The following is a 67,392-nucleotide window of genomic DNA, read 5'->3' as shown; positions in this document are numbered from 1 at the left end:
CACAATTACCAAGGTAGATGCATCAGCCCATCTGGACGAATGTGAAACGTCAAAAGAATTTTTTGCAAATTGAATTCGTCTCAAAAAACATACGTCAAATTACAAATGTATTGTTTAATACTGAAAATGTTAGCACATTATGCTACTAATGCTAACTAAAGAGCAAATAAAGAATTATTTTATCGCAGTTTGCCCATCTAAAATAAATAAACGAATTATTTTATCGTTTAGACATCGTAAATATTAGTCTTGGTTGATTAAAATCAACTTTGTACATCAAAACAAATTTAATTTTTCCGCCTTGTTTACAAATTTTTACATTTTAAATTATTTTTAGTGTAGCAATTCACCGATGCATCTACCTTCTTTCTTGTGCCAGCTTGCAACTTTTTGTATTTTCTAGCAACATGTTGCAAAAAACAGAGTTGTGTACGAGGATTTATGCCAGATTTAAAACAAATCCACTCAATAGGAGGATTTATTTTTGTATGGGAAATCTGGTAGATTTTGGCTGGATTTAGCAAATAAAACCTGATAATGCGCTAAATCCGGCTAATGGTGTCATATCTAAATGGCATATTAATGTAATAAAGTTAATATTCTTGTTTTACACGAATAAGAAATGTATTTTATTTATTTTGGGATATTTGCAATGGCTTGCATTTTATAGCATCTTTAGACTGCATTTAAATTCAATCCAAAACACTACATCAAAGGCTGTGATTTGGTTCGAAAATGGAGTGCATCCTAGCTGTGTGCCGTGGAAACAAAATGGAGTGCATCCTAGCTGCGCACTCTCTTGTAAAATTCATAGGTGAATTCATAGGAAAAGATGTACTTCAGCGGCAATTGTTCAAGTGATTTAACTGCATCCGCGGATGCAAACTTTTTGCTGGGTATATTACATTACGTGTATTTCATGTGTATGTTTTGCATTTTTTTACATCTACATGTTGTACACATAGTGTGATCCATATAAAAAAATTCATCTATCAAAATGATGTGTGAACCCATGTGTAACTTTTCTTTTTAGAGCCCTTCCTATTTTTGTATGTACAATAAATAGAAAACAGCTGATTTGTTTGTTTTGATGAAAGCAGAAATTTGCAAAATTTGCTGAAAGAAATAATTTCTTAAAGAAACTTAAATAAATCGATTTGATAAAGGATTTGTTTACATTTATAGGTTATGTCACACAAAAAACATATACTGGTGTAATAGCAAAAATTATAAATCATATGTAAAATGTCATTTTTCGCACACACAAAGAATTACACGAGGACAAAAAAAATTCAAAACATACACATGAAATACACGTAATGTAATATAGCTATAACTAAAGAGCAAATAAAGAATTATTTTATGTCCCAATTTACATTAGGCGAGTTTACTTGCGGCAATTGTCAGTTTGTAGGTGAGAGAGGGGGCTGAGAGGCAAAGGGTTACCATATGCCTCACCTCTCTCTCCCTCAAACTGACAATTGCCGCAAGTAAACTCGCCTAATGTAAATTGGGACTATCGCAGTTTGCCCATCTAAAACAAATAAACGAATTATTTTATCGTTTAGACATTGTATATATATTTTGCTAATGCTAAGTTTACATTTACGAAATCCACTCGATTTCAACTGTCAATTCCATAGCTCAAACGTCAAATGAAATCTCATCTGGATTTCATTTGACGTTTAATCTATGGATTTGACAGTGGAAATCGAGTGTAAACCAAGCTTGAATGGGCTAATAAACGCCTGTTAGACTATAAACTTATACTATGATTTAAACTGTCAATCCCATACAATATACTTCAAACAAAATCCAGTGGATTTAGAATTACGATTTATTTGACGTATATACTATGGAATTGATTAGAAATCGAGTGGATTTATGAGTCTAAACGTACTATTATATCTCATTTGTATCAAACTATATTTATTACAACCTTTATTTAAATAATGCGTTTCATTGAATATATCTGAAATAATGTCCAATTTACATTAGCGACTTTTTCGTCATTTAGAGCTGTTTCGTCATTTATTTGCTAAAACAGGCAACATTTTGCGTCATTTACCATACAAAAATAAATGACGATAGCTACGTCATTTATTCTAAACAACGCACGAAAACACCATACTTTTATACGCAACCCTGCTTTTCGTCATACACTACCAAAAAATGCAACTGTTTTATGATGTCTTTGTTTGTTTGTGTGTGTTGTAGAAAAACAAAAATACTCAAACGATGACAAAAGTGAAAATAAATGGTTAAAAAACTTGCAAAAATTATGTTTTTTTTGTTTTTGGAATTAATTTAAGTTATTTGATACATATTTGTGTTGTGAAATTTCTATTTTTCTGAATAAATATATTGTGTGCGTGTGTTTGTGTTACTGTATAAGTGTGTATGTGCGATTGTGTGCGTAAGCAAATAACGCAAAAAAACAGATGTAAATAAACTTCATTTGATTCTAGGATTTCGTAAAACGAAATCATTTAATATGCATATGTAAATTGGACTTAAATCTCATAATAACCCATTTATTTCTATGCGAAACTAATGGCCCCGACACATACGGTCCGTTTTGTGACGCGTTGCGCGTTGAAAACAACAACCACATAAAAAATGTGTAAGTGATGCCAAGTTTGTTCTTGAAGTTTTGATGTGGTTGTTGTAACACAACGTTCAACGCGCCGTATGTGCCGGGGCCATAATAGCCTGTTTATATTATAGTCTTGTGCCAGACTATGAAAATTTTCATGAAAATGTTTTGAGCTTATGGGTAAGAAGGGAGAAAGGGAGCTCCTCCACCTCCGCTCTCTCCTAAAAGCTAAAACATTTTCATGTGTTATTTTCAGTGTCTTGCACTGGAGATTTTTTCCTGGGTTAACTTTCTTTATGAGGATTTATGTATTTTACGTATGCACAATGGAATTGACATGTGAAATCCAGTGTGTTTATTTAATATGGTCTCGTTTGCACTTAAACGGATTATAGGATAGAGCCAACGTCAAATAAATCCTCATAAGGAAGGTCAACCCGGCAAAATCAAACAAATCCGACAAAAAGCTCTAATGAAAACACCGTTTTATATAAAATCGTACTATAATAACACAATAAAGGGTAATAACACAGTAAACAGTAGAACAAAATTAATAAAAACCCAGCAAAAAGTTTGCATCCGCGGATGCAGTTAAATCACTAGAACAATTGCCGCTGGAGTACATCTTTTCCTATGAATTTTACAAGAGAGCGCGCAGCTAGGATGCCCTCCATTTTGCTTCCATGGCACACAGCTAAGATGCACTCCATTTTCGATCCAAATCACAGCCTTTGATGTAGTGTTTTGGATTGAATTTAAATGTAGTCTATAGATGCTATAAAATGCAAGCCATTGCAAATATCCCAAAATAAATAAAATACATTGCTTATTCGTGTAAACAAGAATATTAACTTTATTACTCTAATACAAATTATAAAAACTCTCCATTAAATTTGATCATAACCAAGTTTACTTTCTCTGCTTTTTGTGACACCGCAACTGATATTGCTTCATCATCCACATGGTTTTCCATTTTTCCTCCGACTCCAGTTCAGATTTCCACATAGACTAACTCCACTTCAAAAATAATTTGCGTCTCGTGAATTATAGCAATGTTCGTATCTTTGGTTTGTATTGAATTTTTTTTTAAACAAATTCTTATAATTTTAGACACTCTTTCTTGTGTTCAGAAAAAAAGACTGCGACTGTAGGGATAAAAAAATTGGCTTGCTTGGCTAGGGATCTATAAGCAAGTGCTTCTAAAATGTATCGAGTGGAGTGCATTTTTCATAACTCCGTGTGGACTGCATCGAAAGATGTATTGAAATCATAACTCTGCATTGCACTACTTCCAAACTTTTTTGCTGGGAAGTGTCAGTCAATGATACAAAATTATTTATTAAAGCTCGGGGTTTAAATTGTCAATCTCATTGAAATATGTAAAATAAATGTTATAAAAACTCAAGTTTTAGGAGCTTGTGTAAATTAGGTTTTATCAGGCATATGTTTATAGATACGTTGAAATGTCTTTGCCACCAAAAACTATCGTCTCACTAACCCATTTCTTCTTCTATGCAACACTGATAACACAATTGACGATGCTATTGATAAGACTTTTAATGAAAAAAGAAATTGATGTTTTGGGATAGGTAAATAACATTTTAAAGGTTACAAAATCACACAGCATAGAAAGTTAATAGAAAAGAACATGACATCTAATAATATAAATATCAGGCACAGGGCAAAGATATTCATGCAGTAGTTTTAAAACAATCAAATACATAGTTCCAATTCCAAGCGTTAATTCTTAATTGTTCGTAAATATGGAAACATTTGTTTTGTTTTTGTGTGGATTTGCCCTACTTTCCTCCACAATGGCCGTTAACTTTGAAGAATGTTCCACGGTTCCTGAAAATACATTTATTGCTGTGGAAAATAATTGTCGTTCTTACATCTACTGTGCTGCCAATGCTGAAGAATCGTTTCAAGAAGAATGTCCTTTGGATACATATTTTGATGAATTCATAGCAGAATGTGTGGTAGATGAACAAGGTATATGTGCAAGTAATAAGGAAACAGCTGAAATAAACACCGAAGACAAGGAGGGAGAGGAGGAAGAACAAGAAGATACCACTAATAAAGAATTACCAGAAAATGCAACGGAAAATAAGGAAGTAACTTCCACAATCACCGGACAAACAATACATTCCTCTAACCGACCCACATGTAATCGCCTGGAAGATAGTTTTCATCCTCACCCAGTTCGCTGTGAATATTATTACAGATGTATGCGTGGCTATCTAACAATTTTCCGTTGTAATTTACTCCATGCCTGGGATTATGAAAAGAAAATGTGCCTACCCAGCAAAGAGGTGCAGTGTTATGGCGATTCTAAAATAAGAAGGTTTTAGTAAAAGATTGGCGAATAAATTTAGAATGTTAAGAAGTAATTTAAGTTTAAAATTAAGTAAAAATACATAAAAAAATTTCCATTGAAAACCAAATAAAATATTTGTTGTATTCAAGAAAATCACTGGTTGTTATTTGAACTTGATGCAAGAAGAAATATGTGATTCAAAAATTAATCATAAATTCCACACGAATGAAATGTTTTACAAGCATTTTTTATATGCCTTACAACAACCAACGACCAAGAGTGTGTCATGTAGTTGCCTTGTTTTAAATATTTTTCCTCAAATGCACCCTACTTTGGGCAAAAATATTCTTGAACTCAAATGTAACGCCATGTTTACATTGGAGATTTGTGTCGGGTTAACCTTCTTATGAGGATTTATTTGATGTAGACGCAATTAAACCGACATTTGAAAGTCAGTAGGTTTATTAAATTCAGTTTTGTGTAAACGTACTATAATGGTCCTTGTAAAACTCAAAGTTTACGGTTTACACTAGCACTTCATACATGTGTTTTGGGAATTAAAGTGATTTATTTGACAGATGTTTTATGGAATTTACAACTTAAAGTTTGTGCTTTACTAAAATATTTGATGTAAATGCACGGTCCTCGTGTCATTTCCCCCTCCTTCTTATTTCATAGAGCTTGTACAAGAGTTTTCGTTAATATTTCAGAAATTCTTTAAGCAATTTTTCAATGGTACGTTTACATTTACGAAATAAACTCGTTTTCAACTGTCAATTTCATTGTTTAAACCTTAAGTGAAAACTATTAAATTTCAGATGAGTTTTCATTTGACATATACGCAAAGGAAATGACAGTTAAAATCTACTCGATTTCGTAAATGCAAACGTACTATAAGTGAGTTATAGTAAGTTTACATATAACGGCATTTGCATTAGAGCTTTTTGCCGGATTAACCTTCTTTATGCCAAGTTTACACTTGCGCTCTAAAATCCACTGTTCACGAAATCCTGAAATACATCCCGGTGTTTACACTTATTTTTTTGTTGATTTCAAACATATCACAATGATCAAGGTAGATGCATATGCGCAGCTGATCGAACATGAATTTTCAAAACAAGTTGTTGTAAATTGAATTAGTCATCAAAAATATACGACAATATAGAACTTTACAACTTTATTTCGAAAATTATCTATATATCGTATTAATTGTGTATTGTAATAACAAATAAAAAAATAAAAAATGATTTTATCGTTGAGACATCATAATAATAAATTTTGATAGATAAAAGTTGTGTTTAGAACTTGCAGCAGTTTTCCCGTTTAGTGCTAAAAATGCGTTCCCGTACTCCGAAGTTTAGCAAGCCTTGCACTTCTCTTTAAACAAAAACAGCGCCGAATAACACACTATTCTCCTGTTTTTTGGCATAGTAGAAGCTAGCAACATGTTCATTATCATCTGAATATGATAACTGATACGTTGATTTGCTGCAGTTTTTGCAATTTCCGTAATTTTTTCGTTCCATTATTTTTTAAGAAATTTGTATGGGGAATCAATTTTTGACAATTCGCTCATTTTTCTAACATTACCATTAAAAAAGTACAATAACACACTGAAAAATAGCCTTGTGACAAAGTAATTTGATATTTTTTTCACATTGTTTACAAATTGTGATACTAAAATTTTTTGTTGTATCAATTGACCATCTACCTTGTTTATTGTAATACGTGAAAAGTGTTGCAACTTTTGGTACTTTTTCAGGCAATAACAGGGTTGTATTTCATGTGTACTGCGATTTCGATGTTGATTTCGCTGAAATCACGAAATGAGATGATTTCATTTTTGTATGCGAAATCATGATAATTTTTGCTTGATTCCGCGCGAAATCACGATACGCCTTCGAATTCACGAAAAGACGCCGAATGTAAACCAAACATTATGAGGATTTATTTGACGTTTGTGCTATGGAATTGACATTTTAAACCCAGTAGGTTTATTAAATCCTATTAAGTGCAAACATGGTATTATAATATAGCCGGATTTAATAAGCCCACTTGATTTCAAATGTCAACTTCATTGCAAATAAAACGGCGTTTACATTAGAGCTTTATGTCGGGTTACGAGCTATGGAATTGACATTTGAAACCCAGTGGGTTTATTAAATCAGGTTAAGTACAAACGTAGTATAAATCCTCATAAGGAAGTTTAACCAAGCAAAAAGTTCTAATTTAAGGCCATGTTTATATTATAGCCTTTTGCAGGGTTAACCTTCTTAATGAAGATTTATTTGATTTATACGCAAAGGAATTGACATTTGAAACCCAGTGGTTTTCTTAAATCCGGTTATATAAACGTGCTATAAACATAGCGTTTGCATATAACTGGATTTAGTAAAATTTAGTAAATCCCTTGCCGTTTAAATTGTCAAATACATTGCGTATACGTCAAATACATTTTCATAAAAAGTTTGAACAAAAACAGGTAAAAAGCTCTATTGTAAACATAGTGTTATAGTGCGTATAAGTATTGACAGCATTAATACGCTCCATGTCCACGCTTTGGTCCCTTACTAAAGTCTACTTTTTGTGGACCGGTTTGTTCCACAAAACTGTTTCCACCTACCTACCAACCTACCCAGTCGACCATACTCTCCCCTTTTTTAATTCACTTGTTGTTTTTAATTATGAATTAGATTACATTAATATAAATTTATTTTAATTTAAATAAACATGTTTTGTTTTTCTTGTTGTTGTTGCTGTTGTTGCATTCAGCATTTTGGTAATGGATTTGTGTAAAATACTCGCAGTACATGGAGGGAGGTGAAAGGAAAATAAATACTGGCCCGCTTTTCTAGCATAGGTTTCTGGTGCCATGGGTAATGAATGCATTCTTCTTCTTCTCCTTGGTAGTGGTTTGTCATTTCATTTGATTTTCGTCAAGGGGTTTTAGAGGTTTTGTTGTTGCCGTTGCTTCTTTTATATTAAATGCGTTTATTTGGGGTACTTATGTTCGGACCTCCTTCTTCTTCTGCTACTGCTGGTATTCAAACAACAAGACATTCGAAATTTCGAAATCATTTTGTAAATGTATTTAATTAAAATCCATTTTATTGTCGTTGTTGTATGAGTTTTTTTGTTTTGTTTTTGGCATTTTGTTGGATGGAGGCAATACCTACCGGCTGTTTCTCTACATAGTTCTAGTCCGCCACTGCAGCTATCTGTTGGGTTTTTGTGGAAAGTCTAGAATTTATAGTTGTCATTTGTTTCTTTGGCCTTTAGTATGGCGCAAATCTTTTTTTGTCAGTTGAATATATTTCTCCACCACCTTCTCCGATTTGGTGTGACGATGACCAGATTTTTTAAAATAAAACGCATTAAAAACTGAAACTATTGATGCTTCATGCGAGAGGGCTACTGGGTCGTTTCGAAGACTAAAGTGATTAAGTTCGTTTTAGTGAAGAAGAGATAACCACATTTTTTCGAGGGCCACAGGAGGATATAACGAGGAAAGGCTAAAACACCTTTTAGACTACAAATTTATACGATAAGGTGCAATATCTCGGTTTATTTGACCATGAAGCGTATGACTGTAGTCTACACTCATACACACCAGGATTTTCTTGAGGTCTTCTATAGCCAAGAAAAGGCCAGCTGAGATATTAAAAGGCAACAGATTAAAAATTGGCTACATACAACATATGATCTCTTTTTGGCCGTCTTGAGACCTTATATGGACAATCGACCTCTTGGGACCTTCTATAACCAACAGAAGACTTGTTGCAGCCTTCTACTGACGACAGAATACTTCTTGAGATCTTCTATAGACAACGGAAGTTTTCTCGAGGTCTTTTACAGAGAGACTTCTTGACGTCTTGGATATACATCAGAAGACCTCTTGAGGTCTTCTACAGACATTAGAAGACTTATTGAGGTCTTCTATTGTCAGTAGAAGACCTCTTGAGGTTTTCTATAGGCATAAGAAGACCTCTTGAGGTCTTCTATAGATATCAGAAGACCTCTTGTGGTCTTCTACTGACATCATAATACCTCTTAAGGTCTTCTATAGTCAACAGAAGACCTGTTGAGCTCTTCTACACACCATAAAAAAAACATATTTGGGCCTTCTAAAATCAACAGAAGTCCTCTTGAGGTCTTATGTAGAAAACTGAAGATCTCTTGAGGTCTTCTATAGATAACAGAAGACCTCTTGAGGTCTTCTATAGATAACAGAAGACCTCTTGAGGTCTTCTATAGATAACAGAAGACCTCTTGAGGTCTTCTATAGATAACAGAAGAACTCCTGAGGTATTCTATAAGATGTCTTCTTTGGGCTGCTTTATATTGTCTTTTGTAAACATCATATAAGATTAACCTGGAGCGTATAAGTGATGCCAACACTCATGCGCATCATTATGTCTTCCACTAATTTTAATGAATTTTAACATGTAAATTTTATACAATTTGCCACATTGTCATTCCTGATTTAATCCCATTCGCCTTTCCCACCACCCTTTTTATATAAATATTGAAAATGAAAATATCGTGGACATTTTTTTCATTGGTCGACCACACAGAAAAAAAAACAAACAACACATCAAATTGTGTACTTACATTTTGAATAGAATGGACACAAATGTTTTTTGGTAGCGACATACACCATACACTATGCAGTATGTAAAAACGAACCTACAAACATAGACATTTTTCTCCTTCTGCTGAAGGTATTTCTGAACATTAGTCATTGCATGCACAGCACATGGGGGTCTGCCCATGTTAGCCACTGATTTTCCACACACTCAGACAATTATAAATATGTCTGTCCATAGTTGTCTCAAGCATATATCCATCGAATTGTTGTGGCGGTTGTTGTTGTTCTTCAGCAGGCTGGGCTAATTTGGAAAAGTACAAATATTTATGATTATGTCTATTTAAAAGAAATAAAAACAGCAACAACAAAATTATATGCGATTTAAATGGGTGAGATTTTGAGAGGGAATACGCTCGAGGAAAAAGTGATGTTAAAGCGAACAAAAGTGCATTTCTCTAACATGTTAACATCATAGCTTTTTGTAGGGTAAAAAATATTTTTTGAGGAATTATTTGACAAATGTGCAATGGATTTGACATTTAATATCCACTAAATCCAGACTATGTAAACGTACTGTAAGGCGTTGGGATAGTATATTCTATATGTAAACGTTTAAGATTAAGCCATTGGATATATGTGTATTATTGTACGTTTATATATAACCGGATTTAACAAACCCACTGGGTTTCAAATGTCAATTCCATTGCTTATATTTCAAATAAATCCTCATAAAGAAGGTTAACCCTGCAAAAAGCTATAATATAAACATAGCCTATATGAGGATTTATTTGAAGGATGCACAATGGAATTGGCATTTGAAACCCAGTGAGTTTATTAAATCCGGTAATATGCAAACGTACTGCAATAGACTGTTTAGTTGGGTTAACCTTCTCAATGAGGATTTGTTTGACGTATGTATATGCAATGGAATGCTAAGTTTACATTTACGAAATCCACTCGATTTCAACTGTCAATTCCATAGCTCAAACGTCAAATGAAATCTCATCTGGATTTCATTTGACGTTTAACCTATGGATTTGACAGTTGAAAACGAGTGGATTTCATAAATGTAAACCAAGCATAATTGTGTGTTTTTTTTAATCCGGTTATATATAAACGTACTATAAAGTCCCCTGCACATACGGTCTGTTGAGAGCCCCGTTACAACAAGCACATGAAAAATTCAAGAACAAACTTGACATCACTAACACATTTTTCATTTAGTTGTTGTTTTAACGCGTGACGCGACTTGCAACGGACCGTATGTGCCAGGGCCATGAGTCCACATTGTCGGGTTAACCTTCTTACCTTGGGTTTACAAATAACAGGGCCATTGAATTCATGTATTGTGACTTAGGGGTTCCGACAACTTCAAAAACAGTTGTAAAATTATGAATGGAAATCATCGATTTCTTTTTGTTTTCCATTCACATATTTTGTTATTGTTCGTGTTCTTTTGTCTTCAACACATATCAATTATTATCTCACTTATTTTTACAAAAATGTCAAAAAATTTGCTACCTCTACTGTACCTAACAGTGCGGTTACATTAGAGTTTTTTTGCCGGGTTAACCCACTTCATGAGGATTTAATTGATGTTTGCGCTATGGAATTGACATTTGGGTTAATCCGGGTAAGTGTAACCGGGGTATAATTTACACTTGAACCCGTGGTATAAGTAGAGAGGTAGTTCTAGATGAAAAAAAATTATAGAATCCTGGTTTTTTCTGAATTCATATAACTTCAAAATCAGTAAACACAAAAGAATTTCTTCCATACAAATGTTCTAAAAACAATTTTAAAAATCATTGAATTCGATTATTTTTAAAATTGTTTTGCATATTATTCAAACAGCGCACACACATACACAGATTTGGTCTGTTCCAGTACTGCAAGAATCTACTAATTTTTACTATTTTTTCCGTACCATAAAGGGAAAATTGTTATCGTAGTAAAAAATAGTAGATTCTTGCAGGTTCTGGAACCGAGCAATTGTGTTTATAATTTTGAAGTTTTGGGAACACTTGAAAGAAAAAATATAATTTAAACTGACAGAAAGCTTTATACCCCGGTTACGCTTAACCGGATTAACCCAGTGGGTTTGGATTTCAAATGTAAATTCCATAGCGCAAACGTCAAATATGTAAACGTACTATTATTCCGAATTCACACGTACAAATTAAAAGTAAAGTAAATTGAGTTTTTGGGAGAGTGAGGGAGGAAAGTAGAGCTTAGATATTTTCGATATTTCATTTCAAAAAATCGATATTATCGTTAATAAGTCTGTCTGGTTACTTTCCCAGAAAGAATTGTCCAGCAAGAACTTTCTCAGAGAGTATCTAGGCGTTTACACAAGACAGTCTGTCTGCAAATACAACTCTGATTTACTAACACATACATACATTTGTCGGCTGTCTCCCAGCTGTCCATAATTTTTTCACAGACAGCCGGGTTAAACATTTTTTGACATTCTTTGTAAAAATAAGTGAGATAATAATTAAAATGTGTTGAAAGCAAATTTCATTCATAATTCTACAACTGTTTTTGCAGTTGTCAGGACGCCTACGTCACATAGGGAAGTTTTGGTTTTTTGACAATCAATACATGTACTCAACTGTCCTGTCATGTGTCATGTGAAAGCAAATTTCATTCATAATTCTACAACTGTTTTTGCAGTTGTCAGGACGCCTACGTCACATAGGGAAGTATTGGTTTTTTGACAATCAATACATGTACTCAACTGTCCTGTCATGTGTAAGGGGTTTTTATTCTCTTTTGCTAGAAAATTATAAAAAGTAAACAGACACCTTCCCAGCAAAAACCAGCAAGCAATCAGCTGGCTTGCCAAAACAGAACCATTTGTTCGCCAATAAAGGAAGCAAACACGTTGTATTTTATTAAAAATAAAGAGGAAAATGAAACGAAAAAGTATTTTTCCACTTTACAAATTTGTTCTCCATAAAACAATAGAAAAAGGCCCGTTCTTACATCTTGTCTTTAAAGTCCATTTTAGTTATACCTTACTTTAAGAAAATTAAAGAATAAAGTTCGCATTACCAGGGATTTGTTATTACATCTTCCATTTAATATAAATGTTAAATTTTGTAAAAATATGGCAATATCAAGCAAAATAGTCTGTATACATAAAATTTACTCAAATCTGATTGGTTGATTTGAATTTGCTGACAATTTCTTGCTTTTGGTGCAGCATAGTCTCGGGCGCAGTTTATATTTTAAAAGGAACACAAAGTTCCTTTTAATTTATCTGACACTTATTATTAAAGGAAACATGTAAGAACAAAAAACGGGTTATCTGTCCGATACCGGCCAAAATTTAACTACAGAAAGGATGTAATAATGGGCCTTGGACTATGTTATTTCCACAATAAAACTGTTTTTTATTTTCACAAACATAAATCAACAAAAAACTAAAAACAGATGATTGACTGTTTTCAGGAAGAAGAAGAATTGCTAATGCTTGCTAGAAGAAATTTGTCCAGTAAGAATTTGCAAACTCTCAGTGAAAGAACTGTCAAAATGTCTCTCTCGAATCGCTCGCTTTTGCTGGTTTTTTGTGTTAACAGACGACTTCCAGCAACAATTGGTACAAGTTGTTACAAATTTTACGGTAAACAGACAGACCTAATTTGTCATCACCATTAATTTGGAAATGAAAATGGCGGAAATAAATGTCTATGCTTTTGTTGACGTTTTCACAAGTAGTTCACAGAAATATAAAGGAGAAAAAACAATAGCTTTTATTTAATGAAAATACACAAAAATACAGTTTACTTTCTCGAATAATTTGTACGTGTGAAGACGGACTTACTTTCTCACGTCCACAAAACAGAAAAATCACGAATTTTCTATTTATTTCAATGAATTTTAAAAGAAAACAAATGTTTTTCTTAAACCAACTATCGCAACGTAAAACTCTTTTTTGGCTATACACTTACACGATGATTAACTGCATTATCTCGATTTATTTGAAATATATTGTATGAAAATGAACATTTAAATAACCCTGCGTATACAAATGACAGGACAGTTGACTTCATGTATTGATTGTCAAAATCCCACAACTTGCCTGTGTGACGTAGGCGTCCAGACAACTGCGAAAACAGTTGTAAAATTATGAATGAAAATCACCGATTTCTTTTTGTTTTCCATTCACATATTTTGTTTTGTACATATTCTTTTGTTTTCAGCACATTTGAATTATCATCTCACTTCTTGTTCACAAAAACGTCGAAAATTTGTCAACCCGGCTGTCTGTGAAAAACTGATGGACAGCTGAGAGACAAACGACAAATGTATGCATGTGTTAGTAAATCAGAGTTGTATTTGAAGACAAACTGTCTGGTGTAAACGCCTAGTAAAATACATAAATAAATTTTAAATTAGCATATCCAGCATAGTCAAAATGTACTTTAAGAAAACTATTGTAAATTTTTATACGAAAACGTAAAAATATTAAATTAATTTCTGCCACTTTTGGTTTTTCATTGAATTTCCATTTTTCCATGATGAAATTATAAGGTGGAGTAAAACGGCCAGCTGATTGGTTTCAATCTGTCAAATATTTTGTTATTGTGAATAAATTGTATGAAAACGTAAACAATCATTTTGACATATTGAAGAATTTTCGGCCAAAATAGAGTTGTTGTTGTGTTACTTACGTGACCTGTTAAATAGATCTTGTATTTTTCTTCGAGTGTATGAAATAAAAATAATTCAAATAAATATCGCCGTTTTGTTGTTGTTGTTCTTGTAATACTTGTTGTTGTTTTAATTCATCTTCTATGAGCATTTAGACAAATTGTCTGATATTTGTTCTTGGAAGGGGTGGAAAGGCGGGGTTGGATAGACTTGTCTGTCTATGAAAATGAATCTATGTCTCTGCTAATTAAACTTTTTTTACGTAAATTAATGCAGCATCAACTGAAATGTGAATTTTGCAATGAAACAAGAAATATTTTCGTGAAAAGCAAAATTAGGTGGATAACGAAATGTATTGGCCGGAATAAGCTACCCGTTATTTGTGATGGGAGGTGAAATCCAGGGTGCCCAATCTAATGACAGGATGTAAAAACAAGAATTTTGTGATGTTTGTCATATTAACCCAGAAGATGGGGAAACTTTTTCAACTGCATTTGAATTGGTTGGTCGTTAAATATTATCTGTAAAATGTTGGAATCACTTGTTTAAAATCTTTATATACCACAATGAAATTAATTTTTTCTTTGCACAAATACCCAATTAAAAATCCGTTTTAAAATCCGAGAAAATGAAAATACATTTTTTTCGATTTATTTGTTATTTTTATGAATACGCTCTCAAAAAATACAGTAATATTTCATTTTCTAAACGAACATAACCATCTCCTTCATCGGTATTTGAACTTTTCTTTTTCACCGCATATTTATGGGCATAACATTGTCCCAAAGGTTCGGGAACACAGCGCTGCATTAACCAATCCCAAATATAACCAATACGACATTTGCGTATAATTAGGAAACCTTTTAGACATTTGTAATAATACGAACACCTATAGGGATGTGGGAATTCCAAATCCTGCCACATGGAACACAAGGGACGACCATCGGAATATAAGGGTATTAGAGGTGTTGTAGGAGCCCTTGTTGTTGTGCTTGGGATTGGTGTGGTGGTTGTTGGTTTTTCAGTTGTAGTCTGGAGATTGGATTGATCTGTGCTAGTTTCCTCTTTCGCTCGACAATGTGTTCTCATTTTATCACAGGATAACATTTCCGGATTATAATACAACCCCTCGGGACATTCACCCAGTGTTGATCTCAAGCCATTACACACAATATATTGAGAACAATTGTCTGGATGTGCTATGATGCGACCACTCGTTACATTATTACAATTCTTGTGAGATACATATTTGGATACACCAGCAGGCTCAACTGGAAGGATATACAATAAAACGAAAAAAGCAATTACCGCTATCAAGAAATTTGCAAATTTGAAGAACATTCCGTTTGAAATGAATGAGCTATATTAAGAGAACAACTTAACAACAATTTGAATTTTTAGCCTTTTTATAGCTTCTCTCCCTCGTGGTTGTCGTATCAAATTTCATTTTCCCAAAGATATCGAAATTTAGCTGGGACAAACATTCTTAACTGTTGTTTAGGCTTTAATTTGCAAATTTTGTTGTTATCTAAAAAATTGTAAATTTCAAATGAAGATCATTTTGTGTGTGTACGAATTTGTTTTTGTTTCTGGAATAACTAATCAATGCTCAAAGCACTATGGGATGGGTAATGACGAAGATAATAGTTGATGTTATATATTATTCCGTAGATAATCATAAATGTCCTATTCTGTCATGTTATACACCTACCAAATAACAGACGTCACCCATTGCATCCGACACCATTTCGGGAGGGGGCCCAACGGACAAAATTTGAACTTTTGCAAGCAAAGTCTAAACAATTAGATGACACCTAGAAGTCAGTAGAAGATCAAAGATGACATCTACAGTTCTGTAGATGATCACAGTACCACCCTCAGTATACGACCACCGATACATGACATCACAGATGACATCTACTGTTATGTAGAGGACCAAAGATTTCATCTATTATTTTGTAGATGGCCAAAGATGACATCTACTTTTCAGTAGAGGAGCTCAGATGGCATCTACTACTCTGTAGAGGACCACAGGTGACATCTACTATTCTGTAGATGACCTCAAAGTGTATCTACTGTTCAGTAGATGATCACAGATGGCATCTACTTTTCAGTATATGACCAAAGAGGGCGTCTACTACACTGTACAGGACCACAGGTGACATCTACTATTCTGCAAATGGCCACAGATGTGTGCACGACTAAAGGTTATTCCAGGTTACTGATCTTCCACCTCAAGGAAGATCCCCTAACACCGGGGTGTTAAGCGACCTCGTGCCTATCGGTGTTCCAAGGTTTGCAGTTGGGGTACCAACTGAATTGGAACGGAGCCTCGCTGATACCTGGGCACCTCAGCGAGTAGTAGTAGTTAGCCCTAGTCATGGTAGTTGAGGGCTATGCCATGACTGTCCTCAGCTCCCCCATAAACCCCCTCCATGGGAGGAAGGAGAGCCCCCCTCCATGGGACTAGGAGAGTTGTGAGGATGATGAGATGGATATCACAATTATCCCATCTCAATCGTCCAACACAGCTCTCTCTTGTGCCTTGGAGAGCTCCAACCTTACGGTCGGGGATCCTGCTCCCTCAGGGGCTGAAGTGTCGGTCGGTTACGACAAGCCTTCCCTATGCAGGCAGGATGCTTTAGTGGAGGAGGTAGTGGAGGAGGAATCGACGACGGCCTCACCCAAGTCTCCCTCAACTACATCTATTGTTTTGGGGGACCACAGGGGTTACATCTGCTCTTCTGAGGAGGATCATATATGACATCTACTGTTCTGTAGATTGCCACAGTTGACATCTACTACTCTGTAGAAGACCATAGATGACATCTACTGTTCTGTAGGGGACCACAGATGACTTCTACTGTTCTGCAGAGGATCACAGCTGACATCTACTGTTCTGTAGATGGCGACAGATGACATATACTTTTCTGTGGAGGACCACAGATGACATCTACTGTTCTGTAGATTGCCACAGTTGACAACTACTGCTCTGTAGAGGAACAAAGATGACATCTATTGTTCTGTGAAGGACCACAGTTGACATCCACTGTTCTGAAGAGGACTACAGATGACATTTACTGTTCTGTAGAGGACAACAGATGACTCCTACTGTTCTGGAGAAGACCACAGATAACTTCTACTGTTCTGCAGAAGATCACAGATGACATCTACTGTTCTATAGAGGACCACAGATGACATCTACTGTGCTGTAGATGGCCACAGAGGGCATCTACTCTTCTGTAGAGGGCCAAAGATGACATCTATTGTTTTGTGGAGGACCACAGGTGACATCTACTGTTCTGTGGAGGACCACATATGACATCTACTGCTTTGTAGGGGTCCACAGATGGCATCCACTGTTCTGTGGAGGATCACAGATGACAATAGATGAAATCTACTGTTCTATAGAGAAACACAAATGACGTCTACTGTTCTGTAGACGGCCACAGATGGCATCTACTGCTCTGTGGAGGACCACAGGCAAAGGACTTCAACAGGTCATCTAGGGACAATGGGGTTTACAGGCCTGTTATTACCAGAAAATCTTTAAAAGGTATTCTAGGGACAGAAGACGCTTTAATGGTCTTTTATTACCTTCTAAAGTTTTCCTGGGTCAGAAGGCTTTCTAAAGGTAGGCATGACTTTTAAAATGTATTCTACGAACAGCAGACTTTCTAAAGGTCTCCTGGGGTGAGAGTACCTTTTAAAGGTCTTCTATGGTTTAGAAGGCATTTTAAAAGTATTTTATAGACAGAAGACTTTCTAAAGGCCAGAACAGAATCAATCGTCGTTTGCTTTGCTTGCTTCCCCAAATGTCAAATTATAAAGGAATGCCAGAGCCTCTTTGCAAATCCGCCTGCGTTTCCCTTTAAGAGGCTCTGGCATTCCTTTATAATTTGACATTTGGGGAAGCAAGCACAGCAAACGACGATTGATTCTGTTCTGGACTTTAAGGTCTTCTAGAGTCAGAAGACTTTCTAAAGGTCTTCTAGAGTCAGAAGACTTTCTAAAGGTCTTCGAGAGCCAGAAGATTTTCTAAATGTCTTCTAGGGACAGAATTTCTTCTTAAGGTCTTCTAGGGTCAGAGGACCTTCTAAAGGGTTTCCAGAGGCAGAAGTCCTTCTTGGGTGCCATCATGGTGCAATGGTATGCACACCCGCCTTGCACGCTTAAGGTCGTGGATTCGATTCCCCGGACAGTCAACATCAAATTTTCAGCGGTGGAAAAATACCCCTCAATAATATTTGCGACATTTCCTTGGTATTTCAGCCATGTAAAACTTCTCTACAAGTGGTGTCTTAAGGCACGCCGTTCGGACTCGGCGATAAACAGTACGTCCCATATCATTGAACTAATATAAATAGGGGTGCACTCAATAATATGAGAGAAGTCTCCCTTATCCCGTATGGGATGTTTGCGGAACAATTATTAAGTCCTTCTTAAGGTCTTCTATGGAGAGGAGACTTTTTTAGTCCCGGTCCACACTAGAGTGATTTCATTAAAAAAATTGCATGAAATTATGCGTCTCTAGATCGACCTTCATGGTAGAGTAAAATCATAAAATTGCTGTAGTGGGGAATTCGATTTAAGAACACCTAATTTCATGAAATTTTTTAATGAAATTCACGCTAGTGTGGACCGGGACTTAAGGTCTTCAGACAATGACATAAATACAACAAGATAAGACATTTGGCCTGTTCCCGTACTTTATGAAGTGGTAAAAGTCGTAAAAGTTGTAAAAGTCGTAAACGATTTTCATATAAATTTTGTGTACGGGAACGCAAAATGTGTAAAAGTGGTAAAAATTGTAAAAACTTTTTAGTTCTGGAACAGAGCTATTCTTTTGCTATGTCGAAGGTCGCACTAGAGTGGTTTCATTGAAACTTTTAGGTATTTATAGATCGAGTTCCCCACTACAGAAACTTTGTCCCGGACCACACTAGAGTAATTTCACTGAAATTTTAACATGAAATTATGCGTCTCTAGATCGAGTTCCATAGTAGAGTAAAATCATGAAATTGCTGTAATGAGGAATTCGGCCTAAGAACACCTGATTTCTCTAGTGTGGACCGGGACTTTATGATATCACCCTACTGTGAAACTCGACCTAGGTCCCGGGCCACACTAGAGTAATTTCATTGAAATTTTGACATGAAATTATGCGTCTATAGATCGAGTTCCATAGAAGAGTAAAATCATGAAATTGCTGTAGTGGGGAATTCAACCTAAAAACACCTAATTTCATGAAATTTTTTAATGAAATTCAGTCTAGTGTGGACCTTGTTTTCATGAAATTGTTTCAATGAAACACTCTAGTGTGGCTTTTGAGTTTAACATAATTGGTCTGTTCCAGTACTACAAGAATCTAATATTTTTTACTATTTTTTCGACAACATAAAGGAAAAAATGTTATCGTAGCAAAAAGTAGTAGCTTCTTGCAGGTTCTGGAACAGAGCAAATGTAATTTACGATATGAGGTCTGTCTGGTTACTTTCCCAGCAAGAATTGTCCAGCAAGAACTTTCTCAGAGAGTAAGGAGCTTTTATTCTCTTTTGCTAGAAAATTGTAAAAAGTAAACAGACACCTTCCCAGCAAAAACCAGCAAGCAATCAGCTGACTTGCCAAAACAGAACAATTTGTCCGCCAATAAAGGAAACAAAGGAAGCAAAAATGTTGTATTTTATTAAAAATAAAAAAGAAAATGACAAAAAAATATTTTTTTTCACTTGATTTCATCTGTCAATTCCATAGCTCAAACGTCAAATGAAATCTCATCTGAAATCCATTGGATTTCATTTGACGTTTAACCTATGGATTTGACAGATGAAATCGAGTGGATTTCGTAAATGTAAACTTAGCATAATGGTATTGTTTTTTTGGAGAACAAAGTGAAAAAAAATATTTTTTTGTCATTTTCGGATGATTCTACCATAATTAAAACTAAGAATTGGTTAATGATAGCGATTTCATTCCTTTTTACATACATATATTTTTACATTAGTGTCTTAACTTAAATATAATAAAATAAAATTAACGAAATTCAGGTAAATTTAGATAAAAAAAATAAAAATTATTAAACAACAATGATTTCTACCTCACAGTGTAAAGTATGCACTCTAAAAGTTTCATGAAACAAAAAGGATTTTTTTAGGGTTTCAGCCCTGGGTATGACATCCCTTGTTATCCTTTACAGCTTTTAGCCTTTTTGGCAAAGATTTAACTAAGTTTTCGGGGCAAGATATCGGAATTTTTCACCATTCTTCTTGCAAGGCATATTTCAGGGTTCCTATACTTTAGATGTTACAATTTTTTATATTTGTCTCCAAAATACTCCATAAATTATCTATAGGATTCAAATCCGGGGATCGGGGAGGTGTTTGAATCACTTTTGCACAGTTACATAGCATCCATTTTGGAAAAATATGTGATTTGTGCTCGGGCTCATATATTGATAAAATTGGAATGTTGTCCCAAATCCCCTTTTTTTAAGCGCCTAAATTTAAAATTATCCTTTCAGAATGTTTAAATAATACATCTTATAATTAATTCCTTCGATAAAGATACGATTTCCTACACCGGAAGCACTCATACAACGCCATACCACAACAGAGTCTCCTCTGTGCTTTACTGTTGAAATTGTGTGTTTAGGGTCCAAGGCGGTATTTGCCCTATGACATACCTTAATTGGTCCATATAACAAGGCGGAAAAATTTAATTTGTTTTGATGTACAAAGTTGATTTTAATCAAGCAAGACTACTATTTTCGATGTCTAAACGATAAAACAATTCGTTTATTTATTTTAAATGGGCAAACTGCGATAAAATTATTCTTTATTTGCTCTTTAGTTAGCATTAGTAGCATAATGTGCTAACATTTTCAGTATTATTAAACAATAAATTTGTAATTTGACGTATGTTTTTTGAGACGAATTCAATTTACAAAAAATTCTTTTGACGTTTCAAATTCGATCAGATGGGCTGATGCATCTACCTTGGTAATTGTGCTATGAACAAAAATCAGCTGACTGCCATTTAAATCTTCCAAAATGTATATCTAAATGCAATGAGATTTGTACTGGATTTATTAAATCCAGTCGAGGATTTATTAAATGAGCTATAACCTCAGGTGTAAGTAAAGGAACACAACTAAGATAAGACAATCTTTTACTATCATTCTTCAGTGAATGGCTTTTGAGTTTAACATAATAGCTCTGTTCCTTTACGTGCAAGAATCTTCAAGTTTTACAACTTTTTACTCGAAAAGCGTTCCTTTACTTCAGACACCATACAATTCATATGGAAGCAGATCACAACTTTTGCTACTTTTGCCGGTTTTACCACTTTCAAAAGTAAAGGAACAGACCAAATGTACTTTTACGGTATGGTAAAATAAAATTTTTTCTTTTATACGTTTTGTATAGATAGATCCTTGAATTCATAAATTTCGTTTCTGATACTATTTTACATGAAATGTTCCTCCTAGATTGCGATTTTAAATTACCTGTAACCTGCATTGTTTCTGTTAAGGGTAATGTTTCTATACATTGATTCATAAACATTTTTGTTGCATGCATTTTGTCTAATCCTATTTCTTCTATGGACCATTATTATATGTGTTCTTTTACTATCTGATGAATTTGAAAACGCAAAATAAACAAATTTGGAGTCATTAAAAATATAATTTTTACATTGAAAGTTAATACCAAGAAGCTCCCCCTTGGAATTCAATCATCACTTTTAAGTTAATGTTAACCGGAACGCTATAAATCTGTTCGGTAAATCCAAACTATAACAAAAGAAGACTTGTAATAATGGGGGTATGTCTTTGTTCTGGAGTCTGAGGACCTTAAAAGGTCTTCTGTGGACAGAATACCAATTAAAGATCTTTTAGGGTCACAAGACCTACTAACGGTCTTCTATGAACAGAAGGTTTTTAAAGGGTTTTTAATGGCCAGAAGAGCATTTTAAGTTATTATAGAATCACTTAATGAAGTAAGGCAGATGAAGAGAAAACTTACCAAAAGTTTTCTATGGTCACAAGACCTTTTAAAGGTCTTAATTTTGTAAGAAAAAGATCTTAATGTTTTCTAATGTCAGAAGACATTCTTCAGAAGACCTTCCTATGATCAGAATACCTTTTACAGGTCTTCTATAGACAGAAGACATTCTAAAAGTCATTTATGGACAGAAGACATTCTAAAGATCATTTATGAACAGAAGTCCTTCTAAATGTCATTTATGGAGCGAAGATATATTATAAAGACTTTTCTATACATATACATATGTAGATGACTTCAGTTTGTCTGTAAATATGTATTCCAGTCATCAGCTTCGTATACGTTTTGGGGCAATTCTATAAACGATTTTCTTCCGGTCATTTATGAAGACTCTCTACAGCTTGTCTATATATTCTCCCATCAACTCCTTTATAAATACCTCTTGAGTTTAAAAACAATAAAGATTACCTTCAGAGCGGGATCGACCAAGAAGAGGCCAGAACAACATGTTAATATATTCAAAACATTATCAAGGGTTTGTACATAGGCAAGCTCTCTCTTTGCAATCGGGTTGTATGTGCGTACTTACTTACTTAGCTGGCCCATTACAGAACATTTGTTCTAAAGGCCGAACTAAGACAAGATCTCCAATTCTCTCTATTTGTTGCTTCGCTTTCTGGAATACCGTGCTTTTTCATCTCATCATCCACTTGTTTGCGCCATCTATTACTTGGCCTGCCAATTCTGCGTGCACCGCCAAGCGGTTCGTATTTACACGCCTTTTTAGCGGGTTCATCATCGCTCATTCTTATTATATGGCCTAGCCAACGCAATCGCTGCATATCGATACGTTTAACAATATTGATGTCATTGTATAGCAGATACAGCTCGTGGTTCATGCGACGTCGATATTCACCGTCAACGCAGATTGGTCCGTAGATCTTTCGAAGAATTTTTCTCTCAAACACACCAAGCACTGCCATGTCTGCTTGCGCAAGTACCCAGGCTTCGGAGCCATACATCAGCACGGGTAGTATCAGTGTTTTGTAGAGCGTTATTTTTGTTTGACGAGATGTGGCTTTGTTTTTGAACTGCTTACTTAAACCAAAGTAGCATCTGTTGGCCAATATAATTCTTCTTTTTATTTCACAACTGATGTCATTTGTTGTGTTTACAGAGGTGCCGAGGTAGACGAAGTCTTTTACTACCTCAATATTATAGGAACCAACTTCCACAGTCGGTCCGAGCTCAATGGACGCATTGCGCGTCGACACCATCAACTTGGTCTTCTCACCGTTTACCGCCAGACCCACTTTAGCAGATTCTCCTTCGACCTTCATAAAGGTATCACTTACTTCTTTTACTGATCGGCCTATGATGTCTATATCATCAGCATAAGCAAGTAACATGTGACTATTGGTGTAGATTGTGCCACTTCTTTTGACGTTTGCCTCTCGTATAACCTTTTCCAGCAGGATGTTAAAGAGATCACACGAAAGGCTGTCTCCTTGTCTGAAACCTCTTTTGGTACCAAACTCTTCGGAGAGGTTCTTTACTATTTTAACTGAGGACCTTGTGTCAGTTAAAGTCATTTTGAAAAGACGGATGAGCTTTGCGGGGATACCAAATTCAGACATGACTTGGAATACATTTGAACGCAGCGGGCTGTCGAAGGCAGCTTTATAATCGACAAAAAGGTGGTAGGTGTCGATCTTCATCTCTTGGGTCTTCTCCAGGATTTGCCGCAGGGTAAATATCTGGTCAATGGTGGACTTGCCAGGTCTAAAGCCGCATTGGTATGGTCCAATTATCTCGTTGACCATAGGCTTTAGTCGTTCGAACAATATCCCTGACACGATCTTGTAGGCAATAGGGAGTAGACTTATGCCCCTATAGTTAGAGCATACAGTCTTATCTCCCTTCTTGTGGACGGGGCACAGGATACTCAGGTTCCAATCGTCGGGTACTCGTTCTTCCTGCCAGATGGTGCTAACTAGCTGATGAATACACCTTATCAGCGTGTCGCCTCCGGTTTTGAACAGCTCGGCTGGTAAGCCATCGGCTCCTGCTGCCTTATTATTCTTCAGCCGATTTATTGCTGTCTTTACCTCATCTTGGCTGGGCGGTATACATTCAATACCATCTTCTGGGATTGGGACTGTGGTATCTTCGTCGTCTTCGCTGCTATTGGATACCAACAGTTTTGAAAAATGTTCTTTCCATATCCTGAGTACACTATCTGTATCAGTTACCAAATTACCTTGCTGGTCTCTACAGGAGGACGTGCCTGTACCAAAGCCATCAGTTTGATGCTTGACTCTTTGGTAGAATTTTTGTAGTTCATTCTGGCTCCTATACATCTCGATTTTTTCACACTCCCGCTTTTCCATCTCTCTCTTTTTCCTGCGGAAAAGACGTTTCTCCTCTCTCCTTTTCTCCCTGCATCTCTCTCGTGTGCTACGCGTTGCTACGGATTGTAAAGTAGCCCTATATGCCGCATTTTTCTCTTCGGTGGCAGCACGACACTCCTGATCATACCATGGATTCCTTGGTGGAGGTCTCTGGTATCCAAGTATGGATTTTGCGGCTGTTTGCATGGAGTGGGCAATATTTTGCCATTGTCCTGATATGTTATCGGGACGAGGAGTGCTTTGATTAAGCAGTTGGGCCAGTTGAGTGGAATATGCTGTGGCTATCTGTTGTGATTGCAGCTTACCGATGTCCAACTTCCATGTTGTGTCTGTTCGCACTTTGTTTGCTACGTTTAATCTGGTATGTACCTTTGCTGCAAAAAGGTAGTAGTCCGAGTCTATGTTTGCACTTAGGAACTATCGTACATCCAACACGCTCGATGAATGTCTTCCATCTATCACAACATGATCAATTTGATTTCTTGTTTTCTGATCTGGAGACAGCCAGGTGCCCTTATGAATATCGAGATGATTAAATCTGGTACTGGTAACTACCATGTTTTTTGCAGTCTATCAGCCTCATACCATTGTCAGATGTTTCACTGTGGAGGCTGAATTTCCCGACTGTTGGGCCAAAGATATTCTCCTTTCCAATTTTGGCATTAAAATCGCCTAGAATGATTTAAATGTCATGGGCAGGGCAACGGTCATATGTTTCTTATAAGCGCTCGTAAAATATATCTTTGGTCTGTTCGTCCTTTTCTTCAGTGGGAGCATGAGCGCAAATAAAGCTGATGCTGAAGAATTTAGCTTTTATTCGAATTGCAGCAAGTCTTTCATTCACTGGAGTGAAGCTGGATACCAGATGTTTTAGTCTCCGACTAACTACAAATCCGCAACCAAACTCATGCTTTACGTCATGGCAGCTATAATACATTGCGTCAACTTTAGGTGTTGTTGTGACGCCTTTCTCAATCCATCGTATTACCTGTATGGCAGTGATATCGGCCTTGTACTTTTCAAGTAAGTCTGCCAATGCGAAGACTGCACCTTCTCTATAAAGAGTGCAGATTCGCAGATCATGGTCCTTAAAACGTTTGCGGGGTTCGTCAACTTTAGAGGGGGTTGTTTTTCTTTTCTTTCGTTTTTTCATAGTATGCTGTTTTTTCTAGGGGAGGGTTACTAACCCGACGCCCAAACCCAAGTTTTTAACGTTCTTATGGGAGAACGCGCGGCACATGTTAGCTCACTACCTTTAACGAGTGTTAAAGGCAGTTCCCCAGGTGACACCACGGGGAGGTCAGTGTCCACTTGAGATGAAAGAGGGACCAAGATAAATCCTGGGCTTTGCCATGTTAAAACCGGTCAGGACCGTTGCTTGGTATCTTCCATCCCCTACGTCACCCCATACGTTGTATGTGCATACCCTCAACAAAACTACAGATCAAGCAGAGCTTCCATATTGTTAAGAAAAATTGTACCATGTGCGTATACGTATTGACAATATATATACGCAACAATGTTCTTCCGCTCGACATCTTTTATTTCCTGTGTTAATACTCTCTTCAGCTCGCCTATAAAGACTCCGTTCCGCTCGTCTACAAAAAACTCATTTGTGTTCGTGTATAAGGACTACCTAACATACATATCAATGTTTATAGCTGTAAGGCCATGTTTATATTATAGCCTTTCCTAATGAGGATTTATTTGCCATATTCGCAAAGGAGTTGACATTTGAAACCCAGTGGGTTTGTTAAATCCGGTTATATATAAACGTACTCTAATATTTACCTTAGAAACTGTAATATTATCGGAAAATATTCACAGATATTTTTTAAACGATGATATTGGTATGGTCAGCGCTGATATACTCAATTAACTGTGTTTTCTTATTTTGAGAAAATCTAACAATTAATTGTTTATAATGAGAAGGAGAGTCCAACTAATCGCAAGAGAGGGAGAAATTTGCATAACAACAAATATCTATGGTTTTGGCGACAACTATCGAAGGAAAACAGTGTCACTTGTTGGAATCATGGCGGTTTTTTTGACACTCGGACTTTCTCTCTCTCTCGCTTACTTTCGCATCTCTCAACAAACCGTCCACATTAATGTTATAATTCATGCTCACCTCATTAAAACAGATTAACAAGAGATAATACAAAATGCAAAAATAATAATAATGAGACACATCCAAAAACACACACACACAGAGGCACACATCTTATTTTTTTGGGGAATCTCAAAGGAAAGTGTGACCAAAACGAAATGTCTCTTGTTTGTTTTTCTTGTTAAAAAGAAAGTACAACAACAATGTGTGTTTTTTGTGCTCATCATCATGATGATCATCGCCATAGAACTCAATAAGACAACACATTAGATGATCGGATTTTTCACCAAAAACAACAACAACAAAAACAGGGGGCATTGGACATTTTTAAAAGAAAATCTCCAAGCGAAAAAGCCAATCTCCTTAGACAAAATACGATTGAAGATGATTTTTGGCAAATTAGAAGTGAGCAAACCCGATACAAAGGTGGACGACACACGTAGCGAAAAAAATTCGAAAATAAAAATACCAAAACGTAACGGTTACTAAATGGGTGATTTTAGATGAATGGAACGAAAATAAATAAAATAGATTTTCTAGTGGAAATAAATGGAATAAAAAGGATTAATGGAAATCAATTAAGAAAATAATAATAAATAATATAATAAATAAAAATTATAAGCAATAAAAAAGGTGAAAAATTTATTTTTAGAAGAAATTTTATTAAAAACGAAACAAATAAAATTAAAAAAAAAAATTATAAAAATAATAATTCATAGTTAATAAACCGTAAAATATTTATTATTTATGTTGTGTTTATGATTTTGCTTATATATATTTTGTGTAGTGTGTGTGTGCGTGCCTGTGTGTCTGTCTTGGACGACAAGTTTATCACAAATTTTTATGATTTTTGTCATCATTAACGCAAAAATAAATCTTAAAAAATAGATTCATTGTCGATATACACTCATCACAATAATAGCCTTGTATAGCCTTAAAAGAAGAAGCACAAAAATAACAGAAAATACAATTGGAACCATTGTTTTATTGTTGTTGTTTTCTATTTCTAACAAACGTACCAAAAAAATAAAAAAATAAGTATTTAACTACAGTCCCGTGTATACTGTGTATCCGTAGAATCTGGAGAATATGATTCACTCACCATAAAGATTCCATTATTCGTACCAACTACAACAACAAGAATAAAAAAGTGTCACATGAGAAAATCCCACTTAATGTCGAAAAATATTGTCAAAAAGTATATTTTTCATTTTCACATAAAACAAAGTTTTTTTTTTTGCTAGAAAGACCAGCCTCTTTAGCTGGAACCTTTAAAGATTTTTTTGGCATAATGCCGGTGATGATTATAACAGTGATGTTAAAAAGATTGTGAACACATAAAAAAATAACCCAAAGAAAAGATATCGATAATATAAACTTATCGATTTGGATGTAAGTGAAATTAAATATTGTAAAAAGACTGCAGATGTATAGAAAAATATATGGAATGTGGTTCTAGGTCTACTGTTTTTCTCTCATCAAGTATACCAAAGGTAGGGTTAAAGGATAACTACCTATACGATATACAACACGACAGCAATACTAAAAGCCTGTTTATACTGTAGCTTTTGGCCGCGTTAAACTTCTCTATAAGCATTTATTTGACATATACGCAATGGAATTGGCATTTGAAATCCAGTAGATTTATTAAGTCCGGTTATATGTAAATGAACTAGGTTAGGTTGAGAAGAGGGGTGATTCAAGATCACCACATGTCCTTAAAAAGAAAGGGCATACACTTAAGCCAGAAGAGGCCTGTTGTGCGCTCTAATTTTATGTGTCCTGGAAGTTGTTTTTGTTAGTTTAGGAGTTCCGTCCCATTGACGTAGTCCCTCAAGTTTTTGAACCCGATGTCCTTGATATGGTCGAGTCCTGTAATTATGTCGTTTCCCATTAGTTGAGTTCTCAAGTTTTGTGAAAGCCTGGCAGTGGCAGAGATAGTGTTCCAACGTTTCGTTGTCCTCGCCACATGCCCTGCATTCACTATTCTCTGCACAGCCTATCCTGTGCAGATGCGCTTGTAGTCCTAGATGCCCTGTGAGGACACCGATCAATCTACTGATATCCTTTTTACTCATCAGTAGGAGGTCACTTGTTTTGTCCCGGTCTGGGTTTTCCCATAGGATTTTTGTAGTTTTTCCCTTTTCCTGGTTATTCCATAGGGATACATGAGCATTCTTTGCCCAAGCTTTTAGTTCTATACGAGCCGCCTTTAAAGGTTTGGCATTGTCTAGACTTACTGTAGGTAGCTCCCTGGCTTGTTTTGCTAAGGAGTTTGCTACTTCGTTTCCCGTAATCCCTATGTGTCCTGGTACCCATATAATGTTTACCGAGCCATAATGGGAATAGTCGTTAATTGAATTTTTACACTCTAAGACAGTTTTCGATATTGTTGCCTTGCTTGTTATAGCTCTAATTGCTGCTTTACAATCCGTAAGGATGTTAACTGTGAGTGGCCTTGTATTTGTTTTAAACCAGTTCAGACATTCTGTGATCGCTCGGATTTTGGCCTGGAGGATCGTGTTATGATCCAGCAGATGAAGGGAGATCCTCGTTTCCGTATCTACGATATAAAGACCCAGTCCCGTTCTCCCCGCTAACACAGCCCCGTCCGTAAACCCTCAGCTTCCAGCGGGAATCTGTGCAAGGGTTCCAACGATCTACATATCTCTGTCAGGTATTAGAACACAGAGCTACTTCACTTGATTCTGGTATCCGGTCCGATACTATTTGATTTATAGATTCACCCGTTGTGAACCGTAATATTCATTGGTGGTATGTTTGGTGGTCTCTTTCGATCCACTCGCTCATCGCTTTCAGTCTTATAGCCGCGATGGCTGCTTACCTGTACTTCTATCGGGTGGACAAAGAATTGTCTCTAAAGCCCTAGTTGGTGTAGTCCTCATCGCCCCGCTAATGCCTAGGAAGCACATTCTTTGGACTCTGCAATGTTTCCACATTGTACTTTTTGTCCATAGGTGTCCACCATACAACAGATGCGTAAGTAAGAATCGGTCTTATTACGCTTCTGTATAGCCAGTGTATCATTCTAGGATTAAAACCCCATTTTGAGCATATAGCCCTTCTACAAGTTGACCAACAACTGTGTGCTTTGGCAGCCCTTTCCTGAATATGGTCTTTCCATTTGAGTTTCCTATCTAGAATTACTCCCAGATATTTAACTGTTGGAGATATAGTTAATATCTTATTCAGGAAAACTGGTTCCTCGACGGAGCCCAATTTCGTTTTTGTAGTGAAAAGACATAACTCTGTTTTTCCGGGTTAACATTAAGACCTCTTGGTCTAGCACAGTTGTAAGCTATATTTAGAGCCTCTTCGGATCTCCTGCAAAGTAGATTTGGATTCTTTCCCCTTATAAGTATTATAATGTCGTCTGCATAACAGACTGGTTCAAATCCTTCCTTGGTTAAGGACCTTAGTAGACTGTTTATTGTAGTGACCCACAGAAGCGGCGATAAAATCCCCCCCTGTGGGGTTCCCTGCCCTACTTTGTCTCTTCTTGTTACGTCATGTAGCGCGCAGCTTATCCATCTGTTCCTTAGCATGTCGTCTATACAGTTCCTCAGCGTTCTGTCTACACGAAATTCGTCTAAGGAGTGGATCAGCGTTTCCGTGCTGACGTTGTTGAAAGCACCTTCAATATCGATGCAAACTGCGAGTGTGTACATCTTCATTTCGAAGGTCCTCTCTATGTGGTGTACTACCTCATGTAATGCGGTTTCCACTGATCTACCTTTCACGTATGCATGTTGTTTATATTTCAACATGTCGTTGGGGATTTTGCTCTTGATCATGGTATCGACTGTCCGTTCCATTGTCTTGAGTAAAAAAGATGTTAAACGTATCGGGCGATAAGATTTTGGTACTGCGTAACTTGCCTTACCTGGTTTGGGTATAAAAACCACCGGTGCCTCCTGCCAGGCTATGGGAGTATACGCAAATTTTAAGCACGCGTTGAAAATTCTAACCAGCTTGGACGAAATGTATTCCACTTCCCTTTGAAGTAAGGCCGGGAAGATCTGGTCAGGTCCTACTGCTTTGTTTGGTGAGAAGCTCATTATGGCTTGCTTAACCATAGAGCTGTCTATTTTTGGTACTTCTTCTGATGTGTGGAAGGGAAGTGTGTTCTCATCAGAAGGCCTAAGGTTTAGTCGCTTGTTTCCATCTTCCTTCCTATTTCATCAACCATTAGCTCGGCTTGTGTATGGGTTTTGGATAGAAACTTTTTAATTTTTGATACGTCGTTTACGCTATCTACCTGTTCGCAGAAAAGTTTCCAGGAGTTGCGTTTGGCGTTCCTTGTCAGTTTGTTGTACTCTTTTAGTTTTGATTTGTAGTTGTCCCAGAATACAGCTAATTTTTTTTCGTTTTGCCCTATTGTAAAGTCTACGGACCTCTTTGCCTTTGTTACGAATTTCCCCTGTCATCCAGTGTTTTTCGTAGGCAGACTTCCTTTCTCGTAGGGGACAACTATCCTCGAAAGACTTTACCAGGGCTTCGGCTAATTTGTTGACTTTACTGTCAATGTCCTCTTTACTTAGGCATTCCTCATCTTCTCCTTGCCCTAGTCTGTACCTTAATTCCGAACTTGTTTTGGATTTGTTACGGAATGTTATCGGGTTTGGCGGTGGCCTTGATATTTTGAACCTAGTATACCTGTGGTCAGAGAAGGAGTGGTCATCTGAGACCCTCCAGTCATGTACCTCGTTTATTAGGTTTTCTGAACATATTTTTATATCTAGTACTTCCTCCCTAATTCTGTTAACAAAAGTATGTTTATTTCCTACGTTAAGAGTTATTAGGTCGTTAGTATTCAAATAATCTAGAAGGGCTTGACCCCTTTTGTTAGTGTTAGTACTACCCCACGAAATGTGGTGTGAGTTAGCATCGCTACCTACTAGTACTTCGTTACCTGTTTGCTTGATTTTCTTCACCAGCTGCTGCAATTCCGACGTAGGTGGTAATGTCGGGGAGTCGAACGGTAGGTATATAGACGCTAGTTATATATTACCATTCCCATGCTTGAATACCGTGGCGTCCGACGATGACAACTCTGCCATCTTCTTTGTCCTCCCTGTGGAAGACTTCCCACCTCTTCACTTCCAAAGTCTCATTTTGTTTTTCAAAGACTTCGAGCATGCGTTCTGTCTCCAACTTGCAGCCATAACCTTTTACGAAGACTGACGCTTTAGTCAGGTGAGGTACGTTCTCCTTCCTCACCAGCTTCAATTTACCTCCTTCCCAAGGGGTGGCTACTCCACTTATAACCTCCTCGAGAGCGGTCGGTTTTGCTTTTGGGCCCAAGTAGAACCACAGGAAGTCCCCCTTGAGCTCGCTGCTAATTATGTTTATTGGGCCACTTCTCAGGACGTGATCCAATATTTTGTCGCCGATCGTTTTTTCGATGGCCTCCTGGTGTTCTTTTGGCAATCTCCCGGACCCTCTACTGGCGTCGATCACTGCATAGCACTGTTCGTCCCTGTAGTACTCCCTGGCTACCTTGGAGTAAGAAGTTGGCGGCTCCGCTCCGTTTTCTGCGACCATCTTCGTCTTCTGGAAGGTCTTGGACTTCTTAATTGAGTCACCGGGTCTTCCAGAAGATTCTGCAGTCGCACTCACACCCTTCATGTCTGAGCTCACTTCTTCGCCCTCCTTGGAAGGGTTCTTTGAGCAGTCTCCTTCGTGTGGGTTTTGAATTGGTTTGCTCGGGGCATTCGAGTGTAGGAAGCTCTTTTTCTTCTTACTCGGCTTAGCGGTGTTCTGTTCCTCGGGAGACCTTATCCTCTTCGCCGCTTCCGAGGAAGTGGAGGGAGTATCATTGGTCTCTTTTGGAGCATCCCGTTGTTTTTTGTTAAGCCGCGCCTGGTTCTTCTTATACCTTCGTCTTTGAGCCCCAGTCCCCCGCACTTTATTTGTTGTAAGTTTTGCGATGCTATCGCTTATTTCTTCTACCATCTTTTGGGCCTCCTCTTAATTTGGGTTTTCCACGACGGTAGTATTGTTTTTGCTGTTGCTGTCGGATTCGGAGTCAGGGTCGCTCCCATACTCTGATGGTTGGGTCAAGTTTAATCTATCCCTAGGCTTCCCTGTCTCCTCATCCATTTTACCTTTAGGTTGTGTGCTTGTAGCCGTACCTTCGACCACAGATGCCATGGCACCCACATCTGTGGGAGATGTTTGCTCACGATCGCTTGATGACGACGAGGTGTGACTCGCAGGCAGATCACTGGTCCCCGCCGGTACTGGGTTATATAGATGCGTTGGGCTCAAAGGCCATCTATCTTTGGATAGATGGGCTCAAAGGTCATCTATCGTTGGATAGATGGGATCAAAGGCCATCTATCTATGGATAGATGGCCTCAAAGGCCATCTATCGTTGGATAGAAGGGCTCAAAGGCCATCTATCTTTGGATAGATGGGCTCAAAGGCCATCTATCGTTGGATAGATGGGCTCAAAGGCCATCTATCGTTGGATAGATGGGCTCAAAGGCCATCTATCGTTGGATAGATGGGCTCAAAGGCCATCTATCGTTGGATAGATGGGCTCAAAGGCCATCTATCGTTGGATAGATGGGCTCAAAGGCCATCTATCGTTGGATAGATGGGCTCATCCTTGGATAGATCGGCTCAACGGCCATCTTTCCTTGGATAGATGGGCTCAAAGGCCATCTATCGTTGGATAGATCGGCTCAAAGGCCATCTATCGTTGGATAGATCGGCTCAAAGGCCATCTATCGTTGGATAGATCGGCTCAAAGGCCATCTATCGTTGGATAGATGGGCTCAAATGCCATCTATCGTTGGATAGATGGGCTCAAAGGCCATCTATCGTTGGATAGATGGGCTCAAAGGTCATCTATCGTTGGATAGATGGGCTCAAAGGCCATCTATCGTTGGATAGATGGGCTCAAAGGCCATCTATCGTTGGATAGATGGGCTCAAAGGCCATCTATCGTTGGATAGATGGGCTCAAAGGTCATCTATCGTTGGATAGATGGGCTCAAAGGCCATCTATCTTTAGATAAATGGTCTCAAAGGCCTTCTATCTTTGGATGGATGGCCTCAAAGGCCATCTATCGTTGGATAGATGGGCTCAAAGGCCATCTATCGTTGGATAGATGGGCTCAAAGGCCATCTATCTTTAGATAAATGGTCTCAAAGGCCTTCTATCTTTGGATGGATGGGCTCAAATGTCATCTATCGTTGGATAGATGGGCTCAAAGGCCATCTATCTTTAGATAAATGGTCTCAAAGGCCTTCTATCTTTGGATGGATGGCCTCAAAGGCCATCTATCGTTGGATAGATGGGCTCAAAGGCCATCTATCGTTGGATAGATGGGCTCAAGGGCCATATATCGTTGGATAGATCGGCTCACAGGCCATCTATCGTTGGATAGATGGGCTCAAATGCCATCTATCTTTGGATAGATAGGCTCAAGGGCCATATATTGTTGGATAGATTGGCTCAAAGGTCAGCTATCGTTGGATAGATGGGCTCAAAGGCCACCTTTTTTCGATAGATGGGCTCAAAGGCCATCTATCGTTGGATAGATGGGCTCAAAGGCCATCTATCGTTGGATAGATGGGCTCAAAGGCCATCTATCGTTGGATAGGTGGGCTCAAAGGCCATCTATCGTTGGATAGGTGGGCTCGAAGGCCATCTATCGTTGGATAGATGGGCTCAAAGGCCATCTATCGTTGGATAGATGGGCTCAAAGGCCATCTATCGTTGGATAGATGGGCTCAAAGGTCATCTATCGTTGGATAGATGGGCTCAAAGGCCATCTATCTTTAGATAAATGGTCTCAAAGGCCTTCTATCTTTGGATGGATGGCATCAAAGGCCATCTATCGTTGGATAGATGGGCTCAAAGGCCATCTATCGTTGGATAGGTGGGCTCAAAGGCCATCTATCGTTGGATAGATGGGCTCAAAGGCCATCTATCGTTGGATAGATGGGCTCAAATGCCATCTATCGTTGGATAGATGGGCTCAAAGGCCATCTATCGTTGGATAGATGGGCTCAAAGGCCATCTATCGTTGGATAGATGGGCTCAAAGGCCATCTATCGTTGGATAGATGGGCTCAAAGGCCATCTATCGTTGGATAGATGGGCTCAAAGGCCATCTATCGTTGGATAGATGGGCTCAAAGGCCATCTATCGTTGGATATATGGGCTAAAGGCCATCTATCTTTGGATAGATGGGCTCAAAGGCCATCTATCGTTGGATAGATGGGCTCAAATGCCATCTATCGTTGGATAGATGGGCTCAAATGCCATCTATCGTTGGATAGATGGGCTCAAAGGCCATCTATCGTTGGATAGATGGGCTCAAAGGCCATCTATCGTTGGATAGATGGGCTCAACGGCCATCTATCGTTGGATAGATGGGCTCAAAGGCCATCTATCTTTGGATAGATGGGCTCAAAGACCATCTATCTTTGGATAGATGGGCTCAAAGGCCATCTATCTTTGGATAGATGGGCTCAAAGGCCATCTATCTTTGGATAGATGGGCTCAAAGGCCATCTATCGTTGGATAGATGGGTTCAAAGGCCATCTATCGTTGGATAGATGGGCTCAAAGGCCATCTATCTTTGGATAGATGGGCTCAAAGGTCATCTATCTTTGGATAGATGGGCTCAAAGGCCATCTATCTTTGGATAGATGGGCTCAAAGGCCACCCTTTTTGGATAGATGGGCTCAAAGGCCATCTATCTTTGGATAGATAGGCTCAAGGGCCATATATTGTTGGATAGATTGGCTCAAAGGTCAGCTATCGTTGGATAGATGGGCTCAAAGGCCACCTTTTTTCGATAGATGGGCTCAAAGGCCATCTATCGTTGGATAGATGGGCTCAAAGGCCATCTATCGTTGGATAGATGGGCTCAAAGGCCATCTATCGTTGGATAGATGGGCTCAACGGCCATCTATCGTTGGATAGATGGGCTCAACGGCCATCTATCGTTGGATAGATGGGCTCAACGGCCATCTATCGTTGGATAGATGGGCTCAACGGCCATCTATCGTTGGATAGATGGGCTCAACGGCCATCTATCGTTGGATAGATGGGCTCAACGGCCATCTATCGTTGGATAGATGGGCTCAAAGGCCATCTATCTTTGGATAGATGGGCTCAAAGGCCATCTATCTTTGGATAGATGGGCTCAAAGGCCATCTATCTTTGGGTAGATGGGCTCAAAGGCCATCTATCTTTGGATAGATGGGCTCAAAGGCCATCTATCGTTGGATAGATGGGTTTAAAGGCCATCTATCGTTGGATAGATGGGCTCAAAGGCCATCTATCGTTGGATAGATGGGCTCAAAGGCCATCTATCGTTGGATAGATGAGCTCAAAGGCCATCTATCGTTGGATAGATGGGCTCAAAGGCCATCTATCGTTGGATAGATGGGCTCAAAGGTCATCTATCTTTGGATAGATGGGCTCAAAGGCCATATATTGTTGGATAGATTGGCTCAAAGGCCAGCTATCGTTGGATAGATGGGCTCAAAGGCCACCTTTTTTCGATAGATGGGCTCAAAGGCCAAGATCTGATTGTCTATGAAAACATATTCTTTAAAAATCCATGCCTAAAAATTATGCAACCTGGACTGTCTGCGTGCATGTCGAATCAGGGGACGGATGAATGGGTTTAGCTGAGCAGTTAAACAGTCGTGCAGTCCCAATCCACATGCAGTATTTGGGTATCGTGCTATCAATTCGGCCCAATACCAATTTAGGCGGCGGCATCGCCTGGATCTTTATTGGGCTAAAACTACTCATGTTTGGCTTGGCTACATGATGACATGATTTGCTTCTTCTACGTCACCTGGTTTATTGTGCCATGAGTACTACCTTGTGTATGATCTACATCAATTTATAGTACCACCTTGTGTATGATTAATTTTAATAAAAGCGTACTTGAAGATTCCAAGATGTAGATGTTATGACCAATAAAGTTTTTTTTTTAATAATAGCAAACCTTAAAAACTCAATAAAATAAATTGTGATTATTAATTAATTGTATGATTATTATGATTAATGTTTCCCCATATTTACACCCAAAATACATATGTACATACATACAAAATGACGTACATAAGTGTGTAAAAAATTTTGCGAAATAGAACACAGATTTTTAAAAATAAATAAAATTTTACAAACAATGCAGAAAAAAGTGCAGTAGCAGCACCACCATCAGTGACAGCAAAAAATCGGCCCAACTAACCAGCAAAAGATTAGCAAAAATCTAGCGGCAGTAGCGTTTGCAGAAACAAAACAATAAAACAAAACATCCATCTAATGTCACCTATTCAACTAACCAGCAAATCCGTCAGCAATAACAACAAAAACATTACAACATTAGTAGTTGTACCCCTTGTATTTTTTTGGTTGATGGTGATACCTTTTTGGCCAATTGTATTAGCCGCATCTTAATTTTACTGGTAGTAGTTGTAGAAATAATAGAAGACAACGAAGAAGAAGAAGAGAAGCAAGAAAAAACAACTCAGCCACGAAACAAATATATTGGAATGAAGAAAATTCCTTTATTCTGATTTTTTTCAGATAGATTTTCACATTGCACATAATGAGAAGATTTGGCTGCTGGCTGTTGTTTGGATGGTGGATGTGTAATGTTGTAAATTTCGAACATACATACAGATTTATATTAACCACGCCGCTGCTGCTGTAAAGACAGGGACGGATGTGTAGTTGGAAGGTTAGAATGCGGGGTTTCTTACTCCCTTATAGTTTGTGACCATGATATTTTCTAATATCCATCCTGCTAACTTAAGAAGGGCTACCTATAAACAAATGATGTGGAAAAATTGATCAAAACAGAACCGAACTATTGTTATTTGTGTTTAACATAAATCAACTTTTTAATCTTTCATAGTCCATATTTACATTAGGCAATTTTCCTTGCGGTAATTGTCAGTTTGTCATTGAGAGAGGGTGCTGAGAGGCAAAGGGTTACCATATGCTTCGGGTTATGCTACTTCGAACTGACAATTGCCGCAAGGAAAATTGCCTAATCTAAATATGGACATACGAGTACATACTTAATTCTCGTTAAACAAACATCCTACGTATGCTTAATATTTTTAGATATTATAAAACAAATCAATGCTCATACGCTCCAGTATAGTTGGTTTATTATGTATTCTTGTTTATTGTCTTTGTAAGCTACTCTTCAATTCAATTCCTTGTTTTGTCATTCCCATTGAGAAAATCAAAAGACGCCTAAAAATATGCTTTAAGTTAGGTTTACAACATATGAGGGGGAGTGACAACAAAGCAAACTTAGTAGCTTCGTTCCAGAACTAAAAAGTTTTTACACATTTTGAACATTTTTCCCCGAAATGCGTTCCCGTACACCAAAAAAATTGCAAAATGTTCACTTCTCTTTGAACAAATATGGCGCTGAATGGCTCTCTCTTTAGAAACTTTTTACAAGACAAATTTGAGCGAGCAAAAATGTGCAACATGTTTGCCGGCTTCCGATTGGCTGACACGCCGACTTTGACATTTCTTCCAGTTTTTTTGACGTTTCTGCCATTTTTCCGTTCCCGTACATTTTGGAAAAATGTGTGCGTTGAACTCATTTTTGGCGGCTCTCTTTTGCAGATTTTACCATTAAAAAGTACTGGAACGGAGCTAATATTTGTTGTCTATAATAGCATGTTTACATATAACTGGATTTAGTTAATTCAGTGGGTTCCAATTGTCAAATCCACTGTTATAGATTCGAAGACTCATAATGTCGACTGTCATTGAATGGAAGACTTCTGAGGACGACTGTTATAGACAGGGTGATTTCTGAAGTCCACTGTTATGGACAGGAAGATATCTGAAGTCGACTGTTATAGGCAGGAAAAACTTCTAAAGTCGAGTGTTCTGGACATAAGGACTTGTGGAGTCGACTGTTATACACAGAAAGAATTCTGAAGTCGACTGTTCTAGACAGGAAGACTTCTGAAGTTGACTGTTATAGAAAGGGTGACTTCTGAAGTCGACTGTTATGGAGGGGAAAAATTCTTAAGTTGACTGTTATAGACAGAAGAATTCTGAAATCTACTGTTATAGAAAGGATGACTTCTGAAGTCGACTGTTTTAGGCAGGAAGACTTCTGAAGTCGACTGTTATAGACAGGAAGACTTCTGAAGTCGACTGTTATAGACAGGAAGACTTCTGAAGTCGACTGTTATAGACAGGAAGACTTTTGAAGTTGACTGTTAAAGGCAGGAAGACTTTTAAAGTCGACTGTTATAGAAAAAATGACTTCTGAATTCGACTGTTATAGACAGGAAGACTTCTGAAGTCGACTGTTATAGACAGGAAGACTTCTGAAGTCGACTGTTATAGACAGGAAGACTTCTAAAGTTGACTGTTAAAGGCAGGAAGACTTCTAAAGTTGACTGTTAAAGGCAGGAAGACTTCTAATGTCGACTGTTATAGAAAAATGACTTCTGAATTCGACTGTTATTGACAGGAAGACTTCTGAAGTCGACTGTTAAATGCAGGAACACTTCTGAAGTTGACTGTTATAGACAGAAGACTTCTGAAGTCGGCTGTTATAGAAAGGATGACTTCTAAAGTTGACTGTTATAGACAGGATGACTTCTGAAGTCGACTGTTATAGAAAAATGACTTCTGAATTCGACTGTCATTGACAGGAAGACTTCTGAACTAGACTGTTATAGACAGGAAGGCTTCTGAAGTCGACTGTTATAGACAGGAAGACTTCTAAAGTTGACTGTTAAAGGCAGGAAGACTTCTAAAGTCGACTGTTAAAGGCAGGAAGACTTCTAAAGTCGACTGTTATAGAAAAATGACTTCTGAATTCGACTGTTATTGACAGGAAGACTTCTGAAGTCGACTGTTAAATGCAGGAACACTTCTGAAGTTGACTGTTATAGACAGAAGACTTCTGAAGTCGACTGTTATAGAAAGGATGACTTCTGAAGTCGACTGTTATAGACAGGAAGGCTTCTGAAGTCGACTGTTATAGACAGGAAGACTTCTGAAGTCGACTGTTATAGACAGGAAGACTTCTGAAGTCGATTGTTATAGACAGGAAGACTTCTAAAGTTGACTGTTAAAGGCAGGAAGACTTCTAAAGTCGACTGTTAAAGGCAGGAAGACTTCTAAAGTCGACTGTTATAGAAAAATGACTTCTGAATTCGACTGTTAAAGACAGGAAGACTTCTAATGTTGAATGTTAAAGGCAGGAAAACTTCTGAAGTCAACTGTTGTAGAAAAATGATTTCTGAATTCGACCGTTGATGACAGGAAAGCTTCTGAAATCGACTGTTATGGAGGGGAAAACTTCTAGTTGATTGTTATAGACAGATGACTTCTGAAGTCGACTGTTATAGAAAGGGTGACTTCTGAAGTCGACTGATATAGGCAGCAAGACTTCTGGAGTCAACTGTTAAAGAAGGAAAAACTTCTGAAGTCGACTGTTGTAGGCTGGAAAACTTCTCAAGTCGACTGTTATAGAAAAAAATACTTCTGAATTCGACTGTTATTGACAGGAAGACTTCTGAAGTCGACTGTTATAGTCCGAAAGACTTCTGAAGTGGAAGTGTTTGACAGGAATGTTCCTAACCTCCCCTGTTACAGAAGTTCACTTTTATAGACAGGATGACTTCTGAAGTCGAATATTATGGACAGGAAAACTTTAAATTAAAAAAAAGTACAGAAACAAAGCAAATGTTTTAGCGATAAAACTGAGATTATAATAAAAATTCTCATCAATTTGTCCCCTAAACTACCTCCCTGTCTAATGATTTATAAACCCATGAACAAAAAACAAAAATCAAGAAATTATTGAGGTGTCTCCAAGTATTTTACGACGTACTGTGTACCCATTTGAAATTGTAAAATGAAGAAGAAGAACCAGTAGCAGCAGCATTAGCAAAAAAACCAACAACAAATTTCAGAATTTGAAGGAAAAACAAATTGCATACGTTTAATTCAATTTTGGCTGAAATATACGCTTGCTGTTGTTGTTGTACTAATTGTTCTTGTTGTTGTTGCTAGTTGCATGAACCGGTAAAAATAGCAGCCCTCGGACAAAATAAAACAACAATAACAACAAGAGCGACCAGCAAAAAGGCGACAAATCTGAAGAAAAAAAAGAAATGAATATCTAAACACTCATGCATTACAAAATTTATTTCAACACCACTAACAACAACAACAACAATAATTGCAAGAACAAAAGCATATAATCCAAATGCATAGAAAGAAATCAAACAAGAACAACAACAATTATCATTTAATTTTTTTTTTTTTTTTGGTGGACAAAGAGCTGATTTACACAGTAGTGACTAGCTGCGAGGGGGGACGGTGTGGGACCCACGATCAAATGGACAATAGTAGGTACTACATTGACAAATTTACAACAACAATGGTGAGCTATTGCTGCCAAAAAATCAAATCTTAAGTAAAATAATAGAAATTTTTGCTAGCAACAAAATGGAAATGCATCAAGGCAATGAAATTTGAGAAAGTGAAAAACATAATTTGAAAACTAAAATATTTATGTAGATCCTCAAAGAAAATTGGACACATTTAATATGCACATGTATTAAAAACTTTATTTTATACGATCGTCCTAGAAAGGACAAATGTTGGTTTTTATTTCAATTGTATGAAATGGCCTTTTTATTGGCGGTTTCAGACGGACAAACATAGTTACGACACCGCTCATTTGAACATGATCAACATTTTTGAAGTATTTTTACATATAAGAAAACCAATGTCAATTGCATTACTTATATGTACGTCAAAATGAAAATAATCAAATCTCTTGTGGAGTATACATAATACCCTCAGAGCTTTAGATTAACAAGAATACTCTCATATTTCTTAAAATAATAATAATAATAATAATAATAGGATAAAATTACATACAGTGTTTTGTTAATCTAAGTTTATGTTCACATTTACGAAATCCACTCGATTTCAACTTTGAATTCCTTTGCGTATACGTCAAACGAAAACTCATATGAAATGCATTACATTTCATTTGACGTTTAGGCAACAGAATTGACAGTTGAAATCGAGTGGATTTCGCAAATGTAAACGTACGTAAACGGACACAACGAAAGCAACGGTGCAAGGAACGCCTTTTAATTAAGTCAGTCAATGAAATATCGTCATTTTAAGCCTGTTTTTGTAAAGTGGAAACTTCAAATGCAAATGGCGCGTATTTGCAGCCATCAAATAGGACGCCATTTAACATTTACACCATCTTGGCGTCGGGTCCTAACGTCGATGATAGGTTAAAAATAATCATAGCTGACTTTCTATACCACGCTGATTTCGACCACTACCTATGGCATGACATTTGGTATAAGGTTCGATAGCATATTTAAGTCGTCAGCCCAATCCACTTGCGACAAGATTGGGGTGTTATGACGCAACTTTTGCAATTTCGGTACTGTTAAAAAATAGTTGTGTGGGAAAGAACTTTTTGACATTTGCTAACTTTACTATTAAAAAAGTACGGGAACACAATGTATATTGGTTTACTTTCATTAGTCCCAATTTACATTAGGCGAGTTTACTTGCGGCAATTGTCAGTTTGTAGGTGAGAGAGGGGGCTGAGAGGCAAAGGGTTACCATATGCCTCACCTCTCTCTCCATCAAACTGACAATTGCCGCAAGTAAACTCGCCTAATGTAAATTGGGACTTAGTCCCCAGCAAAATGTTCGATGCCAAAGATGCTATTCAAGAATGGGTGCAAGTGAAATGGAATGTCATTTTTTTAGCATCTTCACTCATTCTTTTTACAAGAGCGTGACCCCCAAAAGATGCAATTCATTTTCAGATCCTAAGCATGTCATCTTCACTAACTCGGTGGAATGGCATCTATACCAATTCTTTGGCATGTCATCTTAATTAATTCCCTAGAATAGCATTTTCGCTAATCTTTGGCATGTCATTTTCACCAACCCTTTGGCATGAATTTTTCACGTCTTGTTCGGAAAATGCTGTATTGAAATATGATTTTCATGGCTTTTTTATTTATTCAAAGCAATTTATGAAATAACTATAATTTAAATATAAATGCGTGGAGTGCTTGAAGGTCTCAAAGGGTTACTATCACTGTTAAATCACACGGCTTACTTTGATTGAGTCCTCGACTAATATGTGTAGAGATGGCGTGTAGCGCAGTTGTTGTGCTGCTTGCGGATGTCATCCCAGCAAAATGTTCGATGCCAAATATGCCATTCAATCATGGGTACAAGTGATCTGGCATGTCATCTTTTTAGCATCTTCATCGATGAATTTTATATGAGCGTGGACCCCGAAAGATGCTATTCATTTTTGGATCCAAAGCATATCATTTACACCAATACTTCGACATGTCATTTTCACCAATGCTTTGTCATGTCATTTTCACCAACCCTTTGGTATGACATTATCATTACGACGAGAGTTTTAACAACGTTTCGAGTTTCCGACAACATCATCCCTTTTTTAAATAATTAATCTTATATATTTAGAAAATTTGTGTAAACAAAAACACAAAATTCATCTCTATTGGATCGATGGAATGGGTTCAAATACTGATGAAAAGATCGGATCTTTCACGACTTCCTTTGCATGGGTTTAAATGCTGATGAAAAGATCGGATCTTTCGCGACATCCTTTGCATTGGTTCAAATGCTAATGTAAAGATCGGATCTTTCACGACTACGTTTGAACCAATGCAAAAGATGCCATGAAATCACGTCATCGCATGGAACCCATTCCTTCAAATTTTGCTGAGATGTTATTGATCGGCAACTAGACAGTTATTTCTGATGCTGGGATCTTTGGGCGACTAAAGCGAAATTGGTCCGCACGATTCACCTTTGCTGGCATCCTTGCTAGGCTTCAGTAGCTGGTATATTGACTTCGGGAACGATGTGTGTGGCTAGCGACAGGTTGAGAACTTTATTGAGATACTTGACATTCGGCCGTCCAACTGTTGCAGTTTAAACACCGCCGCTACTCGCAACATAGTTTAATTCCTCCGCAACTGATTGATTGATTCATCTTACCAAAGGTTTTTCAGTTCCCATCACCAGTACAGATTTCGACATGGACTCTAACTGCAAATTACTATTTCGTGAATTTTATTTTACGAACATTTTGGAATTGTCGGAATCTACAAATCGGCTTGTAGAGCAGGGCTCTCTAGAGCAGACAAAGAAACTTTAATAATACCAAAGATTGCAGTCCGACTCTATTTTTTGCTCAAAGATTGGGACTTCCTAGCGTAATAAATCTTACATAGATTTAATAAATCTTAAATAAGCAAAAGAAAAAATATATACATGTGTATAAATAAAAACACAAAATTCATCTCTATTGGATCGATGGAATGGGTTCAAATGCTGATGAAAAGATCGGATCTATCACGACTTCCTTTGAATGGGTTCAAATGCTGATGAAAAGATCGGATCTATCACGACTTCCTTTGAATGGGTTCAAATGCTGATGAAAAGATCGGATCTTTCAAGACTTCATTTGAGCCAATGCAACAGATCCAGTGAAATCATGGCATCTCATGGAACCACTTCCATAAAATTTTGCTGGGTCCATATCTACATTAGGCAATTTTCTTTGCGGCAATTGTCAGTTTGATGACGAGAGAGGTGACGCATATGGTAACACTTTGCCTCTCAACACCCTTTCTCACCAACAAACTGACAATTGCCGCAAGAATAATTTCCTAATAAGAAAATAGTAACGTCATGTTTACATTAGATTTTTTCTGGGTTAATCTTCTTTATGAGGGTTTATTTGAAGTATACGCAATGAAATTGATATTTGAAATCTAGTGGATCTATTAAATCTAGTTATGTGTAAACATACTATGAGAGAAATATTAGCCCATATGAATTATCTCCATTGTACTTATTAAAATGTACCGTAATTGTTTTGTTTTTTCCTGCATGAATAACGGCCAAGTTATACTCAGAGAGAAAAAAAAACACAATTCTCTCCATTAGAAAACTTTTCTTAAATCTCATGTGAACACCTTTTGTTGTTGTTATTGTTATAAAAAGAGAATGAAAAACAAATTGTATTCTCTTCAAAAAAATATAGATCCCATCTCATCTCTGATTTTTCACATATTAACACATCATTAATAATAAATAAATTTGTGAAACAAATTAGGAAACCGACCAACCAACATCTTAATGTCATTATGATGATTAATTGTCATTAGTTAAAGTGCTAATAAATTTCATTTATTGTTCTATTTATTTTTATAGCAAACATTTTTACACACATTTCTTTATGACAACTTTGGCATTTCTTATGTAAAAGCATCAAACACTTAACAAAAGTATGGAACATCACAATGCCGGAACAGCAGCAACGACATCAACAACATCAACGGCGGCTGTGGCAGCGGCAGGAAATTTACGTTCACCACGTGACTCGGAACCACAATTAACGCAAAAATTTCAAAATCAGCAAACACAGCAGCAGCAATCGTCCTCGTCTTCACAGCAGCAGCAACAACAACAACAGCAGTATCATCATTCTCAACAACAGCAGCATCACCAGCAGTCCCAACATCATCATCATCATTCACAATCAGCGCAAACATCCACACAACAACAACAACAACAAAATAATGATCATCAACAACAATTCTGCTTAAGATGGCACAATCATCAGGTAAATAATAATGAAGAATATTTCTTTGGATTTCACTATTTTTAAGGAGCAAATGTCAAAGGACCATCATGGAGGAAGAAAAATATATAGAAAGAAATTAAATTGTGAGAGTAAAGTCTAATTTACACTAACACCTGATCACATTCTGCCCTGTTATAGACTTTTTATATTATGGGTCATTATTATATGTGTCCTTTTACTATCTGATGGATTTGAAAACGCAAAATAAACCAATTTGGAAGCATTAACAATATATTTCTTTCATTGAAAGTTAATGCTCCTCCTTGAAATTCAATCATCACTTTTAACTTTATGTTAACCGGAACGCTATAAATCTGTTCAGTAAATCCAAACTATTACAAAAGAAGACTTATAATAATGGGGGGTATAACTTTTAGCCGGTTAATACCCCGTTTATATATAACTGGATTTAACAAACCGACTGGGTTTTAAATGTCAATTCCATTGCTTATATTTCAAACAAATCCTTATAAAGAAGGTTAACCCTGCAAAAAACCTCTAATATAAACAGCATATAACATTCTTTATAGGTTTATTTAACGTATACGTAATGGAAATGACATATGCAACTCAGTGGCTTTTTTAAATCCGGTTATATGAAAACGTGTTATTAAGCTTCTTTATGAGGATTTATTTGACGTACTAAATTTCCTTTGATGTAAATGCGCTATAAAAGCAATTCTAAAACAACAGCAGCTACTGTGTCATAAAAATGATTCTGCATCGTATTAAAGAGTTTAAGAAGACTTTAGATCCTAGAAGACCACATGTCTTATAGAGAGAGGTTTTATAGGAGATCAGAGGTCTTATAGAAGAAAATAGATGTCTTATAGAAGACCTGTAGTGCGATTCTCTAACTCATTTTTTGAGTTACCGACAAAAATCGGTAAAATTAAAACGCAAAATTATGAATAAAAAGTTCAAATAAAAGTTGATAGCACTCTTGCTATCGGTAGAACTTTACGACTACTTTTTATTCGTCGCTAACTTATCGAAAAAACATCATTAATTACCCCAGCGAAAAGTTTGCCTCCAAAGAGGCAGTTAAATGATATGTACAAGTGATTTGGAAGTGCATCAAATTATGCATTTTCACTCATGATTTTTACAAGGGAGTGACCCCGGAAAGAGGCACTCCATTGCACCGCATTTTAACTAACCCTTTGGCATTGCATTTTAACTGAACCTTTGGCACTGCATTTTAACTGACCCTTTGGCATTGCATTTTAACTGACCCTTTGGGGTAGAATAGGAGGCAGTCCAGAGCACGTGTTTTGAATAACAAAATAAAATGCATTTATTATTTGTGTAAAACAAAAATATTAATAACTTTATTAAATTAACATAAATTATGAAAATTCTCTATTGAATTCAATAGCAAACATGTGTGTTCCTTCGCTCTTTATTTAATCCAAGCTTAAGTGCTTTTGCTTCTTCTGCTAAATGGGTTTGATATTGTCTTCCCATCACCAGTTAAGATTTCGACATGTACTCCAACAGCACCCCATTGGGAAATTTTCTTCTCGTGAGTTACCGGAAAAATGTTCACAAATTAAATATTATTTAGTTTGTATTAACAAATGTTTTGAAATGTTAACGCGATTATCTCTTTTATTCCGCTGCCTGTAGAGATATATAAACTGATTTATGTACATGTAGGGATCTCTAACAACTGCTAATAAAATGTAGTGAACGGAGTGCCTTTTTCACGACTCCGTTTGCACTGCATCCGGATGCTGTTAAATTGTGAGGAATTGGAGTGCCTTTTTCACGACTCCTTTGAACTGCCTCCGGATGTTGTTAAAATGTGACGAATGGATGTGATTCTTTGGATTGCATCCAAATGCGGTTAAAATGTGAGGAATGGAGTGCCTTTTTCACGACTCCGTTTGAACTGCATAAAAACATGCCGTGAAAGAACTAGTCTACATTGCACTACTTCCAATTTATTTTGCTGGGTACCGAAATTATAACCATTTTAATTTTACCAACATTTGTCGGTAACTCAACAAATGAGTTCGAAAATCGCACGACTGAGTTGTCTTAGAAGAGATCGGAAAGGCCCAATAGAAGATCTGAGGGGTCTTATAGCAGACCTGAGGGTTGTTATAGAAGTCCATAGATGTCTTATATAAAACCTTAGGGATGTTAAGGTGAGGCTTACCCAAGCCTCAATTTCTGTAAAAGAATAAAGGAATTCAGGATCGCATTTGTATTAGGTAGTACCTGGCCTTTATTCGTTTACATGAAATTAAGCGTGAAGCTAGCAACAAAAGTCATTGTGTTTCGGCCATTATAGAAGACCATAGGGGTCTTATAGAAGACCTGCGGGATTTTATAGAAAGCCAGAAGGGTCTTATGAAAGATCAGAGAAATCTTATAGAAAGTCAGAAGACCATGAAGGTCTTATAGAAGATATCAGTGGTCTTATGAAGACCAGAAAGTTCTTATGAAGACCAGAAAGGTCTTATAGAATACGGAGAGGACTTATAGGATGTCAAAGTTGTTATAGAATACTAGAGAAGACTTATAGGAGACCAGAGGTCTTTAGAAGACCATAGATGTCATATAGGACATATGAAGTCAGATATGAGTTATACGCGATCGGAGGTTTTATAGAAGTCCTGAGAGGACTTATAGAAGACCAAAAGTCTAGAGAAGACAAGCGAGGTCTTATAGAAAAACTAAGGGGTTTTTTAGAAGACCAGAGATGTCTTATAGACGATCGCAGAGGTCTTATAGGAGATCAGGGATTTAGGAGATCTGAGAGGATTTAGAAGACCAGAGGGGTCCTGTAGAATACCAGAGAGGTCTTATAGAAAGCCAGGGAGGTCTTATAGAAGATCAGACAGGTCTTATAGAAGACCAGAGAGGTCTTACAGAAGTCCTAAGGGATTTTTAGAAGACCAGAGATGTCTTATAGAAAACCACAGAGGTCTTATAGGAGATCAGAGGTCTTACAGAAGACCACAGAGGACTTAAATAAGATCTGAGAGGATTTAGAAGACCAGAGGGGTCTTATAAAAGACCAGAGAGGTCTTATAGAAGACCAGAGAGGACTTAAATAAGCTCCTAAGGGATTTTTTCGAAGACCAGAGATATCTTATAGAAGACCTTAGAGGTCTTATAGGAGAGCAGAGAGGTATTAAATTATATCTGAGAGGATTTAGAACACCAGAGGGGACTTAAAGATGACACAGAGGCGTCCTATAGAAGACCACAGAGGTCTTATAGAAGACCAGAGAGGTCTCATAGAAGACAAGAGAGGTTTTATAGAATACCAGAAAAGTCTTACGGAAAACCATAGAGGTCTTATATAAGACCAGAGAAATCTGGAAGACCGGAGAGGTCTTATAGAAGGTCTGAGGTTTTTTATGCAGACCAGAATACCAAAGAGGACTTATTGAAGACCTGAGGAGTCTTATAGAAAACAAGAGAGGACTTATAAGTGATCGGAGGGGCCTTATAGAAGACCAACGACATTTTATAGAGAAATATTATAAAAGACCAGAGTGCATTTAGAGAAGACCAGAGAGGCCTAAGAGATGAACATAGAGACCTAAGAGAAGACCAGAGAGGTCTTAGAGAACGCCAGTGAGGTCTTAGAGAAGACAAGATGGATCTTATTGAATAGCAGAGAGGTCTTATAGGTCATCAGAGGGGTCTTATAAATGACCACAGGGGACTTAGAGAAGACCGGAGAGGCCTTAGGGACGACCACAGAGGTCATAGAGAACACTAGAGAGGTCTTAGAGAAGACCAGATGGGTCTTACAGGGGACTAGAGAGGTCTTATACATGATCCAAGGCCTTATACAAGATTAGAGGCCTTATACAAGATCATTGGTCTAATACAAGACCAAAAGTCTTATGCAAGACCAAAAGCCTTGTACAAGACCAAAGGTCTTATACAATACCAAAGTTCTTATACAAGACCAAATACAAGACAAAAGTTCAAATAAAACACCAAAAATCTTATACAAAACCAAAGGTCTTATACAAGACCAAAAGTCTTATAAATGATTAGAGGCCTTATACAAGATCATTGGTCTTATACAAGACCAAAGGTCTTATACAAGACCAAAGGTCTTATACAAGACCAAAGCTCTTATACAAGACCAAAACTCTTATAAAAAACCAAAAGTGTTATACAAGACCAAAGTTGTTATAAAAGGCCAAGGGCTTTATACAAGACCAGAGGTCTTATAGTAGACCAAAGCTCTTATACAAGACCAAAGCTCTTATACAAGACCAAAGGTCTTATACAAGACCAAAGGTCTTATACAAGACCAAAGCTCTTATACAAGACAAAAGCTCTTATACAAGTCCAAAGGTCTTATATAAGACGTAAGGTCTTATACAAGACCAAAGATCTTGTACAAGACCAAATGTCTTATAGAAGACCAAAGGTCTTATAGAAGATCAAAGGTCTTATACAAGATCAAAGGTCTTATACGAGACCAAAGGTCTTATACAGGACCGAAGGTCTTATAAAAGACCAAAGGTTTTATACAAGACCAAAGGTCTTATACAAGACCAAAGGTCTTATACAAGACAAAAGTTCAAATAAAACACCAAAAATCTTATACAAAACCAAAGGTCTTATAAAAGACCAAAAGTCTTATAAATGATTAGAGGCCTTATACAAGACCAAAGCTCTTATACAAGACCAAAGGTCATATACAAGACCAAAAGTCTTATGCAAGACGAAAGATTTTATACAAGACCAAAGCTCTTATACAAGACCATAACTCTTATACAAGACTAAAGTTCTTATACAAGACCAAAGCTCTTATACAAGACCAAAGCTCTTATACCAGACCAAAGGTCTTATACAAAACCAAAGGTCTTATACAAGAACAAGGTCTCATACAGGACCAAAGGTCTTATACAAAACCAAAGTTCTAATACAAGACCAAGGTCTTATACAAAACCAAAGGTCTTATACAAGACCAAAGGTCTTATACAAGAGCAAAGGTCTTATACAAGACCAAAGGTCTTATACAAGAGCAAAGGTCTTATACAAGACCAAAGGTCTTATACAAGACCAAAGGACTTATACAAGACGAAAGGTCTTATACAAAACCAAAAGTCTTATACAAAACCAAAAGAGTTATACAAGACCAAAGGTCTTATACAAGACCAAAGGTCTTATACAATACCAAAGGTCTTATACAAGACCAAAGGACTTACACAAGACCAAAGGTGTTATACAAGACCGAAAGTCTTATAAATGATTAGAGGTCTTATACAGGACCAAAGTTCTTATACAAGACCAAAGTTTTTATACAAGACCAAAGGACTTATACAAGACCAAAGGTGTTATACAAGACCAAAAGTTTTATAAATTATTAGAGGCCTTATACAAGATTATTGGCGTTATACGAGACCAAAGGTCTTATACAAGATCAAAGGGTTTATACAACACCAAAGGTCTTATACAAAACCAAGGTTTCATACACTTCCAAAGTCTTGTATAAGACCAAAGGTCTTATACAAGGTTAGAGGCCCTTTACAAGACTAAAGCTCTTATATAAAACTAAAGGTCTTATACAGGACCAAAGGTCATATAGTAGACCAGTGGTTATAGACTAAAGCTCTTATATAAAACTAAAGGTCTTATACAGGACCAAAGGTCATATAGTAGACCAGTGGCTATAGAATGGGGAGAACAAAATTAAAAATATTTCTAATTATTCAATGTAAAGCGGTACGCTGGATTCTCTACTTAACCTCTGAAAGTGACAAAAACTATTTATCCTACACATTCTTTTAATTACTGAAAATATGAAATACTGTAACTAGAGCATAAACTATTCGCGATATGGATGAAAAATCTATAGTAATTGCTACAATTTCGAACTTTTTCGTTCTTCAATAATAGTTTGTCCAAATCTTTTCGCATTCGTATTTGTCACATAGAAATATATCTATAAATGTTTCGCTGAACTTTTTTTGTTTATTTATTTTTAAAAGCAAATTTTACAAATGACTGGACATTTCAGGCACACCAACGAACAACGACAGGCAGACAGACATCGACAGAACGACAGAAAACCAGCAACGGAAAATTGTCATTTGCCATTAGAACTCAAAAAAAAAAAAAAATACTATCCAAAAATATCAGAGATCGACCAATAAACTGCCCAACTATTAGGTGGGACAGACGTAACGACGACGACGTTGCTCCTTTATCATTCTAACGGAGGTTGGTTGGAAAAATTCAACAAAATACTACCCGTACCCGGCATTACACATGTGACATACAATTTAAAGTGTACCAACCTATCCAAAGACCATTCAATTTGGCTGTCTTTTTTTCGTTTCTTTTTTTTAGGAATTTTATTTATTTTTAAATAATTCCGTACTGTGGTGTAACGCCTCGCCAGTCGTTGGCCTGGCCCAGCCTAGCCTTTTTTTCCAATTTATTTGGCGAATTGGATGCTCATTATTTTGTTTTTAAAACTATCCAAAAACTGTTGTTGTAGTTGTCTTGTAAAAATAAAACACCCAAACCAAAACGAAATCTCCGCGCAATTGGAAATCAGGAAAAGAAAACAAAAAAAAGATGTATGAACGTCTTGTCTACAAATGAAAATTTAGTGTATTTGTCTCTTGGCCGCTCCGACTGGCTGGTCTGGTCTATCGGTCAACCGACGGGCAATCCATCCATTTGAAAATCTATGGGTCTAGCTGTCGGTATGTCTGTCTGTCCGTCCCTCCAACTGTTTCAATCGTAATTGTCAGGCCAGAAAATCCAAAAAAGTCCCAAAGTGACAACAACAAACTTGTCAAAATTGAATGCATTTGAAAATGAATGTGTGGTGTATGAAAATATTTGGACAGTTTTTAGTTTTTTTGTCGTTGGCGTGTCTGTCCAAATGAGAGATTTAATAATATTTGGATAAGATGTTGATGTCTGGTTAGATGTACTTTAGTTTGGTTTTTGTTGTTGTTGTTAGTATTTTTTTTTCAATAGCATTTTCAAAATAAGTGTTAGGTGGAGAGGAACGCTTTTTTATATGATTAGAATAGGTTTAACCTGCAAATATCGTTCATCTACGGTGTGGTAGATGATTTCCCGGGTAATATACGCTGCTATATACCTACCCTCAGATCATTTAAGGTGTTTTAGTTGTCCTCTCACGCCATCTGCGTTATTGTAGGTGACCACTAAGTCAATCTAAACAACTTTAAACGTCCGCCTCAGGTCATCTACGTTATTGCAAATGTCCCGTCAGATTATCTACTGTACTGTAGAGGCCTCCTCATGTCATCTACGCTATTGTAGATGTCTCCTAAGGTCATCTTCACTATTGTAATTGTCCCCTCAGGTTATATACTCTACTGTAGATGCTAGCTCAGTTCATCTAAGCTATTGTAGATGTCCCCTCAGGCAATATTCACTATTGTACACGGTCCCCTCAGGTCACCTACGCTATGGTAGATGCCCCCTCAGGTAACCTACGCTACTGTAGATGTCTCTTCAGGTCATCTACGCTATTGTAGATATCCCCACAGGTAATTTAGGCTACTGTAGATGCCTCCTCAGGTCGTCTACGCTATTGCAGATGTCCCCTCAGGTAATCTACGCTACTGTTGATGCATCTTCAGATCATCTACGTTATTGTAGATATCCCCTCAGGTAATCTACGCTACTGTAGATGCATCTTCAGGTCATCTACGCTATTGTAGATATCCCCTCAGGTAATCTAGGCTACTGTAGATGCCTCCTCAGGACATCTACGCTAATTCAGATGTCCCCTCAGGTAATATACGATGACCTCTTCAGGTCATCTACGCTATTGTATATATCCCCTCAGGTAATCTAGGTTACTGTAGATGCCTCCTCAGGACATCTACGCTATTGTAGATATCCCCTCAGGTAATCTACGCTACTGTAGATGCCTCTTTATGTCATCGCTATTGTAGATATCCCCTCAGGTAATCTACGCTACTGTAGATGCCTCTTCAGGTCATCTACGCTATTGTAGATATCCCCTCAAGTAATCTAGGCTACTGTAGATACCTTCTCAGGACATGTACGCTATTGCAGATGTCCCCTCAGGTAATCTACGCTATTGTATATGACTCTTCAGGACAACTACGCTAATGCAGATGTCCCCTCAAGTAATATACGCTACTGTAGATGCCTTTTCAGGTCAGCTGCGCTATTGTAGATATCCCCTCAGGTAATCTAGGCTACTGTATATGCCTTCTCAGCTCATCTACGCTATTGTACACGGTCCCCTCAGGTCATATACGATACGGTAGATGCCTCCTCAGCTCATCTACGCTATTGTACACGGTCCCCTCAGGTCATATACGCTATTGCAGATGTCCCCTCAGGTAATCTACGCTACTGTAGATGCCTTCTTAGCTCATCTACGCTATTGTACACGGTCCCCTCAGGTCATATACGCTACGGTAGATGCCTCCTCAGGTGATCTACGCTATTGCAGACGTCCCCTCAGGTAATCTACGCTACTGTAGATGCCTCTTCAGGTCACCTACGCTATTGTATATATCCCCTCAGGTAATCTTGGCTACTGTAGATGCCTCCTCAGGACATCTACGCTAATGCAGATATCCCCTCAGGTACTCTACGCTACTGTAGATGCCTCTTCAGGTCATCTACGCTATTGTATATATCCCCTCACGTAATCTAGGCTACTGTAGATGCCTCCTCAGGACATCTACGCTAATGCAGATATTCCCTCAGATAATCTTCGCTACTGTAAATGCCTCTTCAGGACATCTTCGCTATTGCAGATGTCCCCTCAGGTAATCTACGCTACTGTAGATGTCTCTTCAGGTCATCTACGCTATTGTAAATATCCCCACAGGTAATCTAGGCTACTGTATATGCCTCCTCAGGACATCTACGCTAATGCAGATATCCACAAAGGTAATATACGCTACTGTAGATGCCTATTGTAGATATCCCCTCAGGTAATCTAGGCTACTGTATATGCCTCCCCAGGCCATCTACGCTATTGCAGATGTCCCCTCAGGTAATCTACGCTACTGTAGATGTCTCTTCAGGTCATCTACGCTATTGTAAATATCCCCACAGGTAATCTAGGCTACTGTATATGCCTCCTCAGGACATCTACGCTAATGCAGATATCCACAAAGGTAATATACGCTACTGTAGATGCCTATTGTAGATATCCCCTCAGGTAATCTAGGCTACTGTATATGCCTCCCCAGGCCATCTACGCTATTGCAGATGTCCTCTCAGGTAATCAACGCTACTGTAGATACCTCTTCAGGTCATCTACGCTATTGTAAATATCCCCTCAGATAATCTATGCTACCGTAGATGCCTCCTCAGGACATCTAAGCTAATGCAGATATCCCCAAAGGAAATATACGCTACTGTATATGCCTCTTCAGGTTATCTACGCTATTTTAGATATCCCCTCAGGTAATCTATGCTATTGTAGATGCCTCCTCAGGACATCTCCGCTATTGCAGATGTCCCCTCAGGTAATATACGCTACTGTAGACGTCTCTTCAGGTCATCTACTATATTGTAGATATCCCCTCAGGTAATCTAGGCTACTGTAGATGCCTCCTCAGCTCATCTACGATATTGTACACGGTCCCCTCAGGTCATCTTCGCTACTGTAGATGCCTCTTCAGGTCATCTACGCTATTGTAGATATCCCCTCAGGTAATCTAGGCTACCGTAGATGCCTCCTCAGGACATCTAAGCTAATGCAGATATCCCCAAAGGAAATATACGCTACTGTATATGCCTCTTCAGGTTATCTACGCTATTGTAGATATCCCCTCAGGTAATCTAGGCTACTGTAGATGCCTCCTCAGGACATCTACGCTATTACAGATGTCCTCTCAGGTAATCTACCCTACTGTAGATGCCTCTTCAGGTCATCTACGCTATTGTGGATATCCCCTCAGGTAATCTAGGCTACTGTAGATGCCTCCTCAGGACATCTACGCTATTGCAGATGTCCCCTCGGGTAATCTACGCTACTGTAGATGCCTCTTCAGGTCATCTACGCTATTGTAGATATCCCCTCAGGTAATCTAGGCTACTGTAGATGCCTCCTCAGGACATCTACGCTATTGCAGATGTCCCCTCAGGTAATCTACGCTACTGTAGATGCCTCTTCAGGTCATCTACGCTATTGTAGATGTCCTCTCAGGTAATCTAGGCTACTGCAGATGCCTCCTTAGGACATCTACGCTATTGCAGATGTCCCCTCAGGTAATCTACGCTACTGTAAATGCCTCCCCATGTCATCTACGCCATTGTAGGCGCCCTCTCAGGTCATCTACGCTACTGTAAATGCCTCCTCATGTCATATACACCATTGTAGATTACCATTAGGTAATCTACACTACTGTAGACGTCCCCAAGTTCATCTTCGGTGTTTTAGATGTCGCCTTAGGCCTACTACGTTACTGTAGATATCCCGTTAGGTTATCTGATCTGCTGTATTGTAGGTGACCCCTCAGGTAATATACGCCTCTGTAGATGTCCCCTCAGGTCATCCACGGTGTTTTAGATGGCGCCTCAGGCCATGTACGCTATTGTAGGGGTCTTCTCAGGATATCTACTCTACTCTCGATGCCTCCTCATGGCATCTAGCCTTTGTAGATGGCCCCCTGGTAGTCTACGTTATTGCAGATGTCACCTCAGGCTATCTATGCTATTTTAGATGCCTCGTCACGTCATCTACATTATTTTAGATCTCCCCTTAGGTGTTCTACTCTACTGTAGATTCCTCCTCATGTCATCTACGCCATTGTAGACGTATCCTGAGATCATATACGGAGCTTTAGATGTTGCCTCAGGCCATCTACGTTATGGCAGATGTTCCTACGATACTATAGATGCCCTCAAATCTGATTTGATCCGCTTTAAAACTATTGCGGATCCTTTAAACTTCTCCCTCCACAACTTCATACTGTTCCTAAAGTCCCTACAATATTCTAATTAAGATTATACTACCATTTTTTCTTCCAGACAAGTTTACTAAGTACACTGCCCATATTATTGGATCAAAGCCATCTAACAGATGTTACCATATCAGCTGAGGGTAGGACAGTACGAGCCCATCGTGTTGTGCTGAGTGCCTGTAGTTCATTTTTCTTGGAAATATTTCGGACGCTGGATAATACCCATCATCCGGTAATAATAATACCAGGGGCTTCTTTTCAAGCCATTGTGTCACTTCTGACATTTATGTATTCGGGGGAGGTAAATGTGTATGAAGAACAAATACCAACCCTACTGAGTTTGGCAGAAACCTTGGGCATCAAAGGTTTGGCAGATGTACACGACAATGTAAGTTTTGCAGAAACATAAATTAGGCCTTTAAAAATAACCTCACTTTTTGTGCTAAGTTACAGAAATCCTCACACAAACCAGTTGTAGAGAGCAAAGACTCGGAGGAACCTGAGTTATCGCTGACACCACCCACACCACCACCATCATCCTCATCACAACAAGCTACCTCAAGTAATTTTACCATGCCTCCGGCACCAGCGGTGGTGCAGGCCTCCAGTGCTTTAGCCAACTTACCTCCCTCCCCCTTTAGTCCCCTATTAAACCCCGTTTTAAATTCCAAATTTCCCTCTCCCTTGGAGAATTTTTTCCTCAAATCTTTGCAATTCTATCCGAATCTAATGCATCAGCCATTGAATTTTTCCCAAACTGCCCTGAACAAGACTACGGAAATTTTGGCCAAATATCAGCAGCAATGTAATTTGTATCAAGCCAATTTGGCCATGAACTCCAAAGATTTATTACCTCTATTACCACCACCGAATAACAGCGAAGATCCAAATCGCAATGAAGACATACACGGAACCAAAAGATTTTGTACGGGTCTTGAGAAAAAATGTGCCATGACAAATTCACCTGGCATCAATTCCATGTCCGCAGCCCAACAAAAAGACATGAAGCGTATCGATAAAATTGTGGAGAATCTGAGAGGCTCAACGGCGGGTTCAATGTGTGGTGCTGCAACAAAATTGGGAAATCATGAGAATACAACGGGTGGTGTTGCAACTTCCCATTTGCAGAGCCAACTAAATCCCCTCAATATTAAAACTTCAATGGAGAACTACACTACAGCCACATCACCTTTGGTGCCGGGTAAATCTTCTCTCTTTTCATCACCCACAACATCGGAACCAAATACGACACCATTGACGCCTCATCCCCAATTGGGATTTCAAATTTCCCCTGAGGATCAGTTAAAGTTGCAACAACATTTGGATAAATATGCTGCATCTTGTGCAGCAGCAGCTGCTGCTGCCAGCACCATAAATGCGAATGATAATTTGAAACAGGAACCAAGAAGTGGAGAGAAGTTAACAACTCCTCAAAGTCCTCAAAATAAAACGCCGTCCAGCTCCAAATTATATGCCACCTGTTTTATATGCCACAAGCAGCTATCGAATCAATATAATCTGAGGGTTCACCTGGAGACACATCAGAATGTCAGGTGGGTTTTGTGGAATATGATTAGTTCCCCAATAGGTCATATATCCTTTGCCCTAATTTATACCGTAGACACCTCCCGAGGTCTTATACAAGAACCGAAATCTTATACAAGACCCGAAGACTTAAAAAAAACACAGGTTTTATACAAGACCCAAAATCTTATACAAGACCCGAAATCTTATAAAATACCAAATAAGACCTTGTGTCCTTTTATAAGACCCTTTGTACTGTATAAGACCTGTGGTCTTGTATAAGAACTCTAGTCTTGTATAAGACCTTTGGTCTTGTATAAAAACCCCGGTCTTGTATAAGACCCCTGCTCCTGTATGGGACCTCTGTTCTTGTATAAGACATCTGGTCTTGTATAAGACCTCTGGTCTTGTATAAGACCTCTTATCTTGTATAAGACCTTTAATCTTGTATAAGACCTCTGGTCTTTTATGAGACCTATTGTCTTGCTTAAGACCTCTGGTCTTGTATAAGACCTCTGGCCTGCTATAAGACCTCGGGTCTGCTATAAGCCCTCTGGTCCTGTATAAGACCTCTGGTCTTGTAAAAGACCTCTGGTCTTCTATAAGACCTTTGATCTTGTATAAGACCACTGGACTTGTATAAGACCTCTGGACTTGTATAAGACCTCTGGTCTGCTATAAGACCTTTGGTCTTGTATAAGATCTCTGGACTTGTATAAGAGCTCTGGACTGCTATAAGACCTCTGGTCTTGTATAAGACCTCTGGTCTTGTATAAGACCTTTGGTCTTGTAGAAAACCTTTGGTCTTGTATAAGACCTCTGGTCTTGTATAAGACCTCTGGTCTTGTATAAGATCTCTGGTCTTGTATAAGACCTCTGGTCTTGTATAAGACCTCTGGTCTTGTATAAGACCTCTGGTCTTGTATAAGACCTCTGGTCTTGTATAAGACCTCTGGTCTTGTATAAGACCTCTGGTCTTGTATAAGACCTCTGGTCTTGTATAAGACCTCTGGTCTTATATAAGACCTCTGGTCTTGTATAAGACCTCAAGTCTTGTATAAGACCTCTGGTCTTGTATAAGACCCCTGGCCTGCTATAAGACCTGTGGTCTTGTATAAGACCTCTGGTCTTGTATAAGATCTCTGGTCTTGTATAAGACCTCTGGTCTTGTATAAGACCTCTGGTCTTGTATAAGGCCTCTGGTCTTGTATAAGACCTCTGGTCTTGTATAAGGCCTCTGGTCTTGTATAAGATCTCCGGTCTTGTATAAGACCTCTGGTCTTGTATAAGACCTCTGGTCTTATATAAAACCTCTGGTCTTGTATAATACCTCTGGTCTTGTATAAGACATCTGGTCTTGTATAAGACCTCTGGTCTTGTATGAAACCTCTGGTCTTGTATAAGATCTCTGGTCTTGTATAAGACCTCTGGTGTCGTATAAGACCTCTGGTATTGCATAATACCTCTGGTCTTGTATAAGACTTCTGGTCTTGTATAAGACTTCTGGTCTTGTATAAGACTTCTGGTCTTGTATAAGACCTCTGGTCTTGTATAAGACCTCTGGTCTTGTATAAAACCTCTGGTCTTGTACAAAACCTCTGGTCTTGTATAAGACCTCTGGTCTTGTATAAGACCTCTGGTCTTGCATAAGACCTCTGGTCTTGTATAAGACCTCTGGACTTGTATAAGACCTCTGGTCTTGTATAAGACCTCTGGTCTTGTATAAGACCTCTGGTCTTTTTTATTGACGCTCCTTTGGTGTAAATGAGGCTTTAGATTTCTAATTTCTCAATATCTCTTGTTCCAGATATGCCTGCAATGTCTGCTCTCATGTGTCACGTAGCAAAGATGCCTTACGCAAGCACGTCTCCTATCGACATCCGGGGGCGCCATCGCCATGTGAAACTGATGCACGAAGGAAACGGGCCAATAAACTGTTGGCCTCCACACTAAACGCAGCGGCTGCCGCGGCAGGAAATGCAGGCAACTCTCCTAGTGGTGGCGATGACATGAAAATGAATCTGCCACTAACCCCACCTGGCTGCGGCCTACCAAACCCATATCAAAATAACTCTGGCCTTAATAGCGGTGAACGCCTAAACTTGGAACCAACATCACCCTCGCAACAATTGGCGGCACAATTGAATTATCAACAAATGTTTCTGCCCAATCAATTTCATTTGGCCGCAGCCGCTAATGCAGCGGTGCAACAACATTTAAGAGAAAAATCACAAGAAAATCCCGCCACAAGTACACCCACAAACACGACACCAACCACAACACCTACACCGACCAAAGAATTGGGAATGAATTTTTCCCCAAGCAAAACCAACAATTCAATTGGCGGGGAAGATATGGAGAATCCACAGAAAACAACTTCTCCCATCTCTGCAACACCAATGACAGCCACACAGGAACACAATAATGAAGTAAATAATACACCAAGTGTCCTTAATGCAATGGGTGGTGGTGAGACAAGGAACAGTCCCACCACTTAGACCACTTAGAGAAGCCCATCATTTATTTTATTTTCGTTTTAGTTTTTGGTTTATTATAGAGAAATGTTTGTTGTTTAGAAACCATCCATCCCATTGTTAGTCCCGACTGTGATATATTTTTTCGAAGAAGGAAAAACAAAGTCATCCTCTCACCTAGTTTTCCAGCCTTTCCGATTTTTAGTGTTAAAGAAAATATGTTTCAAAGATTTTGTTTTGAAAAACTGTGACATTTGATTTCTAATTTTTATTTTATTTTAATTTTTCATTGGAGGCTAATAAATGCACAAAACTTAGTTAAATAGTAAACTCTTATACGTACGAACCGTTAAATGCATACAATGACTCTCTCTCTCTCTCTCTTCATAGCCTTCTTTATGAAAGGGAAAAGATTAACGGTTCTTTTATTTATAGTTAAGATATTATTATATTTAAAATTCTCTTTCTCTTTACCCATTCACTCTCACCACACACTCTTCTTTTCAATACATCAAAAACACACGTGAGCACATACACACACATCCACACAAATCCATACACTCTTAGTTTTTAGTTTGAATTAATTTTAAGTAAATTTAAACAATTTTTATACACAAAACACAACACCAATGCACACAAAAGACAAAATATATATTTAAACAAAATTAAAGAAAAATTATAAATTCAATAAATAAAATAAAAAAGTGTTTTTGCAAGTTCGAAAAATGAGATTTATTTGACAATGGGGTTGTATCATGGAGCGTTTTGCCATATCAATACGTAGGTATACGCAGTATTACAAAGAAAACCTTATTCAGCCAGGCTGAATAGTGTTTTCTATAGGAAAACTTCTATTCAGCCCGGCTGAATAGTGTTTTCCATAGGAAAACTTCTATTCAGCCCGGCTGAATAGTGTTTTCCATAGGAAAACTTCTATTCAGCCCGGCTGAATAGTGTTTTCCATAGGAAAACTTCTATTCAGCCCGGCTGAATAGTGTTTTCCATAGGAAAACTTCTATTCAGCCCGGCTGAATAGTGTTTTCCATAGGAAAACTTCTATTCAGCCCGGCTGAATAGTGTTTTCTATAGGAAAACTTCTATTCAGCCCGGCTGAATAGTGTTTTCTATAGGAAAACTTCTATTCAGCCCGGCTGAATAGTGTTTTCTATAGGAAAACTTCTATTCAGCCCGGCTGAATAGTGTTTTCTATAGGAAAACTTCTATTCAGCCCGGCTGAATAGTGTTTTCTATAGGAAAACTTCTATTCAGCCCGGCTGAATAGTGTTTTCTATAGGAAAACTTCTATTCAGCCCGGCTGAATAGTGTTTTCTATAGGAAAACTTCTATTCAGCCCGGCTGAATAGTGTTTTCTATAGGAAAACTTCTATTCAGCCCGGCTGAATAGTGTTTTCTATAGGAAAACTTCTATTCAGCCCGGCTGAATAGTGTTTTCTATAGGAAAACTTCTATTCAGCCCGGCTGAATAGTGTTTTCTATAGGAAAACTTCTATTCAGCCCGGCTGAATAGTGTTTTCTATAGGAAAACTTCTATTCAGCCCGGCTGAATAGTGTTTTCTATAGGAAAACTTCTATTCAGCCCGGCTGAATAGTGTTTTCTATAGGAAAACTTCTATTCAGCCCGGCTGAATAGTGTTTTCTATAGGAAAACTTCTATTCAGCCCGGCTGAATAGTGTTTTCTATAGGAAAACTTCTATTCAGCCCGGCTGAATAGTGTTTTCTATAGGAAAACTTCTATTCAGCCCGGCTGAATAGTGTTTTCTATAGGAAAACTTCTATTCAGCCCGGCTGAATAGTGTTTTCTATAGGAAAACTTCTATTCAGCCCGGCTGAATAGTGTTTTCTATAGGAAAACTTCTATTCAGCCCGGCTGAATAGTGTTTTCTATAGGAAAACTTCTATTCAGCCCGGCTGAATAGTGTTTTCTATAGGAAAACTTCTATTCAGCCCGGCTGAATAGTGTTTTCTATAGGAAAACTTCTATTCAGCCCGGCTGAATAGTGTTTTCTATAGGAAAACTTCTATTCAGCCCGGCTGAATAGTGTTTTCTATAGGAAAACTTCTATTCAGCCCGGCTGAATAATGTTTTCTATAGGAAAACTTCTATTCAGCCCGGCTGAATAGTGTTTTCTATAGGAAAACTTCTATTCAGCCCGGCTGAATAGTGTTTTCTATAGGAAAACTTCTATTCAGCCCGGCTGAATAGTGTTTTCTATAGGAAAACTTCTATTCAGCCCGGCTGAATAGTGTTTTCTATAGGAAAACTTCTATTCAGCCCGGCTGAATAGTGTTTTCTATAGGAAAACTTCTATTCAGCCCGGCTGAATAGTGTTTTCTATAGGAAAACTTCTATTCAGCCCGGCTGAATAGTGTTTTCTATAGGAAAACTTCTATTCAGCCCGGCTGAATAGTGTTTTCTATAGGAAAACTTCTATTCAGCCCGGCTGAATAGTGTTTTCTATAGGAAAACTTCTATTCAGCCCGGCTGAATAGTGTTTTCTATAGGAAAACTTCTATTCAGCCCGGCTGAATAGTGTTTTCTATAGGAAAACTTCTATTCAGCCCGGCTGAATAGTGTTTTCTATAGGAAAACTTCTATTCAGCCCGGCTGAATAGTGTTTTCTATAGGAAAACTTCTATTCAGCCCGGCTGAATAGTGTTTTCTATAGGAAAACTTCTATTCAGCCCGGCTGAATAGTGTTTTCTATAGGAAAACTTCTATTCAGCCCGGCTGAATAGTGTTTTCTATAGGAAAACTTCTATTCAGCCCGGCTGAATAGTGTTTTCTATAGGAAAACTTCTATTCAGCCCGGCTGAATAGTGTTTTCTATAGGAAAACTTCTATTCAGCCCGGCTGAATAGTGTTTTCTATAGGAAAACTTCTATTCAGCCCGGCTGAATAGTGTTTTCTATAGGAAAACTTCTATAGTGTTTTCTATAGGAAAACGGCTGAATAGTGTTTTCTATAGGAAAACTTCTATTCAGCCCGGCTGAATAGGGTTTTCTATAGGAAAACTTCTATTCAGCCCGGCTGAATAGGGTTTTCTATAGGAAAACTTCTATTCAGCCCGGCTGAATAGGGTTTCTAACAGAAAACTTCTATTCAGCCCGGCTGAATAGGGTTTTCTAACAGAAAACTTCTATTCAGCCCGGCTGAATAGGGTTTTCTAACAGAAAACTTCTATTCAGCCCGGCTGAATAGGGTTTTCTAACAGAAAACTTCTATTCAGCCCGGCTGAATAGGGTTTTCTAACAGAAAACTTCTATTCAGCCCGGCTGAATAGGGTTTTCTAACAGAAAACTTCTATTCAGCCCGGCTGAATAGGGTTTTCTAACAGAAAACTTCTATTCAGCCCGGCTGAATAGGGTTTTCTAACAGAAAACTTCTATTCAGCCCGGCTGAATAGGGTTTTCTAACAGAAAACTTCTATTCAGCCGGGCTGAATAGGGTTTTCTAACAGAAAACTTCTATTCAGCCCGGCTGAATAGGGTTTTCTAACAGAAAACTTCTATTCAGCCCGGCTGAATAGGGTTTTCTAACAGAAAACTTCTATTCAGCCCGGCTGAATAGGGTTTTCTAACAGAAAACTTCTATTCAGCCCGGCTGAATAGGGTTTTCTAACAGAAAACTTCTATTCAGCCCGGCTGAATAGGGTTTTCTAACAGAAAACTTCTATTCAGCCCGGCTGAATAGGGTTTTCTAACAGAAACTTCTATTCAGCCCGGCTGAATAGGGTTTTCTAACAGAAAACTTCTTCTGAATAGTGTTTTCTATAGGAAAACTTCTATTCAAATAGTGTTTTCTATAGGAAAACTTCTATTCAGCCTGGCTGAATAGTGTTTTCTATAGGAAAACTTCTATTCAGCCTGGCTGAATAGTGTTTCCTTTAGGAAAACTTCTATTCAGCCTGGCTGAATAGTGTTTCCTATAGGAAAACTTCTATTCAGCCTGGCTGAATAGTGTTTCCTATAGGAAAACTTCTATTCAGCCTGGCTGAATAGTGTTTCCTATAGGAAAACTTCTATTCAGCCTGGCTGAATAGTGTTTCCTATAGGAAAACTTCTATTCAGCCTGGCTGAATAGTGTTTCCTATAGGAAAACTTCTATTCAGCCTGGCTGAATAGTGTTTCCTATAGGAAAACTTCTATTCAGCCTGGCTGAATAGTGTTTCCTATAGGAAAACTTCTATTCAGCCTGGCTGAATAGTGTTTCCTATAGGAAAACTTCTATTCAGCCTGGCTGAATAGTGTTTCCTATAGGAAAACTTCTATTCAGCCTGGCTGAATAGTGTTTCCTATAGGAAAACTTCTATTCAGCCTGGCTGAATAGTGTTTCCTATAGGAAAACTTCTATTCAGCCTGGCTGAATAGTGTTTCCTATAGGAAAACTTCTATTCAGCCTGGCTGAATAGTGTTTCCTATAGGAAAACTTCTATTCAGCCTGGCTGAATAGTGTTTCCTATAGGAAAACTTCTATTCAGCCTGGCTGAATAGTGTTTCCTATAGGAAAACTTCTATTCAGCCTGGCTGAATAGTGTTTCCTATAGGAAAACTTCTATTCAGCCTGGCTGAATAGTGTTTCCTATAGGAAAACTTCTATTCAGCATGGCTGAATAGTGTTTCCTATAGGAAAACTTCTATTCAGCCTGGCTGAATAGTGTTTTCCTATAGGAAAACTTCTATTCAGCCTGGCTGAATAGTGTTTCCTATAGGAAAACTTCTATTCAGCCCGGCTGAATAGGGTTTTCTAACAGAAAACTTCTATTCAGCCCGGCTGAATAGGGTTTTCTAACAGAAAACTTCTTCTGAATAGTGTTTTCTATAGGAAAACTTCTATTCATAGTGTTTTCTATAGGAAACTTCTATTCAGCCTGGCTGAATAGTGTTTTCTATAGGAAAACTTCTATTCAGCCTGGCTGAATAGTGTTTTCTATAGGAAAACTTCTATTCAGCCTGGCTGAATAGTGTTTCCTATAGGAAAACTTCTATTCAGCCTGGCTGAATAGTGTTTCCTATAGGAAAACTTCTATTCAGCCTGGCTGAATAGTGTTTCCTATAGGAAAACTTCTATTCAGCCTGGCTGAATAGTGTTTCCTATAGGAAAACTTCTATTCAGCCTGGCTGAATAGTGTTTCCTATAGGAAAACTTCTATTCAGCCTGGCTGAATAGTGTTTCCTATAGGAAAACTTCTATTCAGCCCTGGCTGAATAGTGTTTCCTATAGGAAAACTTCTATTCAGCCTGGCTGAATAGTGTTTCCTATAGGAAAACTTCTATTCAGCCTGGCTGAATAGTGTTTCCTATAGGAAAACTTCTATTCAGCCTGGCTGAATAGTGTTTCCTATAGGAAAACTTCTATTCAGCTGGCTGAATAGTGTTTCCTATAGGAAAACTTCTATTCAGCCTGGCTGAATAGTGTTTCCTATAGGAAAACTTCTATTCAGCCTGGCTGAATAGTGTTTCCTATAGGAAAACTTCTATTCAGCCTGGCTGAATAGTGTTTTCTATAGGAAAACTTCTATTCAGCCTGGCTGAATAGTGTTTCCTATAGGAAAACTTCTATTCAGCCTGGCTGAATAGTGTTTTCTATAGGAAAACTTCTATTCAGCCTGGCTGAATAGTGTTTTCTATAGGAAAACTTCTATTCAGCCTGGCTGAATAGTGTTTTCTATAGGAAAACTTCTATTCAGCCTGGCTGAATAGTGTTTTCTATAGGAAAACTTCTATTCAGCCTGGCTGAATAGTGTTTTCTAAAGGAAAACTTCTATTCAGCCAGGCTGAATAGGGTTTTCTAACAGAAAACTTCTATTCAGCCCGGCTGAATAGGGTTTTCTAACAGAAAACTTCTATTCAGCCCGGCTGAATAGGGTTTTCTAACAGAAAACTTCTATTCAGCCCGGCTGAATAGGGTTTTCTAACAGAAAACTTCTATTCAGCCCGGCTGAATAGGGTTTTCTAACAGAAAACTTCTATTCAGCCCGGCTGAATAGGGTTTTCTATCAGAAAACTTCTATTCAGCCCGGCTGAATAGGGTTTTCTAACAGAAAACTTCTATTCAGCCCGGCTGAATAGGGTTTTCTAACAGAAAACTTCTATTCAGCCCGGCTGAATAGGTGTTTCTAACAGAAAACTTCTATTCAGCCCGGCTGAATAGGGTTTTCTAACAGAAAACTTCTATTCAGTCCGGCTGAATAGTGTTTTCTATAGGAAAACTTCTATTCAGCCCGGCTGAATAGTGTTTTCTATAGGAAAACTTCTATTCAGCCCGGCTGAATAGTGTTTTCTATAGGAAAACTTCTATTCAGCCCGGCTGAATAGTGTTTTCCATAGGAAAACTTCTATTCAGCCCGGCTGAATAGTGTTTTCCATAGGAAAACTTCTATTCAGCCCGGCTGAATAGTGTTTTCTATAGGAAAACTTCTATTCAGCCCGGCTGAATAGTGTTTTCTATAGGAAAACTTCTATTCAGCCCGGCTGAATAGTGTTTTCTATAGGAAAACTTCTATTCAGCCCGGCTGAATAGTGTTTTCTATAGGAAAACGTCTATTCAGCCCGGCTGAATAGTGTTTTCTATAGGAAAACTTCTATTCAGCCCGGCTGAATAGTGTTTTCTATAGGAAAACTTCTATTCAGCCCGGCTGAATAGTGTTTTCTATAGGAAAACTTCTATTCAGCCCGGCTGAATAGTGTTTTCTATAGGAAAACTTCTATTCAGCCCCGGCTGAATAGTGTTTTCTATAGGAAAACTTCTATTCAGCCCGGCTGAATAGTGTTTTCTATAGGAAAACTTCTATTCAGCCCGGCTGAATAGTGTTTTCTATAGGAAAACTTCTATTCAGCCCGGCTGAATAGTGTTTTCTATAGGAAAACTTCTATTCAGCCCGGCTGAATAGTGTTTTCTATAGGAAAACTTCTATTCAGCCCGGCTGAATAGTGTTTTCTATAGGAAAACTTCTATTCAGCCCGGCTGAATAGTGTTTTCTATAGGAAAACTTCTATTCAGCCCGGCTGAATAGTGTTTTCTATAG

At 37.9% G+C, this 67,392-nt stretch overlaps 3 protein-coding genes across 8 annotated transcripts; 2 read left to right on the top strand and 1 right to left on the bottom strand.

Annotated features, from left to right (window-relative positions):
- The first annotated feature begins 4,410 nt into the window (after positions 1-4,410).
- LOC141403298 (uncharacterized) lies at positions 4,411-4,947 on the top strand. The gene has a single exon (XM_073985486.1). It carries the CDS (start codon positions 4,411-4,413, stop codon positions 4,945-4,947), a length of 537 nt encoding a protein of 178 aa, XP_073841587.1.
- Positions 4,948-14,823: 9,876 nt separating this feature from the next.
- Positions 14,824-16,542, bottom strand: LOC141403297 (uncharacterized). Its single transcript, XM_073985484.1, has 2 exons — positions 16,503-16,542; positions 14,824-15,431 (listed from the first exon to the last, which is right to left on the bottom strand). Exons 1-2 carry the CDS (start codon positions 16,540-16,542, stop codon positions 14,824-14,826), a joined length of 648 nt encoding a protein of 215 aa, XP_073841585.1.
- A 10,344-nt stretch (positions 16,543-26,886) lies between these two features.
- Positions 26,887-60,993, top strand: LOC141400601 (uncharacterized). 6 transcript variants are annotated; one of them, XM_073979884.1, is made up of 5 exons: positions 26,887-27,086; positions 44,984-45,395; positions 56,415-56,735; positions 56,795-57,900; positions 59,679-60,993. In XM_073979884.1, exons 2-5 carry the CDS (start codon positions 45,060-45,062, stop codon positions 60,367-60,369), a joined length of 2,454 nt encoding a protein of 817 aa, XP_073835985.1. In that variant the 5' UTR covers positions 26,887-27,086; positions 44,984-45,059; the 3' UTR covers positions 60,370-60,993. The 6 variants fall into 6 exon arrangements, with proteins under 6 accessions (XP_073835985.1, XP_073835986.1, XP_073835983.1 ...); XM_073979885.1 differs by having other exon boundaries at positions 26,910-27,314; positions 56,801-57,900; XM_073979882.1 differs by having other exon boundaries at positions 26,919-27,314.
- Positions 60,994-67,392: the final 6,399 nt, after the last annotated feature.

The sequence above is a fragment of the Musca autumnalis genome, unplaced genomic scaffold (assembly GCF_047663935.1).
Source record: "Musca autumnalis isolate F117 unplaced genomic scaffold, ASM4766393v1 scaffold_4, whole genome shotgun sequence".
NCBI classification, from domain to species: Eukaryota; Metazoa; Arthropoda; class Insecta; order Diptera; family Muscidae; genus Musca; species Musca autumnalis.
This window is presented reverse-complemented; position numbering and strand designations above follow the sequence as displayed.

Excerpts from the sequence above, each read along its gene's own strand:
- LOC141403298 (XM_073985486.1), top strand. The coding sequence starts at position 4,411 with ATGGCCGTTAACTTTGAAGAATGTTCCACGGTTCCTGAAAATACATTT.
- LOC141403297 (XM_073985484.1), bottom strand. The coding sequence starts at position 16,542 with ATGACTAGGGCTAACTACTACTACTCGCTGAGGTGCCCAG. Across the intron at positions 15,432-16,502 it reads CTACTCGCTGAGGTGCCCAG|TTGAGCCTGCTGGTGTATCC; the intron begins GTATCAGCGAGG and ends ATATCCTTCCAG.
- LOC141400601 (XM_073979884.1), top strand. The coding sequence starts at position 45,060 with ATGGAACATCACAATGCCGGAACAGCAGCAACGACATCAACAACATCA. Across the intron at positions 45,396-56,414 it reads TAAGATGGCACAATCATCAG|ACAAGTTTACTAAGTACACT; the intron begins GTAAATAATAAT and ends TTTTTCTTCCAG. Across the intron at positions 56,736-56,794 it reads TGGCAGATGTACACGACAAT|TTACAGAAATCCTCACACAA; the intron begins GTAAGTTTTGCA and ends TTTTGTGCTAAG.